This window comes from Ovis aries, chromosome 5 (assembly GCF_016772045.2).
Source record: "Ovis aries strain OAR_USU_Benz2616 breed Rambouillet chromosome 5, ARS-UI_Ramb_v3.0, whole genome shotgun sequence".
In the NCBI taxonomy this organism is placed as follows: Eukaryota; Metazoa; Chordata; class Mammalia; order Artiodactyla; family Bovidae; genus Ovis; species Ovis aries.
In genome coordinates this window covers 97,344,153-97,416,241 of record NC_056058.1, presented here as the reverse complement: position 1 = coordinate 97,416,241, position 72,089 = coordinate 97,344,153, and the positions used below count along the sequence as shown (strand labels likewise).

Below are 72,089 nucleotides of genomic sequence, written 5' to 3'. Positions count from 1 at the left end.
ACTTTGCTACCTAAATTATACAATGTTTCACAGGTACTCACAGGAGAAATTCAAATTTGTTTATGTGTTTTGTACTGGTACAAATACTAGTTAATAAAAACCCATAACTATAAAGGAAGATGAATTAAATACATAATTAATTTGTGAAATATTTTCAATGGAAATTATAGACTCTTTAATAATGTCATATTTAAAATATTATAATCACATTAACACATAATTTAAAGTAAAAATAAGAAAATACCATTGATATTCTTTTAAGAAATGAAAGTACCATACATCTGTTTGAAGCGGATTCCAGAAGGAAGCAAAGATTCTTCATTCTTGCTGACTTTGTTTACTTCTAATAAACAGTATTAAAAGATGCTTAAATAAAAGATGCTTAAATAAAAGATGCTTAAGTTCATGGGCAAATTAGAAAGCTCTTCTGTTCTGGGATGAAGAGATCATAAATGCATGGCGCTGACATGAAAGAGAGCATCAGTGCTCACAGAGTTCATTTGGCTGTAAAAGTAAGGATGGCGGTCTTGAAATAACTTATGTGACTGGGTGGTCACTTAGGAAGCTGCAAATATGACATTTACAATGTTTGCTAAGAAACTGCATGCTTCCTCCATGAGAATGTTTTGACTTTCTGTGAGACTTGTCTTTTTCAAAAATAACTTAGTGCTTTCTGATTATGATAACTTCATAAAATCCCTGCTTCTATAAATTCTTATAAAAATAAAATGCATTTATTTGCATCTGTAATTTCACTAACTTCCATTATTCAAAAGTTATTACTGTTTCTTTCCCTTATATTTACAGAGATTGATAAGCATAAACAGAAGTAATTACAGAGAGTCCTTATTATAGCTATATGTTAAATGAAAGCAAATTCTTGGTAGTTCTGAATATATGTAGCAAAAGGTGCCAGTTGACAGAGATAATTCAAAGAACTTAGGAATTTAGACATGGTGGTACACACAATAACATTTTAATTCTAAAGGGATGTGGAACTCCATCATAAGCAGCAAAGTAATCTAAACCTATCCATTGATGGCATGTTTCAGAATGCAAAAGGAAGACCATGGTGTGTGCGTGTGTGTGTGTGTGTGTGTGTGTGCATTCGCATATACACGTACTTGTGTTTTGAGGTAGGGAGAATTCATCCTCCAGTAATCCCCCTGGAACTGTTGTTTCTTCTGTGTGGATAATGGGCAAGATTTTGCCTGTTTTAAAATGCCTGGACCTATGGGTACAAGTAGATATGGTTACAAAGGATACTGTTTACACAAATAATTCACAAGAAATGCACTTCTAAAAATACAAAACTGTTTTCCTTCAGAAAATTTGAGGAACACTTTAAGCAACATATTAAATATTTAATTCTCTCTAAGAATCTAATTTGCTTAGCCGGTGGAGTGTCCTTTAGGAAATAAGTTTTCACTTCAGTGTTTCTTATTCCTGGAAATGTGTTCATTTATTACATGGTTATTTATTAACCCTATTCTGTGTGCTAGACATCATGCCTGGAGTTGAATACAAATGAACTAGGCAAAAAAAAAAAAAAACTTGCCCATATATACAGCATTCATTTCTGTGTTGGTGGTGAGAGGAAAGGAAACATCAATTAAATAAATAAACACATAAGCTAATTTTACAATGGGATTCAGTTCAGTTCAGTTTAGTGGCTCAATCGTGTCCGACTCTTTGAGACCCCATGGACTGCAGCACACCAGGCCTCCCTGTCCATCACCAATTCCCAGAGTTCACTCAAACTCATGTCCATCGAGTCAGTGATGCCATCCAGCCATCTCGTCCTCTGTCCTCCCCTTCCCACCTGCCTTCAATCTTTCCCAGCATCAGGATCTTTTCCAGTGAGTCAGTTCTTCCCATCAGGTGGCCAAAGTATTGGAACTTCAGCTTCAGCATCAGTCCTTCCAATGAACACCTAGGACTGATCTCCTTCAGGATGGACTGGTTGGATCTCCTTGCAGTCCAAGGGACTCTCAAGAGTCTTCTCCAACACCACAGTTCAAAAGCACCATTTCTTCGGTGCTCAGCTTTCTTTATAGTCCAACTCTCACATCCATACATGACTACTGGAAAAACCATGGTTTTGACTAAACAGAACTTTATTGGCAAAGTAATGTCTCTGCCTTTTTTTTTTAATTTTAAAATCTTTAATTCTTACAGGTGTTCCCAAACATGAACCCCCCTCCCACCTCCCTCCCCATAACATCTCTGTGGGTCATCCCCATGCACCAGCCCCAAGCATGCTGTATCCTGCGTCAGACATAGACTGGCGATTCAATTCTTACATGACAGTATACATGTTAGAATGCCATTCTCCCAAATCATCCCACCCTCTCCCTCTCCCTCAGAGTCCAAAAGTCCATTATACACATCTGTGTCTTTTTTCCTGTCTTGCATACAGGGTCGTCATTGCCATCTTCCTAAATTCCATATATATGTGTTAGTATACTGTATCGGTGTTTTTCTTTCTGGCTTACTTCACTCTGTATAATCGGCTCCAGTTTCATCCATCTCATCAGAACTGATTCAAATGAATTCTTTTTAATGGCTGAGTAATACTCCATTGTGTATATGTACCACTGCTTTCTTATCCACTCATCTGCTGATGGACATCTAGGTTGTTTCCATGTCCTGGCTATTATAAACAGTGCTGCGATGAACATTGGGGTACATGTGTCTCTTTCAATTCTGGTTTCCTCGGTGTGTATGCCCAACAGTGGGATTGCTGGGTCATAAGGTAGTTCTATTTGCAATTTTTTAAGGAATCTCCACACTGTTCTCCACAGTGGCTGTACTAGTTTGCATTCCCACCAACAGTGTAGGAGGGTTCCCTTTTCTCCACACCCTCTCCAGCATTTATTGCTTGCAGATTTTTGGATCGCAGCCATTCTGACTGGTGTGAAGTGGTACCTCATTGTGGTTTTGATTTGCATTTCTCTAATAATGAGTGATGTTGAGCATCTTTTCATGTGTTTGTTAGCCATCCGTATGTCTTCTTTGGAGAAATGTCTATTGAGTTCTTTGGCCCATGTTTTGATTGGGTCGTTTATTTTTCTGGAATTGAGCTGCATAAGTTGCTTGTATATTTTTGAGATTAGTTGTTTGTCAGTTGCTTCATTTGCTATTATTTTCTCCCATTCAGAAGGCTGTCTTTTCACCTTGCTTATATTTTCCTTTGTTGTGCAGAAGCTTTAAATTTTAGTTAGATCCCATTTGTTTATTTTTGCTTTTATTTCCAGAATTCTGGGAGGTGGATCATAGAGGATCCTGCTGTGATTTATGTCTGAGAGTGTTTTGCCTATGTTCTCCTCTAGGAGTTTTATAGTTTCTGGTCTTACATTTAGATCTTTAATCCATTTTGAGTTTATTTTTGTGTGGGGTGTTAGAAAGTGATCTAGTTTCATTCTTTTACAAGTGGTTGACCAGTTTTCCCAGCACCACTTGTTAAAGAGATTGTCTTTACTCCATTGTATATTCTTGCCTCCTTTGTCAAAGATAATATGCTGTCTAGGTTGGTCATAACTTTTCTTCCAAGGAGCAGCGTCTTTTAATTTCACAGCGGCAGTCTCCATCTTCAGTGATTTTGGGGCCCCCAAAAATAAAGTCTGCCACTGTTTCCATTGTTTCCTTATCTATTTGCCATGAAGTGATGGGACCAGATGCCATGATCTTAGATTTTTGAATACTGAGTGGGATTAAGCAAATGAAATAAATAGGACATGGTAATAACGAATAACTGGATTGAATTACAAGTAAAAATGGGAGACCTCTTTGGGACAGTGACATTTAAGTTGGTCCTAAATCATAGCTGGACTTCACTACATGTGTGAAGAACCAGTAATGAACTCCTTAGTGACTACTTAAGTAGCTTGCCCAAGGCCTGTTAAAATGAAGCCTAAATTCAAACTCAGATTTTCTTAGTAGAAGATTATTCTTCTCAGCACAAAGCAGTTCTATCCACATGCATATGCTAAGTCACTTCAGTCCTGTCTGATTCTTTGTGACCCTATGGATTGTAGCCCTCCAGGCTCCTCTGTCCATGGGATTCTCCAGGCAGGAATACTGGAGTGGGTTGCCATGCCCATCTGCAGGGGAACTTCCTAACCCAGGGATTGAATCTGGTCTCTTATGTCTTCTGCATTGGCAGGTGGGTTCTTTACAACAACTATGGCACTGGCCAAAGAAGAGAAAAAATATTAATATTTTTGACCTTTTATTTTGTTTCTAGAAATGGATATAGAAAACCTGACATGGCTGTTAATATTTTTTCCTCCTTTAATTATCTCAGATTTTACTTTGTATTTTTCTAGGCCATTCTTTAGGTACATACAAAATTATGATTGATGATATTCTTCTTAACATTAAGTAACCATTTTTCAGTTCAGTTCAGTTCAGTCGCTCAGTCGTGCCTGACTCTTTGCAGCCTCATGGAGTGCAGAACGCCTGGCCTCCCTGTCCATCACCAATTCCCAAAGTTTACTCAAACCCATGTCCATTGAGTCGGTGATGCCATCCAACCATCTCATCCTTTGTCCTCCCCTTCTCCTTCTGCCTTCAATATTTCCCAGCATCAGGGTCTTTTCAAGTGAGTCAGCTCTTCACATCAGGTGGCCGAAGTATTGGAGTTTCAGCTTCAATATCAATCCTTCCAATGAACATTCAAGACTGATTTCCTTTAGGATGGACTGGTTGGATCTCCTGGCAGTCCAAGGCACTCTCAAGAGTCCTCTCCAACACCATAGTTCCAAAGCATCGATTCTTCAGCTTATGTTCTGTTTAATTTGCTCTAAGTCTGTTTTTCATATAATGCAGCTTTTCTTTTGTAAGTTGTTGTCTACTGAATCCTTTTCCACCCTTCAATTTCATCCTCTTTGTACTTTTAAAATATGGAAGTTCCTCTTTTAATAAGCAGTTGTATTTATATAATTCCCATCTTTTGTTCTGTAAACAATATGCTTATTCCATCTGTCTTCACTGCTGATATTAATCCTAGTGTGTGTTTGGTCTCGCTTTGCAGTCCTGTATGTATGCCATGATGCTTTTGCATTGTTTTCCTTTTACCCCCTTTTAAATCATAACTTCCTTCTCTCCCTCACTATTCATTATTAAATGATAAACTCTAACTTCATTGGTTAGCCTAACTATTGAACAAACTTACTAACAATATATGTTTTCTGATGAAGGTCAAAGTCAGAACATAAATATATTTTACCCCCTCCCCACGCTTCTCCTTTTCCCATCTTTTCCTTATAAATTGATTCTATTTGCATTTAGCAACTTGGTTTGCCAATTAGTTTTTACCATTTCTTCTTGCTTCCCACTCTTTTTCCTGTGTTCATTTTATTTCTTGCTGAAATGTGTCTTTTAACAGCCTTTCTCCTAGACTTTCCACAACTGCTAAGCTCCTAGTCATGTTTTGCTTAAACAAGTATTTATTTTGTTTTCACTTTTGAGTAACATATGAGGTAGATAGAGAATTCTAGGTTTATAATGAAGTTACCTTTCCATTTAAAATATATAATTATATTATCTTCAGATATTTTTATTATAGATGAGGTGTACCATAGTCGATATTTTAAAAAAGTTATTTGTAACCATTCTCTTTTCTTTGGTGATTGTGAGATTTTTCTATTTGTCCTTTGTATTAAGTAGCTTTATTAGAATGCATAAAATATTGTTGTTGTTCAGTCACTAAGTCACGCCTGACTTTTTGTGACCCCATGAACCACAGCACACCAGGCCAGGCTTCCCTGTCCATCACCAACTGCGGAGCTTGCTCAAGCTCATGTCCATCGAGTTGGTGATGCCATCCAACCATTTTATCCTCTGTCATCCCCTTCTCCTCCTGCCTTCAATCTTTCCCAGCATCAGGGTCTTTCCAATGAGTCAGTTCTTCACATCAGGTGCCCAAAGTATTGGAACTTCAGCTTCAGCATCAGTCCTTCCAGTTAATATCCAGGGTTGATTTCCTTTAGGATGGACTAGTTTGATCTCCTTTCTGTCCAAGGGACGCTCAAGAGTCTTCTCCAGCAATTCTCCAGCAATTCAAAAGTATCAATTCTTTGGCGCTCAGCCTTCATTATGGTCCCGCTCTCATATCTGTACATGACTACTGGAAAAACCATAGCTTTGACTATATATACCTTTGTCAGCAAAGTGATGCCTCTGCTTTTGAATGCCCTGTCTAGGTCTGTCATAGCTTCCCTTTCAAGGAGCAGATGGCTTTTAATTTCATGGCTGCAGTCATTATCCACAGTGATTCTAGAGCCCAAGAAAATTAAATCTGTCACTGTTGCCATTGTTTCCCCATCTATTTTCCATGAAGTGATGGGACCAGAGGTCATGATCTTCATCTTTTGAATGTTGCATTTTAAGCCAGCTTTTTCACTCTCCTCTTTCACCTTCAGCAAGAGGCTTTTTAGTTCCTCTTCACTTTCTGGCATTAGAGTGGTATCATCTGCATATCTGAAGTTGTTAGTATTTCTCCTGGCAATCTTGATTCTAGCTTTTGATTCATTCAGCCCAGCATTTTACATGATGTACATTGCAAAAAATTAAATAAGCAGGGTGACAATATGCTGCTATAAAGCTGTCAAGGCTATATGAAGTATATCTTTTAGTTTCTGTTTTGTGTGTTTTATTATTTGTTAATTTAATACGCATAGTTTTCTTCAATTCCTAAAAGTTTTAGCTGTTATAACTTTGAATTGCATCTCTCCCCGCTTGCCTCTCTGAGCTGCCCATATAAATTCAATAACACACTTGTTTTCTCTCTTTGTTCTGGAACTCTGAGTGATTTTTCTGTTTTACATTTCTAATTATATGTTTTGATGCACTTAGTTTACTGTAAGCTTTTCTATTAAATTTACTATATCAACTATTTTATTTTAATTCCAATATTTTAATTAATTTTTAGATTCCCCTGTTATTGATTGATGACTCCATGCTTTTATTCTATAATTCATTTGAGTGTGAGGCTCCAAGACACCCACTAGCAGATTTTGCATAAAAGCATCATTTGCCACTTCTACACGGGGCTCAAACACCTGCCTTCCATGCTTCCCCATGCTCTTTACAACTTCCTGTGTTCTTGAAGATGATGATAAGAGCAATTTTTGAAGCCAGATACTACAGACGGGACAACACATATAAGTCCAGGTCACTGAACAATTACATGTGTCAAAGTCAGTGCCACACTCCAATTCTCATCCTGTACTCTTATGTGAGAAAGGACTAAATGTCCTGTCATTTAAGTCAGCAAATCTTAATTTGAAAATTGATCTTTCATTGGAATATTTCTGTTTTCTACTGAGGCCATCTCAGCCCAGCCCCAGGGATCCAAAGCTCAGGAAAAGATCATCCAAATGTGTCTGGAACTCTGGACAACAGCATCTCTATCTTAAAAACCAGCAAATGGCTTGGCCGGGATCCAAGTGGTACTGCAGCTTCTTTTTACACCCTCCACCACATAGAAACAGTTTGTTTCTCCTACAAGTGGACTAAACTTTATCCACTACATTCTATGACTCATGTATGAGCTGTGAGGCCTTCTGTTCATATTCAAGGGTGGAAATTCTAGACTCAGTTCCTGTTTCTGAGCCTAGAGTCTCTTGGACTGCGGGGCTTCATTTCCTGTTGTGAATTCCAAAATATTTCTTCTTCATGTATTTTTTCCGGCACTGTGATATGGTTTTAACTTTATAAACCATTTCTATGTATTCAGAGAAATGAGAGCATTTATCCTGTGTACTTTATCTAACATCATGACTTCTATAACTTGTCCTTAACAGTAAAATCCATGCACAAATATATATATAAATATATGTATATATAAAGATGTTTATTTTAGGATTCTTTACAAAAACTCAAACTAAATAAATGTTTAACAATAGGGTTTGATAAAATAAATTGCATTATTCCACAAAATAGAATTTGTACAGTCCATAGAAATGATGTTAAAACTATTGACTAAGCTGAACATAGATTAATTTTTAAATTTAAAAATAGTTGTTGATACTATAGATCATATATATATTTATGCATTTGCAGGTTTGGGTGCAAGTTTGTGCATATACAATATGTTACAGTGATAGGACATCAAGTTATTTTAAATGTGTAGGCTCTGAATTTGCATTTTCCAAAATTTTTTATGATGACTATTTTTTAATCTGAGAAGACAGGATAAAAAACTAAACTTTTAAAGGTAATATTGGTCTTTTGTAGTGAAAACAGGGGGCTTCCCAGGTGGCTCAGTGGTAAAGAATCTGCCTGGTAATGCAGGAGACGTGAGTTTGACTCCCGGGTTATAAAGATCCCTTGGAGGTGGAAATGGCAACCCATTCCAGTATTCTTGCTTGGGAAATTCTGTGCTCAAAGGAGCCTGGTAGGGTCACAAAGAGCTGGACATGCCTGAGTGACCGAGCATGCACACAGTAAAAATAGAGTTGGTGTTAGCTGACATTTACATAAAAACGTACAATTAAGACATCATTCAGCTTCTGATCTGTTTGTTCTATGGCTTCTGGCACAAAAAACAATACCTATGCTTATTTACAACAGTCTGTTTGCAAACAGGACTGAATCTGGGATCTTGAGCCTGCTGCTTCATCTGGCTTGTGTTTGACAAACAGACGGATCTTCCATTATGCCCCAAGGGCCAGAAAACATAGGCTCTTTCACGCAAAGCAGTTAATTATTTAACTTCCTTGTGGTTCCATTAGTGACCGGATAGATCAGCAGGGCAATGTAATTTGTAAAGTGCACTAAGTTAACGATGGTATGAAAAATTCAATAAATATAAAGAGAAGAAACACACTGAGCAAAGAACCAATAGAGAAAAAAAATTGCCAAGACACATTCCTTACAAAGGTCTATGGGAAATGATGAGGTAAATGGGAGCAGTGGAGAGAAGTATCAAGAAAGAATGAATCTGAATCTCTGAAGATGTCTTTTGATTGTGCGTATGTTTAGAAAAAAAAACAGATAATATAAAAATTTTTGTTGTGAACTATGTCTTAAAAACATATTTAAAACAAAATCTAGAGGGCTCATGCAACTAAAAAATAATCACTAGATTCAATTTCTTTAAAGCATTATTTATAATATAAGCTCCTTGAGGACTGGGCAAATAGTTATCATTTTTGTTTTCCAATGTATCAGCCCAATGCCCTCCATGTAATAAGTGAGCATTACGTCACTGATGAATTGAATAGAATTGACTGAAATTTCCAAAAGTAAAAGGTGATAAAAGCAATTATATACATGTGAAAAATGGCAAGGCTGAATTCTAAAAACCTATTCTTTATTTGATAGAAATAATGTGTCCTTTACTTTTTCTACATGGAAACCACCCTTTAAAAATTCCTGGGTTTTGGGAGGTTTATCTTTGCTTTTAGTTTCCTCCTGTGCCATTTACTTACACCTTCCCTTTTAAGATCTAAGAACAGTAGGAGCATAAATGGGTATAAAATGAGCATTTTTTTCCAAAGTGAAGCATTTTAAAACTCAAAGTTTATGGATAATTAGTGCATCTTCACATAGAATTTAACTGCTGCAAACAAGAGCTGGTCTACCCAATGAGGCTGGCTTTTTCCTAAGCCTGGAAGGCAGTGAAAGCTCTAAGGTTTTCAGATGAAAGGAAGAAAGAAAAGAAAGCCTCCGAGTAGGGGGCAGCTATGTTTATAAACCCTGAAGCTCAGTCAATAGACATTTTTGTATAAGACAAGGCCTGCTAACTGTGGACACATAGACCTAAATCATGTCAGTCCGCCAACTTCGATGGTGAGACAGCAGCTGTAATGTTGAGTTTGACTCCAACAACCCTGGCAGGTTTTCATGTTGCTGTAGCTCATATACATATGTATCCACTCTGCAAGGGAGAGTGCTAAGTGCAAAAAAAGCCTGCTGCTAGGGTACACAGACAAAAGGAAAAATAAACAGCAGCCAAACTCTAGGTCTCCAGTAAGGAATGTAGCTTATTAAAGGTCCCTTCCTGATATCCATCCTACAAAATATCATCTCTCACTGTTTCTGAATTTTCTTGAATTAACTCAAAATTTTGGACAGTGTTTTTTTTTTTTTTTTTTTTTAAGGTAAAGCACTGGTAACAAACTACTGAATTGGTCGGTTAAGTCCAAGGTGATTTCTTTTTACACCGTATTTGTTAATGTCTGCAAATGATAGACATTTTTCATACAGCCTATATATTTTAAACTTTATATCCTTTTATTTTTAGTATTCTCCCACGAAATATCTAGTTCTTCCCCACTATTATTAACTGAGATACCTCAAAAATCTGAAGGACTGCATTTCAGTAGTGATCTCTACTTTTTTGATAGTTGAAACCTGTCTTTTCAGCCCAACATTTGTAATCTATAGAAAAAATAACATCTTAGGTCCCATGACCCACTTTTTTAAGACCACATCCCATTAGAAGAAAAATTAATCAGAATTGATACCAGAAAGCCTACTGTCCTCACTATGAGGATGGTGAGACAATAGCTGTAATGTTGAGTCTGACTCCAACAACAACCCTGGCAGGTTTTCACATTGCTGCTGCTCATATACATATGTATCCACTCTGCAAGGGAGAGTACTAAGCACAAAAAAAGCATGCTGTTAGGGTACACAGACAAAAGAAAAAAATAAACAGCAACGAAAATCTAGGTCTCCAGTAAGGCTTGTTAAAGGTCCCTTCCTGATATCCATCCTACAAAACATCATCCCTGTGGAGTCAGACTCAACGTTACAGCTGTTGTCTCACTATGATAGTTTCAAATATCTCACAACTTCAAGCCATTTTCCATCCAAAAAGCTATTTTTAATAATATTCCCATCACTTCCACAACATTTTAATTTCTTCAAGATGAGCGACCCATTGACCTCTTCACTTTCTCACAGTCCATCAGTGCTGGGGTTTTCATCTCTCTTAGTGTCCAACTTAGATCCCATTGTCAATCATTTTAATTCTTACTTGCAAATACTCCCAATTGCCTTGTCTTCCATTCTTTTCTCTTGCATGCACTTGGCAAAACCTGAATCTAGTTATATCCAACTAAAACATAAACAGCATAATGCCTATAAACATATATAAACAGCATAATGCCTAGATAATGGTCATTCCCCGTTGCCTTTCAAACAGAAGTCTGTTTATTATCATTGTTATTATTATTATCACCATACTATTCATGAGCAAGTAATTTAGGAAAGGCTGACTCAGCCCCCAGATGTAGGTTCTGATTAGACTAAGCCACCGTGTTTCACCATTCCTCTTGCTAGGCAGTGGCTGAAGCTTGAAAATAGGACAGAATTTTGTCCAATGAAAGACAGTTTTCTAAGTGGTTTCCAGAAACAGTTCCTTTACTCTTTAGAAGAAATAGTGGTGCTAAGGTCCGTCATTTTTTTGCCTAGATTGTCTGCATATGGCTCCTAGAACTGTGGCAGGCATTTTCCAACCATGAGGGAAGCTAGTCATAGAAAATGCCAACATTTTGAGACTGGACAGAGGAAGTTGAATGAACTTTTGTTACCATAAACCACTGATTTAATCAACCTTGTGGCAATGCAATGCTGGGACTCTTTACTGAGAAAATGAATCTTCCTTATTATTATTATTTTGAATTTTGTCTTGTTTGTGGTCAGATTCTGAGAATCCTGAGATACCAACTGTTAAGTAACCACGTATCTGGATTCCCTTTCAAACTGTGATCAATAATTTTGAATAGACCTTATAAACTACTGAGAACTGAGCAATATCATATCCTCCCTAGAAATGTTGCTGTTCTACTGGCTCAAATCGCTATTTTATACCATCTCACCTCCCCCTTTTCCAAGATTTCCTTATCATTTTCTTAGCTCCATCCTTGCTGATCATTTTCTCAATATCAAATGTGAAATCTCTCCTTTCTTGTTCATAATTTTTTGATCCCATCAGTGTTTACATCCAACTTCTTCCCTCTTGTTATGCCTAAAGAAACCATTGTGCTCCCATAAAGTATCAAGTCTTCCCCTTAAATTCAAGATCCCCATCATGCTTGCTTTCCAAAAGATTTGATTCCTTTTCTGGGTTCCATGTCTCCACCATGTTTTCTCTGTGGTAACTACTTCATCTCAAATTCAGGCTTAATCTTACGTTTTCTGGCTTTTATCTCCATCATTCAAATGAGGCTAGTCTGGTAAGGCTACCAATAAATTTCTTGTTTCTAAACTCAATATATGTTTTGGCGTCATGTTATTAAAACGTTCAGCAGGATCTGATTCATTTAAACTACTCCGCTTCATCTTTCCTAAAATATTTTCCATTTTCCTTTCTCAGCCATGGTGTCACTGACTCATGGTCTTTCTCCTTGATTTTCTTTTAAAACATTCTTGTGTGTGTCTTTCTCCACTAAACTGTTGAAGTTTCTCCGAGCTCAGTCTGGGTCTCTCTACTCTTCTCCATCTGTACACTCTCCCTAGGTGACTGGTGACCACACCCAACTCCAGAGCTTTTTTCCCAAAATCAAATATACTTGCACAGAAACATGCCTACATGTTTGATGCGGTCTGTCATCTAACAACTCAAGAGCACATGTAACAGAATTCTTCACAAAGTTTGTCCACTCAGGTTCCTCAGACAGTAATCTTATGACTTTTCTTCTCTAAATCTATGAAATCTCCCTAGGTAATTTCATTTTTCATCCCATGATAAATGCTGTCTTTATGCACATTATATGATGCACATTACATAATGCACATTTTTGTCTTCATCCAAGAGTCATGCATTTAGATATCATTGTATCTCGGAAATGTGTTAGTCGCTCAGTCATGTCCACCTTTTTGCAACCCCGTGGCCTGTACGTAGTCCACCAGGTTCCTCTGTCCATGGGATTCTCCAGATGAGAATACTGGAGTGGGTTGCCATTCCCTTCTCCAGGGGATCTTTCTGACCCAAGGATTGAACCTGGGTCTCCTGCACTGCAGACAAATTCTTTACCATCTGAGCCAGCACGGAAGCCCTTCATTTTGGCAATACTCAAATGCATATTTTACTGCCTCTGTGTTCCTGCCCCAGACCCACCTGTCTGTTTGAGATCCTTACTTGCCCATCTCATTGAAATAGTAAAGTTAACATGAGCAAAATGAAAGTACTGATTTGGTCATCCCCCCAAAATAGTTACTTCAAGCCTCAGTTCAGTTCAGTTCAGTCACTCAGTCATGTCTGACTCTGCAACCCCATGGACAGCAGCATGTCAGGTCTCCCTGTCCATCACCAACTCCCGGAGTTTACTCAAACTCATGTCCATTGAGTCGGTGATGCCATCCAACCATCTCATCCTCTATTGTCCCCTTCTCCTCCCACCTTCAATCTTTCCCAGCATCAGGGTCGTTTCCAATGAGATAGTTCTTTGCATCAGGTGACCAAAATATTGGAGTTTCAGGATGAACTGGTTGGATCTCCTTGTAGTCCAAGGGACTCTCAAAAGTCTTCTCCAACACCATGGTTCAAAAGCATCAATTCTTTGGCACTCAGCTTTCCTTATGGTCAAACTCTCACATCCATACATGACCGCTGGGAAAACCATAGCCTTGACTAGACGGACCTTTGTTGGCAAAGTAATGTCTCTGCTTTTCAATATACTATCTAGGTTTCTCATAACTTTTCTTCCAAAGATTAAGCATCTTTTAATTTCAAGCCTCACCTCTTCTTAATTTCCCCTATCTCAGAATACTACAACTGAGCCAATCACTAAGGCAAAAAACCTGGGAGTCATTTTTGACTTCACCTTTTTCTTTATCTCCCTCATCTAATCTAGGAATAGGTCCAGCTGGTTTGAATGTCTAAATTGTATCAAACATCCTTTATTTAATCCATTTCATCTCTCACCACCTTAGACCCCATAACCACCTACTTATTTCAAAAGCCTCCTAACTAGTTTCTCTGATTTTCTCTTAGCTCACTCCAGTCTAGTTTCTGTCTAAGAGCCAGAGGGATCTTTTTAAACACAAATTAGATTAGACAACATCTCTACTTTAAAAACCTTTCCATAGCTTCCCATTTGCATTTCAGTTATAATAAAACCCAAACTTCTTGCCAGGCCTTTATAGCTCTGCAAAATCTGGCCCATGTTGGCTTTCTAACTTTGTACTAGTCTCTTCTAACTCACTAAACCCCAGGCAGCCTGGTGTTCTCTGTTTCTATAATGGTTCAAATTAGTTTCCATTTAGGGAATTTGAGACTGCCATTCCCTGGAATGCTTTCCCACTGGTTTTTCACACATCTGTCTCTTTCCATTCCTCTAGGTCCCTTTTTAAATGTACCCTCTTTGGGATGCATTTCTTAATGCTAAGTAACTTACCCTGCCCCTACCAAACCTTTTCTAACAAAACTTCTTTTTCAGGACTTACCACAATCAGTAGCCATCTTACCCACACTTGTGTGCCGGTTTATTGTCAGTTTCCCTTGCTGTGCAGCGCTTAGTAGCTCAGTTCTGTCCGACTCTTTGCGATCCCATGGATTGTAGCCTGCCAGGCTCCTCTGTCCCTGGGATTCTCCAGACATGAATACTGGAGTGGGGAGCCATGCCCTCCTCCAGGGGACCTTCCAAACCCAGGGATCAAACCCAGATTTCCTGTATTGCAGGTGGATTCTTTACCCTTTACTGTCTGAGCCTGTCTCCCTTATTGGAGTATAAACTCTGTGTGAGTGAAGATCCTATCAGTCTTTTCACCTTTAGGCAGAGTGACTAGCACATAGTAAGTGCTTAACAAAATTTTGTAGAATTAGTGCCTAAACATAAAGACTCAATAATGTTATTCATGGCCTAAAGAGAAACATGAGGTGATAAACATTTGACAGAAGACCTTTAGAGCTCTCCCAGAAAAATCCTCAGATACTTTCTCATTTGTAAGTCTTAGGCTTTCATGCAGCTTTAAAAATATTTTAATACTCAGAGTTATTTATATTTAAGTCATGTCTCATTTCAAAAAGAAACTTTAAAACCCTGAGGCACCTTCTCAAAATAAATATAGTAAAACTTTTAAACTGAATAAAAACTAAGTTAGGAGATTGCTTCAAAGTGGAAATAATATATAATAGCAATGACGGTTACTATTATTAAGAATTATAACTATTAGAATTGACTTCACGTAGATACTATGTTAATAACTACTTGCACTCTCCTATTAATAAATTGTCACACTTTGCTTATAATGGACTTCCCTGGTGGCTCAGAGGTTAAAGCGTCTGCCTCCAATGCGGGAGACCCGAGTTTGATCCCTGGGTCGGGAAGATCCCCTGGAGAAGGAAATGGCAATCCACTCCAGTATTCTTGCCTGGAGAACCCCAGGGAGAAGCCTAGTAGGTTACAGTCCACGGGGTCACAAAGAGTCGGACGTGACTGAGCGACTTCACCTTAATGCTTATAATACGGTATTATTCTCCTAGTGTTTCAAAGTAGGGATACTGAGATTTATAAAAAGTCATACCCAAGGCCACACAGCTAGTGGCATTCAGAAGCCACTGAGGTCTGAGTGCTGAACCTGCCATGTTCGATTTGTCACTCTGCTATGCTGCTTTTATAGGAAGAAGAATACAATACAAAAAAAAAAAAAGTGTGGCCGATTCTATATATCCACTTGCATCCCTTTTTGCTTGCTTTTCTGTAAACTGAGGCTGTAAAGCTAAAGACTACAATCCCCAAACTGCTTTGCAACACCAAGCAGAAGTTTGGCAATAGAATGAAGCCAAATGAGTCAGCCTCTGTGTAGGGAGGTCTGATCTTCTGGCATGTATAACCAGAGAAAGCTGTTATTCTGGGGCAGCTGCAGCAGTTTCTGTTTTCAAGTGCCTAGTGTTACAAGTGTTAGGTGACAAGCCATGGGAACAGTAATGTTTCTCTGTGAACTATTTTTTCCCTGGTTCTTCTGGAGTTTTTGTGAACTAACTGTTGCTAATTAAATTATTTAAAACACATTGTTCTGCACTTAAGCACTGCATTTGATTCAGTAATTGTTACCAGATCACAAACTGGAACTAAAATATGGACTTGACTTAATGGAGAAAGTGGAAAGAGGAAAAGTCAAGTCTTAGATACTTAACACTGGAAAACTGGTCACACTTTATATACAATGGAAAATATTTGGTCAGAGCATTATCTGATAAATTAGTTGAGGCAAACTATCCTCTGACTGATACTGAATGTTGGGAGTAGTGGGGACTGATCAGAATGTTGGCTAGTGCTAACTCTATTGCCACCTTTAGGAAAAGTCTACAAGAGCTGGATGAACCCAGATGGGAAGTAGATAGCTTAGGTGCACAGACAGGGGGAAAGGCCACTTTAGTAAGAGAAACACTCTCTCCCTACAGTGAAACATCCATATTGCCTGAGAATCCTCCAATTTGGCACCTTAGAAGGCTAAACAAACAAATGTATTTTACACCCTAAACAGAAGCCATTGCAAAGGCAGCAAAGCAGCAATAAAACTGGTAGGCAGCCAGGCAAACGGAACAGTATGAAGGCAAAGATGAGAGAAGGATTTGGCCTTGCCCCAGCCAGGTAGCCCAGCTGGTAAAGAATCCTCCTGCAGTGCAGGAGACACTGGTTAAATTCCTGGGTTGGGAAGGTGTGCTGGAGAAGGGATACGCTACCCACTCCAGTGTCCTTGGGGTTCCTTGGCAGCTCAGCTGTTAAAAGAATCTGCCTGCAATGCAGGAGACACCAGTCCAATCCCTGGATTGGGAAGATCCCCTGGAGAAGGGAAAGGCTACCCACTCCAGTATTCTGGCCTGGAGAATGTCATGGACAGAGGAGTCTGGCAGGCTACAGTACATGGGGTCACAGAGAGTTGGCCACAACTGAGTGACCTCATATGTCAAATATATTAAATTACCTCCAGGGAATGGCCATTAAGTTAAGGGAGGAAGAGCGAGCAGAATGCAAAGGCTAGTCAGTAAAGAGGCTATTCAAAGTTAAAAGGCTACTCAGTAAAGAGAAAATTCAAGGTTAAAAACTTGGACTAGGTATTATCTTTGAAAGTGAAAGCTGCTCAGTCATGTCCAACTCTTTGTGACTTCATGGACTATACAGTCCATGGAATTCTCCAGGCCAGAACACTGGAGTGGGTAGCCTTTCCCTTCTCCAGGGGCTCTTCCCAACACAGGGATAGAATCCAGGTCTCCTGCACCGCAGGCGGATTCTTTACCAGCTGAGCCACCAGGGAAGCCCAAGGTAATATCTTTAGTTACAGTTATATCTGTAGGATACTGACTGACACAGGTAATCTGCTCACATTCTGACAATACAATAAGTGATCAAACACCCAGTCTGGATTGTAAAGTCTTGCAACTGTCATTGCACCACTAAAAAAGGTATGAAACAATTTCCAGTCTCCACAAACACAAGGTAATAGGCAATTGCTTTTGAAAAGTACAACAGCCTGAAGTACCAGATCTGAGCAGCATCTCAGGGAGCAGAGCCAGGGACCATAAAGAGAACGAGACCAAGGCTGGCCGACCCAGAGCTTCTACTCTGCTGCTAGTTCAAGGAGTCCTTGCTGTTCTTATCAGCTAGATTTGAAAGTTATTATGGGTATTACTTCTTGTATTTTCTTAATCCTTTCTCTCCAAATGGAAGATTTCATTACAGTTCATCTATATTTTCACCAACATTGTGCATATTTTGGGGACAATTTACCTTTTAGTGCAATAATTACCAGACAAGCAGGAATTGCATGTGGTCCTAATGGTGAAATTACCTGTCATCAAGATTACACATCTTGAACTTTGAGCTGGATGCAACAACTAAAAGGGAATTTGGGATGTCTCCATTGGATTAGAGGTGGTTCTATTCAAGATGTTAGTCACTCGGTTGTGCCCAACTCTAGGTAATCCAATGGACTGTAGCTGGCCAGGCTCCTCTGTCCATGGAATTCTTCAGGGAAGAATACTGGAGTAGATTGCCATTCCCTTCTCCAAGGGATCTTCCTGACCCAGGGATCGAACCTGGCACTCCTGCATTGCAGGCAGATTCTCTACCATCTGAGCCACCAGGGAAGCCCTTCTTCCTCATTGTATCTCCTGGGTTTGCAATGAATCCTGGGAAAAAAAAAAAAAAACACAAGCCCAAACACATTTTCTAGTGTCTGCACTATACCCGTACCAAACACTGAAGCAATTCCGACCAATGAGTAAAATTAAAGTCTGTTAAGGACTTCTGGGAATTTTTATTTTCCTGATGAATCTCTAAAGATGGCCATCATAAATTCCTTCCTTTTCTTTACATGCATGTTCCTTCATATATCAAGGGGTGAAGTCTTTTTTTCATGAATCTGGGATTGACTTAGCGACTGATTTGACTGATGGGATATAGCAGGAGTGATGGTCAGGAATTTTTGAAACTAGGTCATATGAAACCTTTTAGTTGAACAAAGTTTAGTGACAACATGCTACAGTAATGTAGAAAATAGAAAATGGTCCTAGTGAATTGATAAATTGGGCAAATGAGATTTCCAGGCAGAATGTTGAACGTGACGATTGGTTTCTGTTAGATGCATAAGATAAAGTATAGAGAAAGAATGAGCTAAAAAAGAAAATATTCAGTGTTTTATAGATGAATTTAGAGGGAAGAGAGGTAGGATTTACTGGGCTCAAAAATAGAACTGTTTATCATCTCCAGTCTTTGCAAGCAGCAAGAGGCTTCTCAAAATAAGACATGTCCTCAGGGCAAAACTCAAATCCAGAATATTTCCAATAACACATAGCAGGGGGATAAAGTTTGGTTCAATGGTGTCTTTAGAGCTCCCTTTACTGATACTTTGGAAACATTTCTGGTAAGGCCTCAACCAAGACAGAAAGACTCCTATGATACCAAAGTGTCTTGTAGACTTTGCTAACTAGAAAACAGGATTCCTAATAATATTAAGGATGTAATTCCAGAGCATCAAGTCTTTCAGCCTAAAAGAAAAGGAAAAAATTGTGGGGATGGCTTTTGTCTAATGGAGTGAAACCCCAATAAAATTGGGTTAAAAGGGATAGAAGTGATTCAAACTAAATGAGAGCTCTTGGGGTCTCCAAACTTCTAAAGGCAGAAAATAGGTTGAGAAAGCTACTCAGCAGCAAACAGAGGCCAGTTCTAAACGAAAAGGGAAGCGTTAGAGAGCAGAGTCAAAACCCAGAAGGCAGTCCCAAGTGACACAGAGACTCTTCCTTGGGAAGCAGGACTCAGCCCAATCAAGGAACAGGTAGAGTTCAGACTTCTTGTGGATGAGTGACTGCAGTGTGCCTCCTGTGAGACTCCACCCTCTTAAAACTGGAGTTGCTGTTTGCTTTGCGAATTTCCTACCTTTGTAACAACACTGTAATATGAGTGTGTTGAACAGATAACTTACTGAGTTTACTGAGCAGATAACTTATCTCTTTAGTTCAAAGATCTTCCATTAGAGAGAAATCACGCTCAAGAAACTGCATTTGAGAAATTGCAGTTGTCCCATGCTCATCATTGTCCCATGCTCATCCTTTAAAGGATGACTCCTACACTGTAAACCAGTATCATAATGGAATACAATTTGGGACATATTGAAGAGGAATCAGTCTATTCTGCATGCAGGACAAACATGCATATTGATAGCTGGAAATGTGGTGGGCAGTCTTCAGAAATGTTCACCACGGATCCCTGGTCTCCATGCCCGCACATGCTGTAATCTTCTTCCCTTGAGTCTGAGTACACCTTAGCTCTTTTCTTGACCACTAGAGTATGTGTCAGAAGCAATATTCAAAAACATGAGACCAGGTTATTAAAAGATTTTGCTTCAGTCATTTGCATCAATTACTCTTGGGACGTTCCATCTCAGGCCCAGCTGCCAGGCTATGAGAAAGTATAGGCATTTCAGCTGAGTTCCCAGCCAATGGGCAGCATCAACTCAGCCACATGAGTGAGTCACCTTGGGCTCTGAGCCCAGGGAAGCCTTCGGTTGTCCCCAGCACCAGCCCGCCTGACTGCAATCACTCGAGAGATCCCAAGTGAGGATTGAGCCTAGGCAATATACAGAGGCATACGTGATGGTAATAGATTGTTTCAAGCTGCTCAGTTTGGAGGAGGCTTGATGTGAAATAATACATGGCAAGAACATCTGTTATCAGGACCAACCATGTTTCTTCTGGTCTTTTCCTCCTTCCTTTTGCAAACAAAGGCATGACGCCTGCAGCTGGAACAATCATCTTAATCCCACGAAGGAAATACCGAAACATTTTAGAGACCTTGGCCCTGAATTCCTTGATCTATAAATGAAGTACTGGCAACCATGAACTTCCTGACTTCAAGATATTAGGAAAAAGAATCTCCTATCTCGGTGTTTAGCCACACACAATCATATAAACAAAATGACACTCCAGGGATGAGATAAATATGCAAAATGATACCATAAAGTGTTGTACTTCACTTAACTGGGGCTACTAGCTCAGCTTAGAGTGTTGCAGGTTAACAAAAAGGATCAGTCATATAGTTAGAAAATTGCCACAGTATATAAAATAAAAAATCAAACTAGCTGTTCAGTGGAAGCCCAAACATTTCTGATAGAGTTCAAGTAAATATCTCATAGATCCTTGTTAAAAAAAAGATGTGGTGTTAGGCAGTATATAACTTACTCATTGTTAACAAGTTAAATATGATCTTATCTTTTAAAGCTATATATTTTTATAACCTCTCTCTCATAATGCCACAGTCCAAAGCAATTCTACAAAATGAAGAACAATTATATCCAGTTTTACAGTTGTTGGCAGTCTGAATTAATCCAATAATAAAATTCAGAATTTAATGGGGTTATTAGGGATTTCTACTAACAACCTTTATAAAAACTTTGATACTAAGCTGTTGATAAGCCAATCTGATAAAATTTAGCAGTGTAAGTATTGAATATAATTAAAGATAGACACAAATGCTGATATGGAGATAGAGTGAACATTTTCTTATGGAAACTGAAGAGACTAATTAGGATATTTACCCAGATGGAAGGCTAATTAAATCTGGAGATTGGCTGAGGTAGTAATGCAGTAATAGAAAAAGAGTTTTCTCTTAGAACATTTCTGTTCATTTCACAATAAAGATGGCAACTGATATATTAATCATCAGGCCCATAGAGTATTACTGTTCAGTCGCTCAATGTTGATTTGGATATAGGAGGAAAGGCTAAGGTTGGTTTTTCCTTTGTTCTCTGTACTAGCAAGAGAGAGACACTGAGCGACATTTATGGCACCCTTATAGCAAAAGTACGGAATTTTAGAGCATAGATGTGAAGCAATTAAATCATAGTGTGACCTTATTTTCCTACCTTTTGTTTACCTGTGCCTGTTTCCTCACCTCCCCAAATTTATCTTTTTATTGTATATACATTTATAAATTACCTTTGGAAACAAACTGAGATTTACATTAATAAAAATAAATTTCCTAAACTCATATTCAGTAGGCCATTCTGCTCCTTTACAGCTGTCTGACTTGGAGCAAATTCTTCAATTTTTCTAAGCCTCAGTATACTCTTCTGCAAAATGAAGACACCAATCTGAAAGTTATTATGAAGACTGAATGAATTAACAAATCTAAAGCATTTAGCACATTAACTGAACTATTAGCTATACGTGGAGAATAAGAAACTGTGGAAAAAGAAATATGGAAGGTTACTAAGCTGAGGAAAACGATGGAGCCAAAATCCAGTACAAATCTGTTCGTCTCTGAAGCTAATCACGATGTGGTTCAGAGGATCTCAATCTGAGGTTACAACAGACTCATTTGTGGAGCTTCTCACTGTACAGACATTTAGGCCACTCTGTATGTCCATATAACACAAATTCTTGAGGGTCAGATCGACACATCACATATATTTATTAAAAATTTCCATAGCCTAGGAACTGTCACACTTTCTGCAGAAATCTTGCTTTTGAACACTTCTATGAAGAGTTTCTAGTTCCTGCTAGTAATTTTGACTTTCAAGTACCCAGGTATATTTGATTTTTATATCATGCATATCATAAACAAGTTAAAATAAAACTGAGCAGATATCCAGTGTGGGTTTTTTTTCCTGGGAATAATGTTACCTTGACAGTACCTTGACAGGCAACTAGTTCAGGAGCAATAAACATTGGACCCTTGTGGATGCTAGAAATAAGTTTATAAATCTATCTTTATTTGTCAAAGTCTATTTTACCATAGAGTTGAGAAAGAAAAACACCTCAAAACTATGGAAATTTGTGAAATTAAATTCACTTATCTATATCTTGAAAATAGAACATTGAAATCCATTACAAAAGATAAGCCAGAGAATTGGGATCGTTACTTTTTTGGAGACCAGCTTGCCGTATTCCAACAAAGAAAGAATTATCAGCAGAAATGACAGTTTATCTTCTCTGAAAGACTACACCTATTGATTTTACTTTAGTTTTTAGGATTTGTTCAATCCAGGCATGGTATAATGCAAATTTGACAAACCAAGGGCAAATAATTAAAGGTCTCCTGTGCCTTGCTTAGAAGTAAGTAAATCTGCAGGCTTCTTGAACCTCCCTGACTACATTGGTGCTTGTCCACCTAAAATTTAGCTCAATTATCCACAAGAAGCTATTAGCCCATGAAAAGCCTAGCCAGTAAGATAAAAGTAGAATTTTAGGGTGGGAGATCAGACCCTGCATAGATGAACAGTAACAATAGAATCAGTGGGAAATAAACATAAGACAAGCCAATAAGAGCTAAAGTCTGAAGCTGAAAGATTGCCATCCTTCCCATTTGGATTTAAAGGATTAAAAACAAAATGAAACCACCACCACCAAAACAGTCTAATCACTCTAAAAGAATCTTAGGCCAGGGGGTGAGCAGAGTTAAAGGATAAAATAAGTTCCTAATCCTTTTAGAGTAATTAAAATAGGTGTGGGGCCAGGTTGCCCTAAAAGGACCCTGGCAGATTAAGAGAAGTAACTATCAGAGATGTTTGCTTACTTTGCTTCAAATGCCTATTTGAGAAAAATTGAGAAATTCTGACTTATCCCTGATGACATGTCAGGAGTACTGAAGGAACCTGTATAATCAGAATGGAGAAAAATCCAAGTAAAAACACATATATTTAAGAGTTAGATGAAAAAGAGAGCTGGAAACCTGGCTAGAGACCCTCTACTGTGTCTGTATAATAGGACCCTGTAATGAAATACACAGCACCCATGGTTTTTCAAACACCCAGACATAAAGGTTTGGGGAAAGATCCCTCTTCCATCTTCTTCCCTCTACCTTTACCTTTTGCCTTGTATCATGCTGTTAATATGGGCAGGCAAAATATGTTGGAAACTGCACATTTATAAAACATTCAACTTCTGATGTAGGGACTGATGCGAAATGAAAGGAATTATCAAACATCTATCTTAGCAAGCATCTATCAAGCATAGCATCTGAGAATCATTTTTGCTGGATTCTTATAAGTCACTGAAGGTAAAGCTGTTTATGAATGCCATCCTTGAAAACGCTGGGAAAGCTTAAGGAGCATCAGGGAAAAAAACAGTCCTATCACACGCTTATGAAATGGATTGTTTTACTATATTCATCCCTTCAGTACTTTTCCTTACAAGTTCTTTTACCTTCCAACATGAGAGAAACAAACTATTTTTCCTTTCCTGTTTTACTTTAAAAAGTACATTAGGTAAACCCATGTTGAATAAGCAAAAATGAACAGAGCTACAACTAAAATAGCAAAAAAGAAGGAAAAACAGAATAGATAATAAAAGGTAGTAGATTATATCCTTGGTAAACAACTAAACTCCAGAACTAGAGAGAAGCTGACAACGTGTAGGTTGAGTATTCAAGCCAAGGATCTGATTCCACAGTAGTGTTTACATATCTAATAATTCTGGGAAATCAGGCAAAAAAATGATGCGGTTTTCCAGCCACATGCAGCGGCTGGTCAGGCTTCCAGATCAAGGGTTACTCCAAACCTGTTCTTTTTCTCCATTTACTTCCCTCATGAGCTGTGAATGCAATTACACCAGTTTCCACTGATCTCTAATTCTTAGGTCAGGCTCTTTCTAATAAAACAGCCAAAGGAAGTACAAAAGGGAAAGGAGAATAGCTAACATGTTTTCAAACACCAGCTACTTTACAATGTGCATTTAGTTTTGTAGGTGAAAATCCTAACCATATTATCACCATGATTGCTATACATCTAATGAAAATTTATGTACATTGTGTGCTAAATAAAATTTGGTGTACTATCTGGCACTTTAATCAAAGTAACTTGATGATTAAAACAGTAGATTTGCAATACAAGAATGAATATATGAAAGTAATCAAATACAAGCATTTTTAACAAACATGTCAGAATTTCATACTCAGATAAAAGATAGTCTTTTTAAAGTAGTAACCTAGAGAAACTGCGTATTTCTAATAAAGCTGCTGCCACATATTAAAACATTTGGTAACATCCCCTTTAACACCAACTTAGAGATCATGTATGAAGATTATAATTTCTTTATCTTAATAGCTAGTTTTCTTATTTTCTGACAGATTTGATTCTTACTTCCATTTAGTTTTAATGCAAAAATAAGTTTATAATTATTAAATGAATTAACACTATTTCTAAGACACTACAATAAATGATTTTCAAATATCACAAAACATTAGGTATGATCTGGTTATAATAACATTTTTAAATGATGAAGCTTCATATAAGAAATCTGGAGGCTTGGTTTCTTTCGGAAATTAAAGTATTTATCAGCACTGTGTAAACAGTTCCTCATAGTAACTGCTAGTGGGAACTGAACAAAGGCTGATCCCTTTAGAAGAGGAAATATATTTTCTCTTTAGTCTCTGTTTACATAATACACAGAAATATACTGACATCGGGGGGACTTGGCTCACTGTGGTAAGCCAGTTAGCATATAGGAGAAACTAACTTGGCATTTTAAGTGGTCAAATACTCCAAGTTACTTCATTGCTCATGGATTATGTCCTTGCCTTGCTGAACTCTAGAGAGGCTTTAGCGTTTGTTTCGGAATAAAATGTAGATGGAAATGAAATATACGACTTCAGGGCAGACGCTTATGAACTAGCATGCAGTTCACCACATCTGGACATTTAGCTACGAGGCAATATTCCAAGCTGAGGTTTCTTCATCAGCTCGGCCCTGGAGAAAACACTATGAAGAGCAGAATCACCGTCCATAACAAATGGGCAGTGTGAGTGAGAGATAAATCTTTGCTGTTACCCACTGTGATCTGGGGACCATCTGTTACCACTGTATCAACTAGCCTGTCCTGACACACACATTTAAATTACCTTCATGGCCCCTCTAGGCAAAGGCGTCCGTGACCCATACTTTTCCTGTCAGTTCTCCTCTAGTTTTTAGAATGTGAAAAACTGAAGCTCAGTAGGGTTAACTACGTGTTCAGGAGATAATGAGGTTAGTCTCTGTGTCTAGGTCTGACTCCAAAGTCTATGCACATACTTAAATTCCTTCCTCTTCTACGTCATAATGCGATGGGAATGTTTTCACTGGTACTTCTCTCACAATACTGTAAACAAATTGAATGGCTTTGAAATTCACTGGTTTCTGAAATATCTAATCAACGTGGTGTCATAATTTAACAAGGAAGTTGTTAAAATACCGTAACTTTTGGACAGATTTTTGAAGAAATCATATAAAATACATATGCTAATATATAAATCTATAGCTTTGGGTTTACTGTATAAACACATCTTGTTTATACCACATTCAAAAAATTTTAAATAGCACTTATTGTTTTACACACAACACAGACATTTTTATTATTTAAAAAACCCAAACTCAAGATAATAAATTTGGCTTCTTTTCCCCACAAAAATGGGAAATACATCTTGGTAGTTACACACCAGTTGGTTGCTGGGATTTATAGTTCCAGGAAAAAAAAAAAAAAAAAAACCAAAATCCTTAACCAGCCAAAAAATAAATTATATATATATATATATACACACACACACACATATATATAAATAAAGTTAACTGATTAGTACATAAACAGTTTACAATAATAAGGTAAACAAGAAAGAGAAACTGATCAGAAAAGACACTGCTTTAAAGTAATTTTCAGATCTCTATTGTAGTACAATTACTCCCAACAACTCTGAGCCCATTAAGAGCACTTCTATACAGAGAAAAACTAACAAATGATACACACTTATTGCAACAACAAATTGAAGGTTCTCATAATATATGTAACTTAAATACCCCCCATTGATAAAGTGGCTTTTTATTCCTTAAACATAGACAGTCTGCTCTTCATTGTAGAAGATGAAGTTTTCTCATCAAAAGGCACATTCTTATCTGCAAGAAAAAAAATACTATAAATGTTTATATGGAACAAATTTAAACACACTTTAAAATATCCCCAAAGACTTGGACTGCCAGAAGATAATGAAACTATTTAATCTAAGGAAATTATAATGAAGGGCACTAATAAAACACATAGTTACTTTGTCTACACTAATTATATCAGATATTATTGTTTAAATTATACTTCTAACTTTTTCAAAGGAATTTTATACATAACTAGTGTGGGTACCATGAACAACTTTGACAAGTATACAATGTAATTATTTATTTATGGTTTCTATAAACACAATGCTTAACAGATCTTATTTCTAAACCTTCAGAAAGTAGCATTAATTGAAGCTGCAGGCCTGGAAGTATATTCAATGAAACAATCAAAAAATGCTTTTAATATTTATAAGACAGTTATAAAAATTTTCCATACAGAAGATAAGGTTTTCTATAAATTATATGATATGGTAAATGTGCCTATTTTCTTACCTTATTGATTAGTTTATGGTAATATGAGGCTATATTTTCATCACAAATATTTTTATACACCTTACATCAGGCTTTACTGCTACTTAATCTAAACCACAGATGCTAAGGAACTTTTGCTAATAAGAGCTATTACAACCGAAAGCATTTAATTCAACCAAAAGCAAAGGTATGCAGATTTTACTAACTTAATAAGTTGTCCTTTATAATCATCATTAACATATAGAACTTCATTGGAGATACCTATGAGAATGAGTAATACTCTTTTCCAACTTACTGTTTTATCTAAATCATAATAAGCAATCTACAATAGATCTCTAAATGATTATGTTATTATAAGCTAAGGAAATTCCAATATATTTTGAGGGTAAATTTAAGCTTTTTTAAAAAATATGTATTGAAGGTTAATAAAAAACCTGGTACTCATGAACAATAATTGCCCAGAATTCATGCATTCATTCAGGGTCCCCTGCAAAGCCAATTCTCTCTGGCCAGCTGCTAAGTTTAACCTTCAGAAAATACTTTGAATAGTCAGAGTGACATATTTTAATTGTCTGATCAACAACTATTATCTCCTCTTTGCTAATAAAAATACTGATTTATTTTTGTGAACAAAGTAGGGTGACTATGCTAGAAGGAGGGAAGGTTCTGAAAAATTCTGATTTCCTGACAGAAGGACAGATGTGACTTCGGTTAATGCATCTCACTGTCTTCTTTTCTGGTATAGATGTGATGGCTGAAACTGCAGCAGCCATATAACTACGATAAAGCTTTAGGAAAACCACATAGATGTAGACCCTGTCATCAAACTGCCATTGAACAGATGCCAGCGGCCAACTTCTGCAGGCTTCCCATGATATGAGAAAAACTTGTGAGTCTCTGTGATTCTAGATTCTCCACTACTTGTATTAAAAAACAGTCAAACTAACAGAAGTAGAGAATACAATGGTGGTTACCAGGGACTGAGGGAAGAGGGAAATGAGGAATTGCTACTCAGAGGGTATGGAGTTTCAATTATACAAGATGAATATGTTCCAGAGATGTTCTTGTTATGTAACATTGAACCTAAGGTTAACAATGCTGTATTCTGTGCCTAAACATTTGAGAGAGCAGATCTCATTTTAAGCATTTTAAGCAATCTTACACATGTTTTTCTATGAAGTAAAGCAAATGTGTAGTAACAATACATTTTATGGAAATCTCAGTTTGGGTATTTTTCAAGCTTCAAGAATATTCTGTCTCTAAACAGTATGCAATGATACAATATAAAAAGAAACATTTTCAAGGACAACCTAAGAGCTAACTCAGAAAATCCTAAACTATCAAAGCAGCTATTAAACCACATCAAGTTGGAAAGGAAAAACTGTCCTAGTGTAGTCAAGAATATTGCTATTCCTTCATTTAAACACACTTGCAAATATTAGATTCCTGGAGTTTTTTTTTTTCTTTTCCTCCCTCGTCCTTTTTAAAGAAGATATAATGTCTTGGGATTTAAAGAATGAACACTATCTGAGAATGCTCGGGAAGGTTAATGCCTTAATAATTGCATTTAGGACTTTTTGTTCATAAACTTGAGATCCTTGTCCCTTTACTGTCCTGCGACCCCACCCATATAAGTCAGCCTTATGCGTGGCAAGCTCTGCCTGCATTGCCCATCCAGCCCAGCATATACCTTAAGAGAGTCTGCGACCCAGACTATCACAGCAGAACACAATCCTGAACCAAAGCAGTAAGTAAGCATTTTATTAAACAGATCAACTGTTGTATGAACAGAAACTTGTGATTCAGCTATAAGAATTTCCATTTGACAGAATTACTTTAGATCAGTCTAACACTTGTTCTAGCTCTGTACTGTCTAAAACAATAGCAATCTGGCAATTAAAGTTAAAACTCCAATCAGTTAAAACCCAATAAAATTAAAACATGGACATGAGTTTGGTAAACTCCAGGAGTTGGTGATGGACAGGGAAGCCTGGCGTGCTGCGGCTCATGGGGTCACAAAGAGTCGGACACGACTGAGAGACTGAACTGAACTGAAAATTAAAAATTCAGTTCCTGGGTCACATTAGTCAAATTTCAAATTTCTGAAAAGCCACATAAGGCTAGTGTGGCTACCAAATTAGACAGGGCACCTCTAGACTATGTCAATAAATGAGAAAAGAGCATTGCCAAACAGTGTTTAATGTTATATAATCATTTAATAATATACAAATTTTTCATGTTCTTTACCAATAAAGACATTGAGATGATAACTGGAGCAAGGCAAAATTTCCTTCTAAGGCTCAATGTCCACAGAAAACTAAAACATTCAGAAAAAATCCCTAAACCCTACACAAACATTCTCTTTAACTACCTGTTTGCTGCTGCTACTGCTGCTAAGTCGCTTCAGTTGTGTCCAACTCTGTGCGACCCCATAGACAGCAGCCCACCAGGCTCCTCTGTCTCTGGGATTCTCCAGGCAAGAACACTGGAGTGGGCTGCCATTTCCTTCTCCAGTGCATGAAAGTGAAAAGCGAACGTGAAGTCGCTCAGTCGTGCCCGACTCTTAGTGACCCCGTGGACTGCAGCCTACCAGGCTCCTCCATCCATGGGATTTTCCAGGCGAGAGTACTGGAGTGGGGTGCCATTGCCTTCTCCGAACTACCTGTTTAAATAATAACAAAGACAGCATAGTTCCCCCAAAGTGGAGAAGGTACAGACTATCTTACTAGTAACACACACTGGACATCCTCAAATACCAACTTCTATCTAAAATAAAAATTAGTACTTTGACAGATCCCTATACATACTCTATTTACTTTGAATAACCTTAAGTGTTTATTCTGATAAAATGTTATGCTCCACATTGAAAGTAGTGATTTAGAAATTAGGATTATTTTCAAACTGATAACTGTTTGAAGAAGCTCTTATTAAATGAGAGCTTCTGGTCAACACACATCCTGATTCTGATATGCTGATGTTAATAACCAGAAAATATTCTGTAGCCAAGTAACACTGAGCACAAATGTAACCAACACATATAATACAGTATTAAATTTAATGATACAGAAGAGAGGAGCTAAGAAGCAAATTTAGAGTTTTTTTTTAAATTACATACATGGAAGAAATTACTAGAATAGCCTTGAAGTGATAGAAGTATTTTAAAAGTATTTTAAAAGCTGTCAACCAAGACTGTCAAAATGTCCTTTAGTGTGAAAGTGAAAGTGAAGTTGCTCAGTCGTGTCCGACTCTTTGCAACCCCATGGACTGTAGCCTACTAGGCTCCTCCGTCCATGGGATTTTCCAGGCAATAGTCCTGGAGTGGGTTGCCATTTCCTTCTCCAGGGGATCTTCCCAACCCAGGGATTGAACCCGGGTCTCCTGCATTGTAGACAGACGCTTTACCGTCTGAGCCACAGCATTATAAAATAATAATAATAACTTTACTCTTCAGCAGAAATCAAACAGAATAACAAGGTATTATTTCCACTTGTTTTGTGTTATGAAGTAATGTTTAAAACTACATTTTTGAGACTGGTTATGAATATTTATTTCTAAATTGTTTGTAAGAAAATGAAAGGTAGTTTTGGTTAATACATAGTTGTCTCTAATTTCTCATCACATTTCTATCAGAGAGAGCTAAAATGTCCTACACAATTGTTAAAACATTGGTATGTGGTTTAGTTTTATAATTCCTTTGTGTAAAATGTTTCACTAACCAAAAGAAATTATGTCTAATATACAAATAGACATAATAGGATAACAATAGCAAATTCAAGATAAATTATATTAACTAAACAGCTTGAGCTATTTTTTCCCACATAAGTACAAGTTTTCCCAATTTGATTGTATTAACCTCTAAGCTTAAATTACCAGACCTAGTGGTAATGATGGTTAACTCCCTAATATCCATTCAACCCCAGATGATAATTCTGAACTAATTATGGTATTTTCATTTTTCTTGCCAGGGTTCAATTTAGCAATGATCACATAACCAATGATATGAAAAACAAAAATAAAATTCTGTTAAACAGAGTTTCTGGGGAAACTTTTCTCATTCCTAAGGAAAGAGACGCAAGATAGTTGGTCCCTAACTTTCACTGAAAATTACTGTTCAGGGCATGATTATAGGAACTGCTGGCACCATCCTATTATTGGTCTAAAAATGAAGCTCACACATGAAGACAGTCAGAACTAGGAGGATCAGGGGGAACAGAAGCCAGAGTCTTAATGTACTGTTCTTGGATTTGACCCTGCCTGATCTACCTTATTACATGAAAAAATAAACTTCTCTCGGGAGATTTAGATTAAACCACATAGTAGCAGTTCCATATAGTTCAATCTAACGCAAAGAAACAGTAAAAATTATTACTCCAAAATTTAACCACCACCAACAGTCATTATTAAAATCTTGATATATTAAAAGCCACATCCTTTTGTAGTCACTCAGGAAGAACTGACTACAAAAGGCTAGTTTCATACTGTGATTAAATCATAAGTAAAGAAATTAATCTGCCTTTCTGAAAATGACTTGTTTCTTGTTATTTTGTAGATAGAGTTTGGAAAATAAAGATGAAGCAATTTTAGAAAGCGCTTAAACAATGAAGGAAGCATCAGTAAGAGATGCTCCAACAAGAATCACCAGCAGTTTTACTGCAGACTAATATGATTCTGTTTTGCAACTAACAAAGCAGGCAAATAGTATTTATATTCCTCATTTTAGGGGTCCCATTTGATCGCTTCTCAGCCTTTTCACTAAGATAAAGTATAGGGGTCCCCATGTGAAAAACAAACTAATACTGTGTGCTAGTATAGAGGACAGAATGAACAGACTTTAGAATTGTTTTCTTTATGGGTATAAATCATATAAATATTTAAAAAATGGAATGAGGATTGCGGTAGGAAGAGAAGCCTAGATTATTTACACTCTCCGGGCCTCAGTTTTCCTATCTTTAAAGTGAAAGCAATACAAACTACTTGCAAGACAGTCTCGATGAATTCATCGTGTATGTAAGGAGCTTAGTACAGCATCTGGTACATCCTGCATTAAGGTAGGCGTTTACTATTAAGTGATTATTATAATTATACCTATTATAGTTCTGCTACTCTACTCCCTCCAGTTTTCCTCCTGGCTCAGTGACAGGATCCGTGCCTGATCTTATTCCTCTGAAGACATTCTCTCTACCACTACCATTCATTCCCTTGGATTTTCTACCATGTATATGACTGCTCTGGGAAGCCCTTGGTAAAAATCCTCTTTGAGGGTCTACAAAGACCTTGTGATACACTCCATATAAGTGTTGTTTTTCCCTTTAAAAATAATGCATTAATCATGGCATTAACCATGATTATCAGCTGTTACTAAAGTGAGTCACAATGGGATCTATACAGAAGAGTCCCCACTTAGGACAGTTTGACTTAACAAATCTTTGATTTTATGATGATGTGAAAACAATATGGATTCAGTTGAAACCACACTCCCAATTTTGAATTAAAGATGATCCAACAAGATCTTTTCTCAGGCTACCATGATCTCCTTTGTGATGCTGGGCAGTGGCAGGGAACCACGGTTCCCAGTCAGCCATGAGATCATGAGGGTAAACAAATGATACACTTCACTCTGTACTCATACAACCAAACTTTGAGTGAAGTATTCAACAAATTACATGTGACTTTCAACACTTCACTATAAAATGGATTTGCGTTAGATGATTTTGCCTAACTATAGGCTAATATCAGTGCTCTGGCTAATATAAGTGCTCTAAGCATGTTTAAGGTAGGCTGTGCTAAATGCTGACGTTCAGGTTAGGTGTATTAAATGCATCTTCAGTTTATGATATTGTCAACTTATGATGGCTTTGTCCAGACATACATAACTCTATGGTAAGTTGAAGGAGATCTGTTCATGTTTTCCATGAGAGAAACTGGAAATGTTGAATAAATTAATGGCATAATGCATGTTTAATATCTGACACCAACACTGGAGGGCTTCCCAGGTGACTCAGTGGGTAAAGAATCTGCCTGCAATGCAGGAGACATAGGTATGTGGGTTTGACTCCTGGGTTGGGAAGATCCCCTGGAGGAGGGCATACCACTCTACTCCAGGCATTCCTGCCTGGAGAATCTCATGGATTCTGGCTGACTAAAGAGAAGCCCGGCAGGCTACAGTCCCATAGTATCAAAAAGAGTTGGACACAACTGAAGCAACTGAGCATGCATGCATGCACCAACTTTTGAAACCCAGAGAAAGTCCTGCCTATTTATTGAATCCACCTCAAATGAAGTAACAGAGTTTTTACTCTATATCTTATCAGAAAATAATCTCTATGTTACAGAAGGTAATAGAAACACAAACACACCTCTACCTACATGTTTTTGAAACTTCTGTCCAGTAGGAGAAAATAAATGAGTCTACCTTCCTCAAAGTGAGAGACAGAAAGAGATTCATGTGTGCACAGACTTTGGAAAAAAAAAATCACAGCAGATATCTAAAGTCAGTGTAGGTATTATTTAACATTGTTTGAAGAAGAAAATAAAAGGAGAAAAAAAAAATAGCCTTTGCTTCTTGGCACCCTGAAGTATGCATCCATCTCATTGCTCACTTCAAAAGGTACAAAAGCAGGTTAGGCCTAGAGAAGAGTCTTTCCTCTGGTTTTAGCAAGGCTGAAAAATAATAATCAGGAATCCCAACTCTAGCTCACACTTGTTCTTTATTCCTGGCCTATGGAAATATATCTATTGTTACCTGCATGAGGCTGGCTATTTTATCCATTTTTGTTCACCACTATCCCTGGAGCTTAGTGGAGTGCTTTGGGATACATGGCAGTTTATCATTGCTTTTAATGAAGAGATGAAATCATCCAATTTATTACGTCCTCTAGGATATCACAGGCACCTCCAATATTCATGGTTAAAACTGACTCCACACCCTTTGACAAATTTACCCTGAACATACACCTCCAACAATACAAAAATATCTATGTGCAGGGTCATTCACTTCTGGATAACTTGTAACTGCAAAATAATTGAATGGAAACTACCCAAACATGAAAGTATAGGCAACTGACTCAATAAACCATGATACATACACCTTGTGGAGCACTACACAGCTGTGAAAAAGAACATCTCTATGAACTTACATAGCGTGACTCAGTATTAAGTGCAACCAAAAAATATAAAAGTATATAAACTATAGGCTACATCTTGTGTAAGAGAGAGAAAGGTAAGAAACATATATTCCAACCAACTTTCATCAAAGAATCACAGAGGACCAGCAAGAAAATAATGAAATTGACCATCTACAATGGGTGAGGTGGGAAGAACTGTGGAAGGGATCAAGAGAGCAGTACTTCTCTGAGTGTGTCCTAGAGTGAGTGGGTATGTATTCTTAAAATTTTCTGGTATAGTTTTACTTTTGGAGGCATGCTAGTTGTTTTCAAAACAAAACAACACAAAACAATAAAGATGGGAAAGGCAGAAAAAAATCTAGAACAGAAGCAAACAAATGACTTAAAGGGAGAAAACACTGAAAAGGGAGAAAAAAAAAGAACTAAGCCAAATCACTTATAATATCTGACTACCCTCAGTTCTGGGCAGGATGAGGTTGTGAGGAAAAAACTGCAAACAAATCCTAAACTCTTAGTAGTACATTTGTCTACTGCATATGCAAAGTGATTCTGACACGGTATTAGTTTTATTATAAGATTGAGCAGTAAGTAAATGCGTTGATGTCGTTGGGAGCCAGGATGTTGCTGGAAGTCATTCTTAACACAATGAACAAGAAAAATGTCACTATGGAAAAGGAAGAAAGCAAGAAAGAACCCAGTGGGGACAGACCTCAATGGCAGAATGGGAGGCGTGAAGTAATAGTATATAAAGTATGCACATATATGCAAATATGCATGGATATTGGAGCAAGAAATGCAACCCACTCTAGTGTTCTTGCCTGGAAAATTTCATGGATAGAAAAGCCTGGTGGGTTACAGTCCATGGGGTCACAAAAACTCGGACACGACTAAGTATGTGCACACACATATACTCATGCATGTATAAGGGCACACGTGTGTGTGTAAGTGTTACATATACATTCATAGAATTGTCTGCTGAAGGACGGCTGGTAGCAAAGAGCTCAGCTAGTACCCAGAGGAACCAGGGCTCCTTTGAGAAATGGCTGATTCTACGGCTGGTGCAGATACAAAATGAGCCTGCAACGCCTTGTTAGGCCAGAATGTAAGGAAATTCTTAAAAAAAAAATGGGAGCAAGTCACAGGGGCACAGAAGTCAGCTGGAATAAGCCTCCACCGGCAACTACATCAATGAATTATAAACCTTCGAAGAAAGAGAAAACCATGAAACTTTACAGTGAATAAGATAGACAGTAGTAGTGTAGCGTAGTGTGAAGTTGCTCAGTCATCTCCGACTGTTTGCGACCCCATGGATTATAGCCTACCAGGTTCCTCCGTCCATGGGATTTTCCAGGCAAGAGTACTGGAGTGGGTTGCCACTGATAGACAGATATATAGATAGATAAAGAAGAAACAAGGATAAGCTCTTGCTAACAGTACATGTCAGTGCTAAATGGTAAATATGGAGGAAATGTTGAAGTTGGAAAATCACGATTTTACAACTATCATGGTGAAGATTAAATCAGGCAAGAATGATGACAAATGGGTACTAAATCTCAGGGGAAATTTTGATGAGAAGCAGAATACTGTATGATTTTAAAATGCCTTTGTAGTAGCTGCAAGGGGGAAGAAAAGTACATATTGGAAAATTAGACAAAATTTTGAAGAGGTACATCACAATTACCACTGCTGCTGAAGGACAGGTGAGAACTGTGTGTCTGCAGATAAGGATGTCCTGAAAAGGATGCAGAAAGATGTATGGAGTATTTCCACCAAGAATACAAATTCTGAATCTAATAATGAGGAAATATCAGAAAATCACTTATATATAAAATGAGAGAAAAAAAAAATGAGAGGGATGCATTCTTCTGTATCATGACGACTAGGAAAGAGAGAACATAAGAGAACAAATGAAGTAAAGTGTTAAAGACAGGTGACTCCAGATTAAACGTTTAGGGTACTTTTTGTAATATTTTTATTCCTGTAACTTTTCTATAGAATTGAAATTATTCCTAAGGTGGGGGGGGGGGAATTAAGTAATGCATGTACACAGGCTCTTTGAAGAAAAAAATCCAACAACATAGAAATATAAATGAAAAGTAAAAAATGAAAATGAAATGTCAGTCCCCAAATCTCACCTATTCTCCACTGGAAGGTAAGCTTTACAAAGTCAGGATATTTAAAATTTTTCTTTTCTGTTTTGTTGCTTTAATGTGACCCAAGCCCCTAGACTAGTGCCAAGCATTAAAAAATTGCTGTATGAACTAGTTGCTGTATCACTGATTTATTGGACGGATGAGGCTTAGATGATGAAGAATCAGCCTGCAATGTGGGAGGCCTGGGTTCAACCCCTGGGTTGGGGAGATCCCCTGGAGGAGGGCATGGAAACCCACTCCAGTATTCTTGCCTGGAGAATCCCATGGAGAGAGGAGCCTGGCGGGCTGCAGTCCACGGGGTGGCAAAGAGTCAGACTCGACTGCCTGGCCAAGCACAGCTCACAAGCACACTTAATGACATGCAGTCCTCCTTACTTAATCCAGACATATGCATAAGTTTCTCCCAAGTCTTTTAAGTAAATGGTATCACAACATTAAGAAATTCAAGCTTATTTCATTATCAATCATCATTGATGATTATCATTATTCCCAAAACTTGCATCTCCATTATTATTGGGTTTTTTGTTCGGCCTGAACAAACATCTTGGCCAATCCAGTATTTCCATTTCTCTATCCTTCACCTTCTAAACAGAATACTTAAATCCTGTTGACAATATCTTTCAAAGCCTCTTGAATAATTCACTCCACTCTATTTCTCTTTTCTAAAAAAACCAAATATATATATATATATATATTTTTTTTTTTTAATTTACGTGGCCACTCCAGGTCTTTATTGTGGCATATAGGGTTTAGTTCTCTGACCAGGGCTTGAACATAGGCTCCCCTGTATTGGGAGGGTGGAGTCTTAACTGCTGTACCATCAGTGAAGTCTCAACTTCTCCAATGTATGTATGCCATCTAACTGATCTGTTTCCTGGTTCCCTTACTTCTCCAAGAAGTCCCTACTTTTCCAATGTATGTATACCATCCAACTGATCTTTTTCCTGGTTCCTTTACTTCTCCAAGAAGTCTCTACTCCTCCAATATATGTACCATCTAACTGATCTTTTTCCTGGTCCCCTTGCTGTTTATCATAATCTTCCTCCAATTTATGCACAGTTATCTTCAAAATACAGCTTTCGTTATATTTTCCCTGTCTTAAAATTTTCCAAGTGGCTTTTTGCAACCTGTAGAATAATTTGTAACTGACTTAACATGGATCACAATCTGCCTTCTAATTTATTGTTCTGCCTTTTACATTCAAAGCTCAAAAATCATTCATTCACCCATTCATTTCTTTCATACATACTAATATAGTACACACTTCTTTCAGTTCCCTGAATATACTTTACTCTGTTGCTTCTGATTCTCTGTGACTGCAGCTCTCTCTCCAACTCCAGCCCCTCTAGCCACCCTTCACTTAGCTAATTCTTATTCACGTTTCAAGTCTCAATTTACCTGTCACTTCCAAGAGGTTTTTCTGGATCATTTGTTTCTGCGACTCTACTATACATCCCCACATCATCCTATTCTTCCTCTTTCTCTGTTTCTGTAACTCTGACTCATGTTTAGCTCCCTGACAGAATGCAAGCTTCATGAAAACGGGTATACGGAAGATAGACAGGAGAGAGAGGCCTGTGATGAGGTAAGACACAGAGTAAGAGATGGCTGTGGGTGACGACATCTCATGGAAACTCTTGCCTTCTTATATCCCTCCCACCTTCCCTGCTTCTGCCCCTCTTGATCTCTCCTAGGCCACTTTTCCCACTATGACAAGAGGTCTCATTCTTCAACACACATCTGATTATTTGATTATATACACTCTAGCCAAATAGTACCAGTAACAATAGCAGGATAACAACAAACTCCTTTAAATAAAAAAAAAAAAAAAAGACAACAACCAAAAAAACTGGCACCATCCCAAGACTTGTCACAGCTGACCCCCACATGTAACATGTTGCACGTATAAATACACATGCACATACAACAGAATGCATTCTAGACGTTTTCTGGTGCTCACTTTCTGAATAAACTATCATCTGTCACAACTACAGACTCTGGGTTGTTGTTGCTGACTGTAACAACCTTTGTATTGAGTCAAGCAGACTTGAAATAGACAAGCTAGGCTTCAAGTTCAGTTCCTCTTTGGAAACAACCCTGACTTCCTAAGTCAACAACTTCCTTTTCTGTGTTCCCTTTCTGTGTTTGTGCAGAAAGAGGTACCTCATATGCACTGAAGTTTTTAAAACATGACAAATACTACACTTTTAAAATATATTAAAAACTTTGCAGAAGATTAAAAGAAAATAATTATACAAAAAGTGAGACTCTGCCCTCCAATTCTACTCAGTGAGCACCTTCTGTAGGGTGAGCCCAAGAGGAGAGAAAAGATGAGCTGTTTGCTCATTCTCAGTTCCCAACACTATTTCAAACTGACTCTTACTGTCATGCTAGTATGTAAAGTATCTGTTACACACAATGGCTCCTAAATGCATGCGAGCAACTTCATCTGATCTAAGCCAACAGTTAATAACTGGTAATATTAGACTTAATGAGAAATGTACACTACTTTATAGCCAGTATAAGGACTTTTCAGGGGGTATATCTGAATGTTCTAAATAAACCTTAGAATGTTCTCAATAAATACATTTAATGTATTTTATTCATGTTTATTTTCACTAAGATACAGAACTGCTAATGAGCAAATACAGTTGTTTGGCTCACACTTATACATCTAGACTCTACTATTACTATGGCATTTTATGAATATATTTTTATTAAGTGAATTAATTACCAGCACCCAAAAGCTGAGTAGTATTAACTCATTCTTAAGTTTTCAGTTTTTAAAATCAAAGCAATGCATGCAACTGTTATTAAATCCTGTGGTTCCAAAGGACCAATGAGTGTGCTCAGTCGCTCAGTTATGTCCCCACATCATCACAGCTCATATATACCTGAGTTAATAATCTGATTTTTGTTGAGTCTTTTTTTTAAACCCCAGATTTCTATTACTCTTTCTATATATGTACCTCACTCTGGATAGTGGTGTTTCTTCACCCAAATAATGCCTCGTCTATTCCAACATGGCCTTCCCTATTGAGTGGAAACTTTATTGCTTCCCTTCCTCATGCCATCTGCACTGAAACCAGGCTATATCCATGTAATTCTGTTCATCCAAACCTTTTAGGAAAGCTCTTAATTCAGTGAGAACAGATATAAGAACAGACATAATAGCCACAGTATCAGACCGCTGACCATTAGCCCCACAATTTTGCCAAAAACGCTGATTACAAATAAAGTAACAAAGACTAAAACCAAAACATTTTCAGAATGAAAAGGAAAATCAAGTTTACTAATCTCCCTCTACACCTCCCAGAACCTCCCCGCCCCTGCCACACGCACACACACACGCAAAGGATTATCTTCATGCAGCAGCAAAAACGAAGGAGGCTCCACAAGGAGACCTGCAGTAACGACTTCTCTGGGGGATGGTATTCTACCGTCCACAATTATTTTAGCAAAGCAAAGTGAATGTGCGCTATTGGTTGGGTAGCACAAAAAACTTCATTAAACAGAACCTAAAACTCATCATTTAGGATAAAAACTGTTAAAAGAAATTTAAACTTTAAATTGCTCAACACTTACCTTCGAGGATGATTGGCATCAAACAATGTGTTATCATCCTCCTCATCATCTTGCTCTAAGGGTGTCAATTCCATGTTTTCTATGTTAGTGTCCAAAACCCCGTATCTCCTAGTCTTTCGGTTTCTTCTTCTCATCCTATTAAATAGAAAATATTAATGAATAAAAATTATTTCTATGTGCAGTATGGATGGTTTTTATTTTATACTTATTTGTAAATTAAAAATAAATTATTCCAGTTTGTTACACTGAAGGTGTTCAGTATCAGAATGGCCACATTTCAGAAATACAACCAGTTAACCATTTAAGATTATTTATTTATTCTAGATTACTTTTTAAACAAAATCTACTCCTTTATGTCTCTGTGCCATCACTTCTGACTGAAACACTTTCTTCTCTGTCAGCTGATAATGTTGACAGATAATCTCTTAAATCTTTGTTCTGGTCCAATAATTTTACTGAGGCCTTCTATTCTAGCCTTTCTCCCATCTCCTCTAGGCCTTCTTACTTCTTAACTTTCGGCCCCTCTAAGAAACTATATGCATACATGCATTCAAATTCTAGGCTGGGTAGCTTACAATCTTGGCTGCATCTAATCAGAATCACCTAGGGTGTTTTTAAAAGCTTCTTACTTGATCCATCAGTTCAGTTCAGTTCAGTTGCTCAGTCGTGTCTGACTCTGCGACGCCATGAACCCCAGATGTTGAGGCTGAAACTCCAATACTTTGGCCACCCGATGCGAAGATATGACTCACTGGGAAAGACCCTGATGCTGGGAAAGATTGAGGGCAGGAGGAGAAGGGGACGACAGAGGATGAGATGGCTGGATGGCATCACCGACTCGATGGACATGGGTTTGGGTGGACTCCGAGAGTTGGTGACAGACAGAGAGGCCTGTTGTGTTGCGGTTCCTGGGGTAGCAAGAGTCGGACATGACTTAGCGACTGAACTGAACTGAACCGCAGTACGCCAGGCCTCCCTGTCCATCACCAACTCCCGGAGTCCACCCAAACCCATGTCCATCGAGTCGATGATGCCATCTAACCATTTCATCCTCTGTCGTCACCTTCTCCTCCTGCCCTCAATCTTTCCCAGCATCAGGGTCTTTCCCAGTGAGTCATATCTTCACATCGGGTGGCGAAAGTATTGGAGTTTCAGCCTCAACATCAGTCCTTCCAATGAACACCCAGGACTGATCTCCTTTAGGATGGACTGGTTGGATCTCCTTGCAGTCCAAGGGACTTGGGGAGTTATAGTTCACCATCGGTCACAATGGCAGAGAATCTGCCTGCCAATGCAGGAGATACAAGAGACACAGATTAGATCCCTAGGTCTGGAAGATACCCTGCAGTAGGAAATGGCAACCCACTCCAGGGTTCTTGCCTTGATAATCCTATGGACAGAGGAGCCTCGTGGGCTACAGTCCATGGGGTTGCAAAGAGCCAGACATAACTGAGCGACTGAGCACAGTCATTGGTCCTTTGGAACCACAGGATTTAATAACATTTGCATGTATTGCTTTGATTTTAAAAACTGAAAACTTAAGAATGAGTTAAGAATACTCAAGGTTTTACATTCTTCTCTTCTAATTTGCCAGTCTGTTGTTCAATTTTCTAAATCATATGGCCTTCCAAACATTCTTGCAGTCAGCCATGTGAAATTATTTTTGGAAATAAACTAGATTCTTCCCGGTCATTAAACTGTCAATATGTTAATAACCAGGCCATCATCAGTCATAGGATACCTTAGCAAGTCTTTAAAAAGGAAATGATATGAACGTTGATCTTAAGGACTTTTGATAATTATCTCAGCTGACATTCTTCTCCATTTCCAAGGTCATCGTCATTCCTTGAGTGATTTCCCAATCTTTCAATGAGTGGATAACCTCATCTGCCCAATAATGCTATTTTTCTCTTTCTGTGTAAAATGTAAACATTTGACTGCACTGCTATGAACACTTTATTATTTACTCTAGCTTCTACTGTCTTTTAACGTATATAAATGTTACCTTCTGAACATGAATCCAAGCTATTTGATAAGAACCTATTTCATATGCAAAGAGAGTACATTCTTTGGCACAAAATAAATTGGGGAATGCCATTCAATTAAAATAAATTTTGTATTTTAGGAAACGTTACTAATTCACCCAAGAATAAGTTAAATTAAAAAAAACAACAACTACATATTGTAAAATAGAATTTAAACTTAAAATGAGACTCCCCTAAGAATATCTTTCCTAAGTCCAAAGATATATGCAATAATGGCTACATGGTCATGGCAGCTTTATGGCCATAAAAACATCAAATACAATACATCCATATGCAGTGATTTTTTTTTTTTTTCCTGTCCTCAGGGAAAGCCAGGAACACTTATGAAGCCTTAATATTGGGCTGATTCAAGGGACCATCTACTTAAAATATTAATAAACATTAAATGTAAAATATAAAACATATGAAAATGTATTGAAATCTTAAGTAAAAGGCTACTTCTAATAATATGCACTGTATATTATTTTTGAACAAAAGAGTACAGGAGGATTTAAAATTCATGCAATTTTAACAGCTGTCGTTCTCTCCACAAATTACTATTTTCATTAAGCTCGCGATGCTCAAACTTGTCTATGTATGTTAATTACATATATAGCATTATATATGTATACATTATTTTACCAGACAGAATAAATGCATATTGCAATCTGAAAACAAATTTTGTTGGGTCTTAAAAAATGGAACTTTAAATGCGTAGAGAGGAAAATATGTAAGCCTAAGAAAGCAAAAGAAAGTAGCAGTATGGTTTATGCTATTGAATTATATTCCTTTATCACACAGCAATCACAGGTAAATGATCATGATCAGATACCTCCTAGATATTCAAGTTATTATTCAAATAGTTGTCTCAACTGAATGCAGATTCCTCAATGTTTCATTACACTCAGGTTGCTAAGAATCATTTCTGTTTAAATAACATGTAAAAACTACAGTAGAAAAATAAAGCTAAAGTACTAAAGTAAGGTTGATAAAGTTTTATGTAAAAATGTATGATGCCACATAAAATAAACACAACAGAATAAAACTCCATTTCGTTTTACTACTCTGTGAAAGGGAGACAAGCAATCATGTAACTTGCTGTAACTTGCTGCACTGATCTGATTTTCCTGTTTCAACCAAATGCCTGTAGGATATTATTAAGTAATTTCTTCTATTTATCATTCAAAACTAGACTGAGGAATGTAGTATTTAATGGATATTTTATATACATACACTCTCCTATGTGATCAGGTACAATGATAAAGCTGAGTAAATTTCAATAAAGGTACAACTAATGATATAAAATTTGCCTTGAGTTGTTTGGGACAAAAAGGTGAATTAGTGACCAACAATGATTTTTGGAACTCATTTTGTTTTTGCACTGAGACATAGCTAAATAAAAATTGGTGAGCCACAATTTCAGTTGTCCATGACAACAGAGTATACAGCATATAGCAAAAATCATTTAATCTGAAATTTCTCACATCTTTATTTCCCATTCTTTTTTCTCCTTGCCCCCACCCCATCTCTAGCCTTGTCAGACCTAACCTCTTGCAGATTATAGTTTCAGAGTTCATTTAAGAGTATGGTATGGGGGCGATTTTAGAAAATACCATGAACACCCCCACCAAAATATTACAATTGAAATTGCAGATACAAAAGGAATTCACTAAAAATAATTACTATTTCCTGGGTGTGCATATAAGTCAGGCAATTGAGGTAAGCAGCTTATAAGCACTACCTGAGGTAATCCTCACCACAAGCCTTTAAGTATCCTTATTCTAAACATAGAAAGTCAGACCTTAGAAAAAATTAAATTTGGGACCGTAAATAGTAGAGCAAATGATCAAGCAATTTTATTCCCAAGTCTGGGTTCTTAAACATTAGGCTGTATTGTCTTCCTATATGATTCAAAGTAATTTTAACCAAGGTCCAAAGTTAGCTACCAGTCCTCTGATCCCTAACACAATCATCTTACATTATACTAGACTGGATATATTGTTTTAAGTGAACTGCATTTTCTGGTTCATCCTTTCCTGGTTAAAAAGTAAGAACTTGGTAGCTACTAGCAATAACAAGTACATTTATGTACTTCTGGTTAGGCCATTTCTTAGTTTTGAACACTGCAACAGTTACTGGCTTTTTATTTATCCTGAAGGAAACTTCTGCCTTAATAGAACCATGATTTTGCTTAGACAGCAACTTATCCCAGCCCTGTTGTTGTTGCTTAGTTGCTTAGTCTTGTCCAAAGCAACCACATGGACTGCAGCTAAACCAGGCCCTTCTTTCCCAGGACTTAATTCACCTGTCCTTCTGTGGAATTTGACTCCTAAACTAAGGGACAAAGAGACTGAAAACTACTGCATACCTTCACAGTGGACTGTTCCTGCCAAGAAACCTCTGTGGTATTTTAGTGTCTTCTCTCCTAAACTGACTTAGTTTCTGTGAATCTCCAGTTGCTCTTTGACTTTGTTGTTGTTCAGTTCCTCATTTGTGTCTGACTCTTTGCGACCCCATGGACTGCAGCACACCAGGCTTCCCTGTCCTTCACTATCTCTCAGAGTTTGCTCAAACTCATGTCCATTGAGTCAGTGATGCCATCCAACCATCTCATCCTCTGTCATCCCCTTCTCCTCCTGCCTTCAATCTTTCCCAGCATCAATGTCTTTTCTGATGAGTCAGCTCTTCACATCAGGTGGCCAAAGTATCGGAGGTTCAGCTTCAGCATCAGTCCCTCCAAAGAATATTTAGGAATGTTTTCCTTTAGGATGGACAGGTTGATCTCCTTGAAGTTCAAGGGACTCTCAAGAGTCTTCTCCAACACCACAGTTCAGAAGCATCAATTCTTCGGTGCTCAGACTTCTTTATGGTCCAACTGTCACAGTCATATATAACTACTGGAAAAGCCATAGCTTTGACTAGACAGACCTTTGTCGGAATGTCTCTGCTTTTTAATATACTGTCTAGGTTTGTTATAGCTTTTCTTCTAAGGAGCAGATGTCTCATAATTTCATGGCTGCAGTCACCATCTGCAGTGATTATGGAACCCAAGAAAATAAAAGTCTCTCACTGTTTCCCCATCTATTTGCCATGGAGTGATGGAACTGGATACCATGATCTTAGTTTTTGGAATGTTGAGTTTTAAGCCAGCTTTTTCACTCTCCTCTTTCACCTTCGCCAAGAGGCTCTTTAGTTCCTCTTACACTTTCTGCCGTAAGGGCGTGTCATTGGCATATCTGAGGTGATTGACTTTCTCTCGGCAATCTTGATTCCAGCTTGTGATTCAGTATTTTGCCTAATGTACTCTGCATATAAGTTAAATAAGCAGGGTGACAAATATACAGCCTTGACATAATCCTTTCCCAATTTTGAACCAGTCTGTTGTTCCATGTCCGGTTCTAATTGTTGCATTTTGACTTTCTGAGATCTCAATATTCTTCCAAGAAATCCCCTTTAGTTTAAGTTAGCTGGGGTCATTCTATGTGTTTAATTAATATAGTAACTAAGAGAAGTAGTAACCTAATATTCCTTTAATATTGGAAGGAAGTGTTAAAGGAAAAATACACAGGAGATGGAAAATGTTATTTCCTTTGAAAAGTCTAATAAAATAACTGTTTTCCCTACCCAAACATTTCTCAGTGTAATCAAGCCCAGTTCATTTAGTTAATGCCTGAATGCAAACACTGTACTTAGCCTTAGCTAAATAATGATTTGTAAAGAGCCTTTGTTCTGAGGTTTTTGAGTCTTCCCTAGACCCACTGATCCCTGATTAAGAACCAAGAATGCTCATATATTAGGCAACTGCTTACCCAGTGCCTACCACATTTTGTACATAATGTTCAGCACTGCAGATATAATCGAGAATAAGACATACAACGAGAGTCTCTTTTCGTAAAGACTATATACTAATCTTAGGAAGCCTATTTTATTCCTTCTATATATATATTACAATTTCTACAGGGAGAATCTAATTTTTCTTTGGAATAGTTCTAGACTCAGAGGAGAAGTTACTTCTAGTTACACATTCTTAATAACTGAATTAGATTAAAAACAGTATGGAAGTTTTATGGAGTTCAAGTCCTTTACAAGTAAAATATTCTCAGTATTTTCTCATATCAGTTAACTAAAGGATGATTTTTGGCCCATTCTTCCCTGTTGGCACAAATAAATAATGCTGCTGTGTTGCCACACCTATTTTGGAAGTGGAGAGTCAAAATGGATATTCATCAAAATAAATGATTTTCATAATCTGGAAGCAAAAAGAATGAGTTCTGTTCTGAACATTGCCCAGACATTGTTAGCATCAATCAAGTTGGACATCAGGGGGCCAACTATATTTAGGAGTTGGCCTGAATGAATGTACTAGATGCTAGTTAAAGAGTCCAATTTTTCTTAGCCATAGATTCAGAATTTTGCTGTTAACAGACAATGTTAGTGACTCATCCAATAGAATCAGACTGAAAAGACTGCACGCTTATAAGCTTTACAGAAATGAAGATGGAAAATCCATGGCAAGAAATATTTATATGTTAAGATTACAAATAAGGTAAAAGCAAAATAAAAAAAGATCAATCATCAGACTCATCATTTATTTTGTGTATGAAACAATACTTAGGGTACTCCAATGCTATATGGGAAATATACAGCATTAAATAACAATTACATGTTGAGAAGAATAATTACTGCTCAATTTTCTTCTAATATTTTTTTCATATCAAGAAGAAAGTTTCAGTTTGGTGGTTATATGCCTGTAACACCTCATGAACATTTTCTAGCTTTCTCTTTAATAAAAGTGGGCCTGGATTTGCTGGGTTTTGTGAACCTATACTATGGCAGCTCAAATAATGTTTCCACCAGTGATTGTCAAGCATTAGATCTTAAAATTGCTTTACATTCTTAAAAATTATTTAAGACCCTGAATAGCTTATAATTATGTGGATTATAAATATCAATTCGTAATATATTAATTAAACCTAAGAAAATTTTAAATACCATTTGCTTTTTAAAATGATAATAAATCCACTACAGATTAACATAGCTTTTTGTGAAAAATATAGTCAAAAAGAAAACCAACAAAGGTGAAAAATGGCACAGATTTAGGTTTTTTTTTTTTCAAATCTTGTTAATGTCTGGCTTAAATAGAGAGAACGAGATAGAAAATGAAGAGAGAGAAATTAGAAAAATAGGAAACTGCTAGATTTTCATATCTGCTTCAGCCTTCAATCATTTGCTATGCGTTGTCTAGTTGAAGGATGTGAAGAAAATCCAGGTACAGTAGATGTGAGCTTGGAAAATGGAGGTACATTTTAATAGCTTTTCAGATTCTGGTGTTAACATTTTTTTTTTGATAGAACACCAAAACGCGACAAGAGTTAGTTTCTTATGAGTTAGCTGCACTGCGGAATTTGAAACTATTATCAATAAACTTCTTGGGTCCTATAAACTTATAGTGAAGTCACTCAGTCATATCTGACTCTTTGCGACCCCATGGACTGTAGCCTACCAGGCTCCTCCGTCCATGGGATTTTCCCGACATGAATACTGGAGTGGGTTGCCATTTCCTTCTCCAGGAGATCTTCCCAACTCAGGGATTGAACCCCGGTCTCCGGCATTGTAGGCAGATGCTTTACTGTCTAAGCCACCAGGGAAGTCATAAACTTATAAGGGAATGTATTATTTTGAAAATAGTTTCAATATTGCAGATACCTGAACAGGTCTCAGAGAACCCTACCACCCTCCAGGGTTCCCTGTTACGCTGTGCTTTTTCAGTTAGTTATTTAAGCCAAGGAATGTTCGCTTAAATAATGTTTTTCACTCACAAAATAATAAACAGATATGTTTAAAAGGAAACTTTAAGTAAATCCATTTAAAGAAATATATGAAATGGTTGAAGGTAGGCAGTTATAGGGGAGAAAAAAAGTGAAATAATTTGGAAAACAAACCAGTACCTTCCCACACAACTACCTCTACCGCAGTAAATAGGAGGGAACTACCTAGAGCTTCCTTAGCTCTTCTCTCGGCTTCTTCTAACAGCGAGTTCTTAGCTCTGCATTTCAACGCTTCAGAGGTGGTCCCCAACTCAATTAAAGAGGCTTTATCATGACTTTTCCAAATCGGTCTCATTACATATTTGGCATGTTATAATACCATGATTCATGCCATAATATAACTTTACTTCTGTAACAATAGAACGTATCAAGTGGAAGTTACTTACGACAATATAAAATATCACCAATTGACCTATATAATTCCTTTTCTACTTGATAAGGCATTAAAGGGAGTAGAAAAATAAGTGATAGTCATTTACTTATTCATAACCTGGTACAATGTAAGGACCTGATTTAATCAAAAGGCTGATCACAGATTTGGACACAAACATCATGGAAAAAAATTCAAACGAAGCAAATGATGGATTGTACAATCAGTGATGATTATTATATATCGTGGGACATCACTTTATTCTCCTAGGTTAGTTTTATCCTAGGTAAAGTTAAAGACGTGGTTTAAGTGTCCATATTTGTAACAAATCTGAAATTTAACTAATTCTCTAACATTCTATATTAAGAATAAGCTCAAAAAACTATTCATTTGTAACTTTAAGCTTCTGAATGACTTAGAATTATTTACAGATGAATTCATTTTAGAAAAGCTTTTTGGAAGTTTAAAAAAAGTAAGTCTATCCATTTACTAATCCAAATTTTGTAAAGTTAAAACATATATAGTTGTTAAGATATTAAACATACTCTCCAATATTATAACGGGATCATATTTATGACTTTTTTCCCTTTGCTGCACAGGTATCAGTTTTCCACCTTATCAAGAAATTGGTAATATTTCACACCATATTATTTCAGTTCAGTCGCTCAGACTCTTTGCGACCCCATGGACTGCAGCACGCCATGCCTCCCTGTCCATCACCAACTCCCGGAGTTTACTCAAACTCATGTCCATTATTTAGTGTCATGCAAAATGAATGCTAGATGTTTCTAATGGGGACTCTAACAATGATTGAACCTACGCAGTTGTCAGTTTCCAGGTTCAGAAAAGGTGGAAAGCAAGAAACTTCATAAGGTACAACCGATGGTGGCAAGTTAAAAGTCAACAGCAGGAAACTGCTGTTAAAAGAACTTCTTTTTTCCATTTTATAAATCATCCTTAAAGATCATTCTGCATTACTATCAATTTACTCAAATAAATATTGATATAGAGGTTCGGTGCTAATTGATAGTTTACACATGAAAAGGGAGGCAGCACGAACTTGGCGGTCTGAACACTCCCAAAGGTACCACAGGCTTTCAAGACAGTCCTCGTCACAATCTCACTCAGCAGGCACCGTGACTGAGGGGGTGGGAGGAGGTCGGCAGACAAGCGCGCCTCAGGCCTGCCGGGGAGGCTCGCGGAGGCTTCGCCTCACCTGACCGTCCTGACGACGAAGTACACCAGCACCGCGCCGCTCACCACCATCAGCACGGTCAGGGCCCGCTGGGTCATGGGCTTGTCGCCGGGGTCGGGGCTCACGGCCAGGACGCCGCCCGCCGGGCCCCCGGCCCCCGCCTTCCCGCCAGGGTCGTCGGCGGCCGGCCCCGCCCCGGGCGTGCTGCCATTGCCGCCCTCGGCTCCCCGCGAGCCCGCGGCTTCCAAGGCCGGAGCGCGGCCCGCGGGCCGGGCGGCGGAGGGCCCGGGCGGCGGAGGCGGCCGGGTGCGCGGCCCGCGCGCCGCGGGCTGGGGGTCGGGCGCGGCCCGCGCTGCCGGCGGCCGTCCCGCGGAGGGCCCGCTCAATTCGGGCAGCAGCAGGGACAGCAGGAGCGCCGAGGCCAGGGCGCGGCTGAGGCAGCAGCTGCAGAGCGTCGGCTGCATGGTCCGCGGCCGGCTCCCTCACCGCGCGCGAGCTCCGGCGCCCGCCGCCCTGGCTCCAGGCGGGACCATGGGCGTGTTAACTGAAGAGACGGGGGAGAAACGCTGACTGAGGCCCGGGCGAAGACCTGGCCCGCCGCAGGTGGCGGAGGCGGCAGCTGCAGCTGCTGTCGACAACCGGAAGTTCGTACATCTCAGCAGCCCCCTGCTACTAGGGACGCTCCCGGTTGCTAACCTTCCGGGGCTGGCGCGTTCCGTGACGTCAGGCGCGTGAGACCGTTTGCGCCCCGCGCACTTCCGGAAGTCGAGGGGAGGGAGCCTGCGGTTTGCTCCCTAGAAGGAAAGCAAACGGGAAGAGAGTTGTGTCAAGTGTGCAGCAACGCTTTGCGGGAAGAATCCAGGAGAGAGTGGAAGCTTGTAATATGAGTTCGTTGGTGCAAAACTGAAGAAATACAACCAGTTACTTATTAAAGACTGCCTTGGCGTTTCCCTCAGCTCAGGTACATATTTTACTAGACTGGGTTGTTAGGTCACTAGAAAAAAAGTAAACAGTTGTGTCAAGTGTGCAGCAACTCTTTGCAGGAAGAAACCAGGAGAGATTGGAAGTTCATCTTTTGAGTTCGTTGGTGCAAAAGTGCAGAAACACGGCCAATCATTTATTAAAGACCACCTTGACGTTTCCCTCAGCTCAGGTACACATTTTACTAGACAGGGAGGTTGGCGCACTAGAAAGAAAGGAAAAAGTTGTGTCAAGTGTGCAACTCTTTGCAGGAAGAAACCGGGAAAGAGTGGAAGCTCATACTTTGAGTTTTTTGGTGCAAAACTGCATAAATACAGCTAATCATTTATTAAAGACCGCCTTGACGTTTCCCTCAGCTCAGGTACACATTTTATCAGGTATTTTTTTCCTGCCTCTGGGTCCTTGACCTCCCTTTCCTTAGAGCGTTACGTTAGAAAACTGTTAACTGTAGCAATAATTGGTACAGGTATTGGTAACTGGTAATTGATTCTCTGCATTTTGGGGATATAAATCTTTTTAAAAGTTCTTTCCCGTGTTACAACCCAGGGCTGTCTTTCTTGAACTAGGAGTCATCCTTTTAAAATGGCAGAAAAGGAGACAGCACCCGTAACTCCCAGTCTCCTTGGAAGCATAGAAGCCTAAGTTAGGCAGGCGCTTTGTTTCAAGTTGTAAAACTGCCTCCCGTCACGAAGCTTAGAGAAATTTTACTTTTCCTTTGTGAAGGCTTCCCTAGTAGCTCAGATGGTAAAGCATCCGCCTGCAGTGCAGGAGACCCGGATTCAACCCCTGCGTTGGGAAAATCCCCTGAAGAAGGAAATGGCAACCCACCCAAGTATCATTGCCTGGAAAATCCCATGGACAGAGGAGCCTGGTGGGCTACAGTGCATGAGGTCAAAAAGAGTCGGAATTTCCTTTGGGTAAACAGAACTGACCTGAGAGTTTTCCTACTCTTAAAATATCTTAAGCTTTCTGTTGAATTGAGTTCAGACAGAGTCCTGGCCCCTCTTTTCTGTTGTGATCGTCTTGAATAAGTCTCTGCCTGTTTAACTTTGACATCAGTAATATGGAACTTTGGGGTGACCAGATTATAAACAAAAACAACAGACCAGAAATTGAAGTTAGGATCTGTTCTTTTAAAAACTTCCTCATTCAACAAATTTTTTAGACTTTCTACTCCTTCAGAACTGTATTTGAGTATTGAACAGTAGACAAGATATCATCCTTGCTCTCATAGCCCCTTAGGGTCAGATGGAAATAACATAATAGTAACATTCATTCTTATTTTGAAGTGCATGTTAAAAATGACAAGTACAGAGTCTGTAGTAAAAATTGTGTAAAGGACTATTGTAGGTAAGGTGGTCAGTATAGTGTCTTCTAGCTGCTGGTGGGTAATAGACTCATGCAGACCCATGTGGAATTGCCAGGACTAGGCATCTTAATGCTGGGTTCCAGTGTGAGAAAGACCATTGGTGACACACACTAATTTTAGTTTCCAACCTGGACATTTATCAATAATGAAGTGGCTCCTTGGGTTTCTTCTCTCCCTTATCCACAATCTTATTCAGAGCCTTACATGGAAGGTTAGTATTTAATGCTACTCCTTTCCACTCCTCAAAATATCCAATATTCAACACCAAAAAATAAAACAAAAGCACCATCTTTCCTTCCTTACAATGTCTCGTTTTACCATTGTCTTCCTCATCTTGATTAATGCCATTATTCTTTACTCAGGTGTTCAGATGTAAAATCTTGGAGTCATCATTTATCCTTAGCTTTCCACCTGCAACATGCTTACTGGTTATGGCAATGTATTAAATAATTCTGAAATAGCAGAGTTAAACTAATGATTGCAAATGATTAGAGCATTCTAATCATTCTAGTGTTTCTGCAGCTAGCTACTTGAATCAGAATCAGAAATGGAATTTGTTAAAAATGTTGATTCTAGATCACTATTCTAGATTCTGTATACATTTTACTAAGCTCTCAGGGTAATTTTTATTTGCACTAACATTTAAGAATCTCTCCATTCCCTTACCACCTATATCTAAATGTTATCAACTTTTCCCCATTTCCCTAATGTCCCTATCATTAATCAACTCTTTTCTGTTCCCTGCTTCTGACAAAGAATTATTTTTAAATTGCTTGAGATCTTAAGCAGGTAGAGAAGCTGCAAATTATTGTGATTTTTGCATAATACTGTATTATTTGTAAACTGTCATGAAACATATTTTTAATTCCATCACAGGAACTAGGAACCAGTTTCCTGGGAGAAAATATTGTATTTTGCTTGTATAATATAAAATGACAATTTGGGGCACACATGCCTATTTAAAAGACAGAATGCCCAACTAATTGGTGTTTTTGAATTTTTTCTCTTAATAATAATCCTACTTGTTCATTTACATGTTTTTGTCTTGCAAACAAGTTGTATCAATCGGGAGAGATTTAAAAACATAAAAGAGAAGAAAAGTTATACTTACTTAAATTAATCTGCATACTAGGAAAAGACCCCTATTATTCTGATTTATCAGGGAACACCCCAGCTGACAGAACAGCAGTCTTCCATGGAAGTGTGTAAAATACCACTGGCCTATTAAGTAAAATCTAACCCTCCCTCCCTGGTCCCATATTAAATAATAATATTGCATATTAATTATCTGTTGTGTACCAGATCTCATGAAATGCTAAACAATTCTGCCATTATTGTTCCTAATTTACAATTAAGAAACCACGATAAAGGATAATCAAGTTGGTGAAAATCAACGTGAGTAAAAGCAATAGAGCTGGGCAATAAACTCAGGCACTGTAGCCTCAGAGGTCAATATTGCCTCTTACATTTTGTCTTCTCCTAGTTGTAGGCTTCCATGATTTGAGTCTAGCTTATTGTCTCAATCAGCTATTGTTAGAATAATGCTGCATAACCACTATTGAAAACTACATCAGTGGCATACAGCAAATAAGCATTTATTTTTCACATGTTTTTGGTCAAGGTGAGAGTTACAAATTTAAGTTGGCCTTATGGATAAGTAGAAAGGGGATGGGGGATAGGCATAAGGAGAAATGAGCAGCCATGTATGTCTGTTTCTTTTTAAACAGTTACTGGTTACCCGAAGTCCCACCTGATGGCCTTGACACATATCTCATTGGAGGGAGAGATGTCACATGGCAGCTTCTAGCTTCTGGTAATCTGAGAATTTTGGTATTAAAATGGGCATATTCTACTCCCTATAGAAATTTATGTTAGTAAGGAAAAGGAAGACAACTCATATTGATAGAGATTTCATTTATATTGATATGTGTGTGTGAAAGTCGCTCAGTCGTGTCTGACTTGTTGCGACCTCATGGACTGCAGTCTGCCAGATATCTCTGTCCATGGAAGTCTTCAGGCAAGAGTACTGGAGTGGGTTGCCGTTCCCTTCTCCAGGGGACCTTCCCAACCCAGGGATCGAACCCAGGTCCCCCATATTACAGGTGGATTCTTTACTGTCTGAGCCATTTATATTGATAGTCACATCAATTTTAGCTCAGTCTAGTGAAAACAAGGCTCAAATAAGTGTTCTCTGGTGGCAAAATTTCCTTGCTTGTCCATTAAGGGAAGAGGGAATGTAGGAGGTTGTCTCAACTGTAATGGTCATTCATAGTGACATCTGATAGAAGGAGTCTCTTATACTTTTAAATGGCAGGATACTGCCACTTCAGGTGGATTGTATATACCCTGAGGTCCAAATGGAAAAAATTCAATAGTCAGGAAAAGGGACTATGAACTGATCACAAAACCAGCAATTGGAGAGAATGCACTAAAATTCTTGAAGGGGAAGGAAGAGTTGGGATTTCAGAGGACAACTAAAGAACAACAATTCAAGAATAAGAAGGAACAGTGTTGTCAGGCTAGGCACTGCATAAACAGGTAGGAATCTGAATAAATGTTAAGGTTAAATATCTAAAACACACACACACTGACTGTATAAATGGGCTGTGGTTCCTGAGAGGAAAGAAACAAGGTGAGTATCTCTGGAGCTCTGCCTATGGAAAATTTCCCAGCTATAGTGCGTGAACCTGGAGTTCAGTCAGAATATGGGAGTCTCTCTTAACTGAAGAGGCAGAGATCAGAGTTCTGGGCTTTTAATGGGGTCTGTGGGCCAAGGCATTAAGAAAGAGTCTGTGGAGGTCATGAAGTTCATATAGAGGTTCCCCACACAGCCTTGACTGAAAGCTGGATAGTACTACCAGACATGGCCACAAAGTTAATAAGAATATTGCTGTTACAGAGGTGAGAGCAGAACAGAGACATTAGATATTAAACAGTGCTGGGGACTTGGAATTAGGGCCCAGACATACTGAATAAATCTCTTTAACACCTCCTAACATAGTGGAAATCAAATGGAATCACTGCTTTGTGATAGGAGGGAGGTGGGAGGTGGGTTCAGGATTGGGAACACGTGTACACCCATGGTGGATTCATGTTGATGTATGGCAAAATCAACAAAGTATTGTAAAGTAAAGTAAAATTAAAAAAAAAAAAAATAAAGACCACACCCAGAGAAAGGCCCTCTTTATACCCACTTTAACAAAGCTTGGAAACCAAGCCCTGACAAGATTCTTAGAGGAGAAAGAGTTTGAGATTGGATCTTACCAGTTTACTAAGGGGCTTCCCAGTAGCGTTAGTGGTAAAGAATCTGCCTGCCAATGCAGCAGACAAAAGAGAGGCGGGTTTAATCCCTGGGTTAGGAAGATCCTCTAGAGTAGGAAATGGCAATCCATTCCAGTATTCTTGCCTAGAAAATCCCATGAACAGAGGAGACTGGAGGCTGAAGTCCTTGGAGTCATGCAATCGAACATGACTGAGCACACAGCACACAATTTACAGGGACTTGGAAATAGATAAATAGAAATTATACAGTGTCAAAAAAGGAGATATAAAAAGATTCAAGAAAAGAACAAAACACTTGGCACTTACATGACAGTATTATACAGTTTGATATATATGCACTGGAGCTCAAAAAGAAAAAGCAATATAATGAGGCAATAAAATATTTTGGTAAATGATTAAAAAACTTTGATTTACAGTTCCAAGAAGATCAGAGAGTAGTAAGCAAGGTAAATACCAAGAATAGCACATATGGGCATATCAGAGTCACACAGAGTCCAAATTAGAACATCTTGAAATGAGCCAAAGAAAAAGATGCATTACACACCAAAGAAAAATAACACATATGAAGGTGTAGTTCTCATCTGAAACAATGGAAACCAGAAGCAGTAGCATCTTTCAGGTGATAAAAGAAATTAAAAAGTTATCAGCCTTGAATTCTATATCCAGTTATCTTCTAAAAAAAAAAAACGTCAAAACGATGTTTTCAGGCAAGTGAAGGCTGAGGAAACTCATTTCCAACAGACTAAACCACAGGATGTTTTTCAGGCTGAATGGAAGTGGTACAAGATGGAAATTTTTATTTACAGAAAGTGGAGAATGGCAAACAGAGATGGAAAATCACTGTGTAAATACAAAAACCTGTTTTTATTTATCCCAAATTTTCTTAAAAAGAATGCAGTGCTTTGCATAAGGCCATGTTTATGATGTATGTGCATATAAAAACATGGCAATAGAACATAAAGGTAAAAGACAAGGAAGGTGAAGTAAATGGAAATAGACTTTTTCCCATTTGTGAAATGTGATATGTGACATGTGAAGTTTGAAATGTCAGGTGTGAAAAGGGATTCATGAGGTAGGAAGCTCCCAAAGGTTAGAAGTGGGATGTTTATAAATAGAATCATGCTCTCCTAAGGCTATTACATTTGTTAAGTATGAGGTGTGAAATGTTAAGTGTGAAAGAGGGTTTATGAAGTAGTAACTACTAAGGGTAGGAGTGGAAATTGAAGTGACCCAATATTGTTGCTAAATAGGCATTGTAACAATTATAATACAGAGAAATATTCTTAGAGCAACCAGCAAAAAATAATGAATAGAAGTTATATCTATAAAAGATAATATAAATAGCAACAAATAAAAATATATCTGTCATTTATTTCTTACAATAGATCATGAAAATTGCATTAAAAAATAATAAATGTGGTACATTGATACCACTGAGGTTTAGAAAATAATTCTACCACCCTAAGAGTGTCATTTCAATATTCTGATATTGTATATGTGCCTGTGTGTATATATGTATTCAGTTCAGTTCAGTCGCTCAGTTGTGTCCAACTCTTTGTGAGCTCATAGACTGCAGCATGCCAGGCTTCCCTGTTCATCACCAACTCCTGGAACTTGCTCACACTCATGTCCATCGAGTTGGTTATGCCATCCAACCATTTCATCCTCTGTTGTCCCCTTCTCCTGCCTTCAATCTTTGCTTATATATTTAGAACAATGCTTTCATGCTCAGTTTCTCAGACCCTTTTCTACGCTATGGACTGGAGCCTGCCAGGCTTATCTGTCCATGGAGTTTTCCAGGCAAGAATACTAGAACGTGTTGCCATTTCCTATTCCAGGGGATCTTCCTAACCCAGGGATCAAACCTGTGTCTCCTGTATTGGCAGCTGGATTCTTTACCACTGAGCCACCTGGGAAGCCCAATCAGAACAATAGACTATATGTAATTTATTTACTATTTTTATATTTATGTCATAAATGATATTTTATTTGTCACAAAGGTATCTGTAAACATCAATTTTAATGATTTCTTTTATGCATTTACTATATTGGACTATTGCCCTATAGCTAGAACACTGTTATTACTAATGATGTAATAACATTTGTTATTGTAATAACATTTGTCATGTCCGATTCTTTGTGAGATGACTCCATGGACTGCAGTATGCCAGGCTCCCCTGTCCTTTACTGTCTCCAAGATTTTTCTCTTGAGTTCCTTTTCACTTTCTGCCATTAGACTGGTATCATATCTATATTTATTAAAAATACCACTAATGTATTATTTTGATTAAATGTTTTCTGCATCTTTGCCCATGAATTATTTCTTAAGGGAATGTGTGTTGATGCTAGGGTTCTAGGTATACAGAGTCTCTCTGCCTTGAAGATTAAAAAAATATTTTCTTGTGTCACTTGTTTAAAAAGCCGAAGTGGATAGAGCTGAGACAGTACTAACTGATGAATGGTTTCACTGACTGTAGCTGAGCACCCAGCCCAATGAATAATATTAATAGCTGTGGAAAGTAAAGCCAATACTGTGGTCTAGATACCGGTAAGAACACAGGAGGGTGATGTTTGAGACCAGAGCCACTGTGAAGTAGGGTTATAATGCCTTTGTCTCCCATTCTTTGTATCATCACTTGGGAGATGGTTAGGCCTCAGAGAGGAGGGGTATACTAGGTCACAGTTCATCCTATGCAGCAGTTTGGTATTCCTGAGGTGACAGTGTATTGGCAGTGAACCTAAAAGTCAGTATCAGTTTTGAGGGGGGAAAAAAGAATAAGATGATTGTGTGAAATAAAGCAGTTTTGACTGGTTTTATATGCCCACTGCACAGCAGAATCTTCCTTAGCATGCGTGTTACCAAGTGGGTAAAAAACTGCACTTATGGGGCAGTGGGAATTTACTGAGGCATGAACGGTCGTTGGGATGAAAGGGTCATGGGGTTTGTAATCTGTAAGTGATATGTCCACAACTATCTTCCCTAGGGCCTCTTCGGTGCAATATAGTCCTTGGTGGTGGATCTTAGCAAGTCAGAGGAGGGAATGCAGTTTATGTAAAGGTGAGAAACAGGATGGGCACCTCAGAAAAGAAACCGGATTCACCAAGGCCATTAAATATGTAAACCTTTGTTAGCAGATCTTGCCATTCTTTGATAGAGCTAGAACCCAATTTGGAATTTGCTGGAGACACTATACTTGTGTGTTTCATTCCAGAAAGAGCATATGATATCTGGATAGCCATCGTTATATTTTGAAATGGCTCTTTAATTTGGAAAGATATACTTAATGCCATTCATGAGAGAAAAATGCTTCCTAATGATCCTGGGTGTTCTTTGGAAGGAATGATGCTAAAGCTGAAACTCCCAATACTTTGGCCACCTCATGTGAAGAGTTGACTCACTGGAAAAGACTCTGATGCTGGGAGGGATTGGGGGCAGGAGGAAAAGGGGATGACAGAGGATGAGATGGCTGGATGGCATCACCGACTCCCTGGACGTGAGTTTGAGTAAACTCCGGGAGATGGTGATGGACAGGGAGGCTTGGCGTGCTATGATCATGGGGTCACAAAGAGTTGGGCACGACTGAGTGACTGAACTGAACTGAACTGAATGATCCATTGCTTCCATATGATGAAAACCTAGTTTTTATTAATAAACATTTTATGTAAGTAGCTGAAACTATTTATATATTAAAAATGGTTAAAATTTTTGAGTATTTTAAAATATTTATTTGAGCATAGTAAATTTATATGGTTCAAAATTCAAAATGTATAAAAAGATATTTACTGAAAAACTGTCTTCCATCCCTACTTACCAGATAAACAGCTCCTCTTTCAAAGCCCAAAAATATCTTCAGTTTTTCATGTAGCTTCCAGAGATAAATGTATGTATATAAGTTATATAAAAGTGTCATTTTTAACACAAACAAGTTGATAGTGTTCTTTACATACAGTCTGGTACTTTGCTTTTCTGTTGGTATTATTTTTTTTTAAATATCTTGGAGATCATTCCATATCAGTATATTATGAGATTTGTCGTAATGTTTTATTCACTTCTGAACTGTGAATTTTTTGTGAGCCCTAGGCTTTTTTGCCTTCTCTGGTCCCTTTCTTCATGAATAATAGTAATGGTAATAGTAAAAATAACAATAATAATAAAGTTCTATTTTATGACTTCGTGTTTGTACCAACTATGTGTTGGTATAAAGATGAATATAATCAAGGCTGGAATGGTTATTATTTATTACTATTATTTCTTGAAATTAACATATTTTCATGGATTCCTATGTGTACTGTGAGCCTTAGGCTCACAAATTGAAAGATAGGTCAGCTGTGGTTTTATTACTACAAAGTTTTCCATAGTGAAGTGAAGTGAAAGTTGCTCAGTCGTGTTCGACTCTGTATGAACCCATGGACTGTAGCCCGCCAGGCTCCTCTATCTATGGATTTCTCCAGTCAAGAATGCTGGAGTGGGTAGCCATTTCCTTCTCCAAGGGGTTCTTCCTGACTTGGGGATCAAATCTGGTTCTCCTGCATTGCAGGCAGATCCTTTACTGTCTGAGCTAGGAAAGAACCCGTGGAAGTTTTCCATAATAAGCGCATTATTTTAATCAAGTCTTCATTGATGGATCGTTAGGTTGTTTCAAAAGTTTTTGAGTTTTTAATAGTAAGTGGAGTTTAAAAATTGTAGGAAAACAAAAAGATGCAGCCAAACACAAGGAGTGTTTACATACCTATTTAGAATGATACTACCTTCTAAACTAAAATTATTTTATTTTCCTGAATATTTTTAGCTGGTAGCAAAACAAATTGCCATCTAGTGCTAGTACAGTGTGTGCATGCTCAGTCCTGTCCAGCTGTTCTGCAGCCCTGCCGTGAGGCTCCACTGTCCATGGAATTTTTTAGGCAAGAATACTGGAGAGGGTTGCCATTTCCTTCTCCAAGGGATCTTTCCGACCCCAGGATCAAACCTCATCTTCTGCTTCTCTTGTATTTCCAGCACTGACAGGTGGATTGTTTACTACTGCAGCACCTACAGTATCATTTAAGGTCTCGCCTGATTTTTTATTCTTTTTTTCCCTATGTGGCTCAGAGGTAAAGAATCTGCCTGCCATTGCAGAAGATGCAGGTTTGATCCCTGGGTAGGGGAGATCTGTTGGAGAAGGAAATGGCAACCCACTCCAGTATCCTTGCCTGGGATATCCCATGGACCGAAGAGTCTAGCAGGGTACAGTCCATAGGTTTGCAAAGAGTTGCACATGATGTAGTGACTAAACTCAATGAAGCTCAACATTCAGAAAACGAAGACCATGGCATCTGGTCCCATCACTTCATGGAAAATAGATGGATAAACAGTGGAAACTGTTTCTCCTGCATTGCAGGCAGATTCTTTACTGTCTGAGCTAGCAAAGAACCCGTGGAAGTTTTCCATAATAAGCACATTAGTTTAATCAAGTCTTCATTGATAGATCGTTAGGTTGTTAAGACTTTATCTTTTGGGGCTCCAAAATCACTGCAGATGGTGACTGCAGCTATGAAATTAAAAGATGCTTACTCCTTGGAAGGAAAGTTATGACCAACCTAGATAGCATATTGAAAAGCAGAGGTATTACTTTGCCAACAAAGATCCGTTTAGTCAAGGGTATGGTTTTTCCAGTGGTCATGTATGGATGCGAGAGTTGGACTGTGAAGAAAGCTGAGCGCCAAAGAATTGATGCTTTTGAACTGTGGTGTTGGAGAAGACTCTTGAGAGTCCCTTGGACTGCAAGGAGATCCAACCAGTCCATTCTAAAGGAGATCAGCCCTGGGTGTTCTTTGGAGGGAATGATGCTGAAGCTGAAACTCCAGTACTTTGGCTACCTCATGTGAAGAGTTGACTCATTGGAAAAGACTCTAATGCTGGGAGGGACTTGGGGCAGGAGGAAAGGAGAATGACAGAGGATGAGATGGCTGGATGGCATCACTGATTCGATGGCGTGAGTCTGAGTGAACTCCGGGAGTTGGTGATGGACAGGGAGGCCTGGCGTGCTGCGATTCATGGGGTCGCAAAGAGTCGGACACGACTGAGCGACTGAACTGAACTGAACTGAACTGAACTGAACTAGTGACTGAACAATAACAACAACAGCTCTATGTACACCATCCCCTTCTCTTTGTCTCCTCCTTTCATTCAGCTAAATATTACTATTTTCTTTACAGTTCTTCCTTCTTTGCTATTAGTTCTTTAAGTTTGTCTTGAAGGCATTTATTTATATTTATACACTTTGGTAGAATTCAAGAATGAAGAAATGGCCAGAATTTTCCCCAATATTGTTAATATTTGAAATGTGCCTGCATAGAATTTCCCTGGACTGAATTTATAAATAGCCTAACACAGAAATTAATTCATATCCTGCCAAATGTCTTGTAAGCTAAATGATCAAATTGTCTTATATCCTGACTCTTACAAGTCTATCAGCTATTTGTGCCTTTTCTTTATCCCCTCCTTTATACCTGTCTCTTGACAGATTCATTTGTTAGGGATATGTATCGACTATCTTAACAGTAACATGAAGCTCTCATAGCATATTTAGCTCAGTATGGCTTCTCTCATTGAGATATTTTCCTCATTACTTTTATGTTTGTAGGCCAGGGATTTAAACTAAATGAGGCTGGGATGGATAGGTAGATGCTTATATAATCAACCAGAGAATGATGGTGCTGTCTAAAAGCAGATGTTGTTACTTGCTCTTGGTCAGTTTTTTTTACATAAGATTAGAAGGCATAAACTGATTTCTCAAACTAAACCAGAAATTCATATATTTAATGATATCACTTTTCCATTAGTGAATAAAATAAATAAAAATATCAAAATAACAAACAGTATTCAGTCAGCACTGCACACCAAATCAAACATATGCATAAGCTGTAGAACTCATTGATAGGCTGTATAAAACTTATGTGTAAACTCTACGAGGACAGGAATGTGTATCTGCCTTGGGATTTAACAAGTGTGCTTGCATGTGGTTGGTGTTGAGTAAATATAGGTGAATACACAGAATGAATTTAAAAGTAAGACTTCTTATTTTGAATAGTAGTAATAATGTTTCTTTTATTCATATATCACAGCTTGCTGAGGAATAAAGAAGATGGAAAGATGTAGTACAAATTCTTCCAGTTAATCAAACTCCATTATTTGAAGGAAAAAAAAATAAACACTAAATAGACTATCATTTATCTATAGAGCCTTAGAATTCTTACATACTTACAAAGAATTAAGTGTAATCCCCTATATTTTGTTGAAGAGAAAAGGAATATCTATAGAGGTTGTATAATTTTTTTAGTGGGCAAAATTACCAAAGGCAAGACTGAAATTCAAATCTCTTGATTTTTAAAATTCAGCCGTTTTGTACTACACAGTGTTTTCTCATTTGTCACTAGTGCTTAGCAAACATTTGGATAATAAGGATTTACTTCTTACATCTATAAGGGGTTAAGATTTTTAAAAATTAGAACTTCTGTTAGGAAAAACTTTAATTAAATTAATCTTTTCCTTATTGTAAATGGAGTTACTGTAACTATTGGATACACACAATAAAGTTTGATTTTATGAGTAAGATACCATTAAACATCATTTAAGCCATAATGAAAGTTGTAACTGGTCTGAAGACCACTTTTGCCGTAGTTAATATTCACAGCCATGAATGATTCTTCCTGTTATATCAAATAAACTCATCTTTAAAGTTGAAAACAATGTAGCATCTCCATAATGTTCATCTCAAAGGATGACAAGATGTCAAAGGATGATAAGAAACGTTAAGTAAATATCTAAACTTGCTGTAAAGAAAATAAGAATTTTCCTTTAAAAATTATCATCAAATATATTTGTTATATGTTTTGCTACAGTGCTAATAAGAATTCCCTATTATGCTAATAAGGATATGCTAGTAATTAATTGATGATTAATTAATCTTAGATATCTAGTAAGGTTATCCATACTCATGTTCACCATCAGCAATCAGCATAGGCATACTGAGAAAGGAAGTCTGAGTAGATCGTCAAGAAACTATTTCCCACAAGCACTATTGCAACTTCCTAATTTTGATTTTGTAGAAAGGGTACCATACAATAAACTGTGATGGCAACCTACTTGTATCCTCAGGAATGCCCCCAGAATGTATATTAATCTGCCGAGCAGGGCCTAAAGGTGGAAAGTGAAAGTGAAAGTCATGTCCAACTCTTTGTGACCCCATGGACTGTAGCCTTCCAGGCTCCTCTGTCCATGGAATTCCCCAGGCAAGAATACTGGAGTGGGTAGCCCTTCCCTTCTCCAGGGGATCTTGCCAACCCAGGGATCAAACCCAAGTCTCCCACATTACATGTGATTCTTTATGGGCTGAGCCACCAGGGAAGCCCCCTAAAGGTGGAAGGAGAAGAAATTCTAAATGGAGCCAGGTGGTACATCCACACAGCTTTTCATATCAAATAAAAGATCACAAGCCACAAGCTCATGATGCAGTTGAAATATTTACCCAGCATCACTCTTCTGCTTATGTATTCAGTCTGCTTATTTATTTAATTCTTGGCTTGCTTTTACTTATGTTTCTATGGAAGACATTTACCTTACACTTGGCTTACTGCACTGCACCCTCAAGAAAGACCTTTGAAAACTTATAGGATATGTACAGGACTATTCAACATCCACTGGGTCATAGGAAAAGCAAGAGAGTTCCAGAAAAACATCTACTTCATTGACTACGCCAAAGCCTTTGACTGTGTGGATCACAGAAAACTCTGGAAAATTCTTCAAGAGATGGGAATACCAGACCACTTGGCCTGCCTCCTGAGAAACCTGTGTGCAGGTTAAGAAGCAACAGTTAGAACCAGACATGGAACAACAAACTGGTTCCAAATTGGGAAAGGCATACATCAAGGCTGTATATTGTCACCCTGCTTATTTAACTTATATGCAGAGTACGTCATGTGAAAGGCTGGATGAAGCACAAGGTGGAATCAAGATTCCTGGGAGAAATATCAATAACCTCAGATATGCATATGATTACCACCCTTATGGCAGAAAGCAAAAAGGACCTAAAGAGCCTCTTGATGAAAGTGAAAGAGGAGAGTGAAAAAGCTGGCATCAGAAAACTAAGATCATGGCATCTGGTCCCATCACTTCATGACAAATAGATGGGGAAGCAATGGAAACAGTGACAGATTTTATTTTCATGGTTCCAAAATCACTACAGATGGTGACTGCAGCCATGAAATTAAAAGATGCTTGCTCCTTGGAAGAAAAGCTATGACCAACCTAGACAGCATATTAAAAAGCAGAGTCATTACTTTGCCAACATAGGTCCCTGTAATCAAAACTATGGTTTTTCCAGTAGTCATGTATGGATGTGAGAGTTGGACCACAAAGAAAGCAGAACACTGAAGAATTAATGCTTTTGAACTGTGGTGTTGGAGAAGACTCTTGAGAGTCCCTTGGACTGAAAGGAGATCAAACCAGTCAATCTTAAGTCAGTCCTGAATATTCATTGGAAGGACTGATGCTGAGGCTGAACCTCCAATACTTTGGCCACCTGATGTGAAAAGTTGATTCATTGGAAAAGACATTGATGCTGGGATAGATTGAAGATAGGAGGAGAAGGGGACGACAGAGGATGAGATGGTTGGACGACATCACCAATTTGATGGACATAAGTTTGAGCAAGCTCCTGGAGTTGGTAATGGACAGGGAGGCCTGGTGTGGTGCAGTCCATGAAATCTCAAAGAGTCATACACGACTGAGTTACTGAACTGAACTGATTAGTTAAAATTTTCATGTATCTTACTGAGTCTGTGTGAGAAAACATCACTAAATTAAATGAAGACAGTTATAGGAAGTACAAACTGGGAATTCCATTATTTAGTATCTGCACAGTTCCATCTCTTTTTAGAACAAATGACTTTGTTCAGCTTGAATTACTGGAGGATGCTAATAGATAGAACAGTTCTAAAAACATACACTGAACATCCTGTCATGTGAAAACTGCATATTCTCTCACAGCCAAAGAAACGATGATGAAAAGCCAGCTCTGTACTTAACAGTTAAAGCAAATACAACAGAGAGAAAAGGAAGGAAAACAAGTATCCAAGAATGATGTCAATCTCAAGATACTGATTTAATTATTATCTTGCTTATCACCAGGGGAAAAATGCTTTACCTTCATGGAGGTATCAATCAGAGCTTATGGAAGAGAACTTTTAAAGTAGATTTTATGCTTTAGTATGATTCATCAATGTGTTCATTCATTCATCCTTTGAATTGATCAAACTTGTATGAGCACAAAATGAACATCTTCAATATCCCCTCTTTGAGAGATATTCACATTCACACTCCCATGGTCATCGGTCAGGTTGACCCCACTTTTCATCCACAGCTGGCAAGCCTGAGGTGGGCACCTGACCAAAGGTAAGCTGTTCAGAATTCATTACAATGAATTTGGAACTAGTGGCATTTGGAATTTGCACTAAATTGCACTCATACCCGGAAATGTTTTTTGAATAGTTAAAATGTAAAAACTCACTCAGGTTTTCTCCCATGTCATATAAGGGTGTAGCTGAAGCTGATATAAATATTGAAAAAAAAAAAAAAAGAAACCAAGATGAGGAGTGGATAGTGACAGTAAATTTTATTTTTTGCTTTTCTAGGTTTGTTTGCTTTCATTCATTTGGTTATTTTGTTTTTCTTTTAAATAACAGACTGCATTTTATTTTCCAGTTGTGGAATTTTTTCCAAGATATTTTCATACCATTGTGTTTACTGATACTGTGCTCCTACATTTTCCCTTAGTTGTTTTCTTATACTGATATGCTCTCCTTTACTTGCTTTTCAATCAATCTTAAATAATATTAGCTCCATGGATGAGCTATGGTGTTAACACAGTGATATGATAACCAAGACATAGTCCCAACCTTTAGGCCCTCACAGTGAAATGAAGGAACTAATATAATAACGTAGACTCGGTAAAACTAAAGTTGGACTACATTTTTAAAGAAGAGGAATTACTGTATGAAAATAAATGATACCTATGCTATTGTACAACATTGAGTTAAAAATTTACAGATGGTTAAAATAAATAAAATGCATTTTTGATCTCTTCACCCATATGATTAAATAACTAATAAAACTATTTCATGTAATGTAAGCTGCATTAGCTAAATTCAACTACGTTACTGGATTTTATTTGACTCGAATTTGCATACCTCGCTACCAAACTCTGTAAAGAAAAACAGTAAATAGTAATAATAATGTATATGGATCAGAAAGAGTCAGACATGACTGAGCAACTGAGGACACACATGACGGTTACGTATAACAAGGGTACAAAATCACCAATGCTGTAATAAAAAGAGAACCAATAAAGTCACTGCATGAATACAGGATCTTAATTTTACTTTTGTAAATCTAAATCCCACATGTCTAGTATAGATTTCTCCTTAGAACAGTTTCCCCAAACAGATTAAAACAAGAATGCCTAATTGTGTGAAATGCTTCTGTGTTATATATTGACAAATCCGAGTGTTAGGTAAATTTACACAAAAATATTTCCTTCACAGAATACTTTTAACAAGCAGGACACAATATTATATGAATCAGATTTTTGTGTTTCTAAAATTCTCTGTTCTTAAGAGTTTTAAATTGAAAGATAAAAATTTTAAATGAGATGTGAACAAGAATGCCTATGAGAGTAAATGCAGCTTCTCGTTAAGCTAGGTTTTTAAATATTATGAATATTTGAGTTTTCAAATATTTAATATCTGAGATAACCACCAAGAATTTTATTTTTTGTAAAGCACAATGAGTTTAAAGTTCTTTGTAAAACATAGTGATGAAACGTCTTTCCCAGAAATACTATATATATTAGTGAAAAGTGATATGAAGGAGGAAATACTTCAGTCTGGGAAGTTTAATCTCATTCTGGAAAAGAATCTTGCAGAATTATAGTTTGGAGTGACAGATCTTAAGTGTCTGCAAACTTCAGATTCTTGACATATTAAAATTAAAGCTAAGTGTTAAAAATTCATGAGGTCACTAGAGAGAGATCTTCTGTTAAAGGTAAAAGTATATGTCTAGGGAATACATTAGGAGAATTTTAGAATTAGAATTTAGTTCACTTGGTAATAAAATAAAAATGCCAATGCAGAGAACTGTTCATCAGAAAGGATACAAGAAATAGTGGAAAATATATATTTGAAAAATATATATTTATCAAAAATGATTTCAATTTTTAAATGCTCACTTATAAAACTGATTTATTAAAGTACAAAGAAGATATATTAGTTTAAGAAATGTACAAAGTTTGTGCTGGTTTTCTATTTTCCTGATAAGCCAGAAGATAATTTTTTGTAATAAGCATGGAGAGAAAAAAAAAAAAAAGTATGGAGAGAAAGTTTAGAGCTGACATTGGGACAATAGTTCTGGGGGGCTTGAACGCTTGGGAACAGCCAGTGAGCCCCAAGTCACCCCACTTCCCCATCTGTGTCTGTGAGTTTGTCATATTCAGGAGACTCCCATTCTTCCCCATCTCTCTCTTCCACCATGTTCAGGAAAAGAAGTAGTTTGATTTTAGAGGTAGCGCTATTGGAAACAGAGTGGGGGCACTAGGAAGTGTAAAGTAAAATAAAGTAAAAATAAAAATTAAAAAAAAATTGTTAGCAGCCAACCTGAAAGAATCTGAGGTTTTATCTCTGGATCCTCCACTCACCTCCATATTTGTTCTGTTAATCCTGATGTAGTCTTCTCTTTAGTTCTTCTCCAAAGAGAGCACACCAGGTTTAAATTCTTCCTTGAGCCTATTCCTCCCTTCGAATCTAAGACATTTTTCCTCTAGCATATCTTCATTCATTAGTCTTTAGGTGACTTATGTCTCTGGCTCAAGTTTTATCAATTTAACTGCAAATTTATAAATATAAACACACATGATCTGTGTCCTATGTAATATACTAAAGTTTCCCACAATTCTGAAAATTCATTATGTGATGTTTAAAGTCTCCATCATCCAGATGGCTCTACAGAAAACTAGATTTGTTGCAAGCATTCGTTACAATAAGTAAAATTCTTTTTTTTCCTGTTTTTGTTTGTTTTTTATTTTCGGAATAGAGAACATTGATAAGCTCTTTGTGTTGATGGACTTCCCTGGAGGCTCAGATGGTAAAGTGTCTGCCTACAATTCAGGAGACCTGGGTTCCGATCCCTGGGTCAGAAAGATCCCCTGGAGAAGGCAATGGCAACCCACTCCAGTACTCTTGCCTGGGAAATCCTGTGGATGGAGGAATGTGGTAGGCTACAGCCCATGGGGTCCCGAAGAGTTGGACAAGACTGAGTGACTTCACGTTCACTTTTACTTTGTGCTGATAGGGACAGGGGAAAGTGGGGGGAAACTCAAACACTCAAATGAGCTAGTTTTCTAAATTTTAAACTGTGCAAAAAAATAATTGGTTCATATATTTAAGAAAACTTTCCTTGAACTTTAAACAGATTTATTTCAGAAAAATATTAGATTGGCTTTAAAGGATAGATTTCTCAGTTAAACAATAATTGCATTAAGAATTTTATACTGTGAGGTTAGTACGATTGCTTTTCGAAAACCAATATTCCAGGGTGGTGATTGGTCTTACTTGTAACTGGGAATAGGTTACTAATTTTATTCATAATTTCCATGTTTTCACATCAGAATTGGAACCAAGAGTGAGGGCAAGGAGGCTGAAGTACTGTGTATTCTAGGGAGAGCTGAGGACAAATGAAGACAAGACACTCCTTCAGGTTTATTTAGAGCACACTATTGCTCCTGTCCTGCTGTGGACTCAAAGGTGTCCTTAAAGACAAAGGTAGAAAGTGACAGACTTGAGAGAGGGTCAGTTCAGGTCAGTCGCTCGGTCGTGTCCGACTCCCTGTGACCCCATGAATCACAGCACGCCAGGCCTCCCTGTCCATCACCAACTCCCCGAGTTCACTCAGACTCGCGTCCATCGAGTCAGTGATGCCATCCAGCCGTCTGATCCTCGGTCGTCCCCTTCTCCTGCCCCCAGTCCCTCCCAGCATCAGTCTTTTCCAGTGAGTCAACTCTTCGCATCAGGTGGCCAAAGTACTAGAGTTTCAGCTTTAGCATCATTCCTTCCAAAGAAATCCCAGGGTTGAGACAGTTGAAGGCAAAAAGCAGAAAAAATTTAAAAAAAGTGATTTCAAGTTTCTAACCCACTAAGTTTGAATTCAGTAAAATGCTTTACACTGTCTCAGCAGTTTTCATTACCTATTTTGGACTGCCTTGTGTGAAAGCATGATTTTCAGCAGTGAAATGCTATGTGCCTATTTTTTGGCTTCTGTGTGAGAATGACATGTGCAGAATTCCTTTTTGAAAAATGGAAGTTGTATAGATTGTAGTTTAGAAGCTTTTGCCTCACATAGCATAGAAATAGAAAAAGTACATGATTAGGCAACAGGGCAATAATCATATCTAAAGTATTTAATTATCCTTAGCATTTTAAAACTTTTAGATTTAAAATATAATACACAGTGTTAAAGTACATCACACAAGTCTGTATCATGTGATCTGAAACAATATATTATGCAAATAAATTTCTGGTTTAGCCTTATTAGAATTGTGTAACCTAATAGAAGAAAAAAAGGACTTCCCTGGTGGTTCAGTGGCAAGGAATCTGCCAGTAGTACAGGAGACGCAAGAGACTTGAGGTTCAATACCTGGCTCAGGGAGATGTCCAGAGGAGGGCATGGCAACCCACTCCAGTATTCTTGCTTGGAAAATTCAGAAGACTGAAAGACTACCGTCCATGGGGTCGCAAATAGTCAGACACAACTGAAGTGGCAAAGCATGCACACAAAATAGAACAAAAAACTATTATTTTATATCTCCAAGGTGATTTACTAAACTCTCCATATATGTTGTTGCACGCATAATCCTCATGAAAAATTATTTAAAGCAATTATACTGGGCTTATGTAATGTAGAAAATCAAATCAAAATATAATAGCTCAAACTTTGATTATTACAAAAAGCTTAAAATTTATCTTTCACTGAAGCTTGTGCTTCTTCCAACCCAGCGTTTCTCATGATGTACTCTGCATATAAGTTAAATGAGCAGAGTGACAGTATACAGCCTTGATGTACTCCTTTTCCTATTTGGAACCAGTCTGTTGTTCCATGTCCAGTTCTAACTGTTGCTTCCTGAACTGCATGTAGGTTTCTCAAGAGACGGGTCAGGTGGTTTGGTAGTCCCATCTCTTTCAGAATTTTCCACAGTTTATTGTGATTCACACAGTCAAAGGTTTTGGCATAGTCAATAAAGCAGAAATAGATGTTTTTCTGGAACTCTCTTGGTTTTTTAATGACCCAGCAGATGTTGGCAATTTGATCTCTGGTTCCTCTGCCTTTTCTAAAACCAGCTTGAACATCAGGAAGTTCATGGTTCATGTATTGCTGAAGCCTGGCTTGGAGAATTTTGAGCATTACTTTACTAGCGTGTGAGATGAGTGCAATTGTGCAGTAGTTTGAGCATTCTTGGCATTGCCTTTCTTTGGGACTGGAATGAAAACTAACCTTTTCCAGTCCTGTGGTCACTGATGAGTTTTCCAAATTTGCTGGCATCTTCCATCAAGGCTGTATATTGTCACCCTGCTTATTTAACTTATATGCAGAGTACATCATGAGAAACGCTGGGCTGGAAGAAGCACAAGCTGGAATCAAGATTGCCAGGAGAAATACCAATAACCTCAGATATGCAGATGACACCACCCTTATGGCAGAAAGTGAAGAGGAACTAAAAAGCCTCTTGATGAAAGTGAAAGAGGAGAGTGAAAAAGTTGGCTTAAAGCTAAACTTTCAGAAAACGAAGATCATGGCATCTGGTCCCATCACTTCATGGGAAATAGATGGGGAAACAGTGGAAACAGTGTCAGATTTTATTTTTCTGGGCTCCAAAGTCACTGCAGATGGTAATTGCAGCCATGAAATTTAAGGCACTTACTCCTTGGAAGGGAAGTTATGACTAACCTAGATAGCATATTGAAAAGCAGAGACATTACTTTGCCAACAAAGGTCCGTCTAGTCAAGGCTATGGTTTTTCTAGTGGTCATGTATGGATGTGAGAGTTGGACTGTGAAGAAAGCTGAGCACCGACGAATTGTTACTTTTGAACTGTGGTTTTGGAGAAGACTCTTGCGAGTCCCTTGGGCTGCCAGGAGATCAATCCTGGGTGTTCATTGGAAGGACTGATGCTAAAGTTGAAACTCCAGTACTTTGGCCACCTCATGTGAAGAGTTGACTCATTGGAAAATACCTTGATGCTGGGAGGGATTGGGGGCAGGAGGAGAAGGGGACGACAGAGGATGAGATGGCTGGATAGCATCACCGACTCGATGGACATGAGTTTGAGTAAACTCTGTGAGCTAGTGGTGGACAGGGAGGCCTGGCGTGCTGCGATTCATGGGGTTGCAGAGTAGGATACGACTGAGCGACTGAACTGAAATAAGGCTTATTAGGTAATGAGGTGTTCAGGGTTTTTTCTTAAGTACTAAGAACATACAGAATATTTATAGAAAAATTTTAAGATAGCTATCAGTTAACTTCAGTTGCTCAACTGTGTCCAACTCTTAGTGACCCCATGGACTGCAGCACTCCAGGGTTCCCTGTCCATCACCAACTCTCAGACCTTACTCAAACTCATGCCTATCAAGTCAGTGATGCCATCCAACCATCCCATCTTCTGTCATCCCTTTCTCCTCTTGCCTTCGATCTTTTCCAGCATCAAGGATTTCTCCAGTGGATCAGTTCTTTGCATCATGTGGCCAAAGTATTAGAGTTTCAGCTTCAGCATCTGTGCTTCCAGTGACTATTGAGGACTGACTTCCTTTAGGATGAACTGGTTGGATCTCCTTGCAGTCCAAAGGACTCTCAAGAGCCTTCTCCAACACCACAGTTCAAAAACATCTATTCTTTGGTGCTCAGGTTTCTTTATAGTGCAACTCTCGCATCCATATATGACTACTGGAAAAACCATGGCTTTGACTAGATGTATTTCTGTTGGCATAGTAGTTTCACTGCTTTTTAATATGATGTCTAGTTTGGTCATAACTTTTCTTCCAAGGAGCAAGCTTGTTTTAATTTAATGGCTGCAGTCACCATCTGCAGTGATTCTGGAGACCAAAAAAATAAATGCTTTCACTGTTTCTTTTGTTTTCCCATCTCTTTGCTCTTTAGTTCTTTCTGCCATAAGGGTGGTGTCTTCTGCATATTTGAGGTTATTGATATTTCTCTCGGCAATCTTGATTCCAGCTTGTGCTTCATCCAGCCTGGCATTTTGCTTGATGTACTTGGCATATAAGTTAAATAAGCAGGGTGACATCATACAGCCTTGA

General features: G+C 38.1%; 1 protein-coding gene and 1 long non-coding RNA gene across 3 annotated transcripts; one reads left to right on the top strand and one right to left on the bottom strand.

The window, feature by feature from the left end:
• Window positions 1-21,845: 21,845 nt before the first annotated feature.
• On the bottom strand, window positions 21,846-49,720 carry FAM174A (family with sequence similarity 174 member A). 2 transcript variants are annotated; one of them, XM_042250790.2, is made up of 3 exons: window positions 49,085-49,720; window positions 39,647-39,781; window positions 21,846-26,319 (listed from the first exon to the last, which is right to left on the bottom strand). In XM_042250790.2, the coding sequence occupies exons 1-3, from the start codon at window positions 49,525-49,527 to the stop codon at window positions 26,316-26,318; spliced, it is 582 nt and encodes a 193-aa protein (XP_042106724.1). In that variant the 5' UTR covers window positions 49,528-49,720; the 3' UTR covers window positions 21,846-26,315. The 2 variants fall into 2 exon arrangements, with proteins under 2 accessions (XP_042106724.1, XP_012034708.3); XM_012179318.4 differs by lacking the exon at window positions 21,846-26,319 and having other exon boundaries at window positions 39,643-39,781.
• Window positions 49,721-49,859: 139 nt separating this feature from the next.
• LOC132659908 (uncharacterized) lies at window positions 49,860-65,883 on the top strand. Its single transcript, XR_009600941.1, has 2 exons — window positions 49,860-50,024; window positions 53,141-65,883. It is a non-coding gene; the product is annotated as an uncharacterized LOC132659908 (long non-coding RNA).
• Window positions 65,884-72,089: the final 6,206 nt, after the last annotated feature.

Bases quoted from the DNA above. Each gene is read 5' to 3' on its own strand.
- FAM174A (XM_042250790.2), bottom strand. From the start codon at position 49,527: ATGCAGCCGACGCTCTGCAGCTGCTGCCTCAGCCGCGCCCTGGCCTCG. The intron at 39,782-49,084 runs GTGAGGCGAAGC...TCTATTTAATAG, and splicing joins TTCGTCGTCAGGACGGTCAG to GATGAGAAGAAGAAACCGAA.